The 72,089-nt window shown below is 43.3% G+C and overlaps 1 protein-coding gene across 1 annotated transcript; it reads left to right on the top strand.

Moving 5' to 3' along the window:
- Nucleotides 1-39,870: 39,870 nt before the first annotated feature.
- On the top strand, nucleotides 39,871-68,273 carry LOC115462082 (zinc-binding protein A33-like). Its single transcript, XM_030192119.1, has 5 exons — nucleotides 39,871-39,934; nucleotides 43,771-43,791; nucleotides 53,489-53,509; nucleotides 59,779-59,805; nucleotides 67,484-68,273. The coding sequence occupies exons 1-5, from the start codon at nucleotides 39,871-39,873 to the stop codon at nucleotides 67,978-67,980; spliced, it is 630 nt and encodes a 209-aa protein (XP_030047979.1). The 3' UTR covers nucleotides 67,981-68,273.
- The last annotated feature ends 3,816 nt before the right edge of the window (nucleotides 68,274-72,089 follow it).

Here is a 72,089-nt window from a genome sequence, read left to right as displayed (position 1 = left end):
GGAATGAGTTTGCCCAGGAGTCCATGATCTTCAGATCAGGGCCGCCGAGAGACTGGGCTAGACCCGGGACAAGGCCGCCCTTGGGCCCCCCCCACCTGAGGTCGCCGGGCCCTCTCTCCACCCCCTGGCCCTCTGCACTGACCTTAAGCACCTCACCTTCGAAAGCGCAGCAAGCAGCGGCAGACCACTCCTTCCTTCCGTGTCCCACCCTCGCAGAAGTTATGTCAGGCGAGGGTGGGACATGGAAGGAAGGAGTGGTCTGCCGCTGCTTGCTGCGCTTCGAAGGTGAGGCGCTTAAGTTCAATGCCAGGGAGCGATGGAGGGCGGGCGGTCCAGACTGCGGCGGCGACGCTGGCCCCCCTCCCCCCCGGAGGCCCGGGCCCGGGGAATTTTGTCCCCCCTGTCCCCCCCTCTCGGTGGCCCTGGTTCAGACTATCATTGATTTTGTTGGTTATTTCTGTCCGATCATGTCTGAAGGGGATGTATATTGTAACATCATCTGCATAAATGAATGGGTTAAGGCCTCGGTTGGATAAGGACTGTGCCAGTGGAATCATCATCATGTTGAAGAGTATTGGTGATAATGGTGATCCTTGAGGTACTCCGCAGACTGCTTTCCACGGTGGTGATATGTTTGACTTTGATTTTACTTGGTAAGTTCTGGTGGTTAGAAAGCCTTTGATCCAGTTAAGTACGTTTCCTTCAATCCCGAAGTGGCCTAGTATTCTTAGTAGTATGTTGTGGTTTACCATGTCGAATGCGCTCGACATGTCGAACTGGAGGAGAAGTATCCTTTTGCCTCTGGCAATCTCCTGCTTGAATTTGGCCAGGAGGGTGATTAGGACAGTTTCGGTGCTATGGTGGGATCGGAATCCTGATTGTGAATTATGTAGTATTGAGAACTTGTCCAGGTATCTGTAAGCTGTTTAGTCACGAAGCTCTCCATCATTTTTACTACTAATGGGATAGAAAGCAACTGGGCAGTAATTGGTGATATCGTTTGTGCTTTTCTTGGCGTCTTTTGGTATTGGGGTGAGTAGGGTGTTGCCATGTTCCTCAGGGAAGAGACCTGTTGTAATATGAAGTTTAGATGGGATGTAAGGTCTGGGGCAGACTTGAGTAGATGACTGGGACATGTATTCAGTTTGCAGTGGGTCTTGGCGAACCTGTGAGTCGCTTGTGTAACTGATTCGGTGCTGAGGAGATTAATATGTTGTCCAAATGCGGTCAGCTGGGTATCTTTGGAGGATGGGTCCAAATTGTTGAAGAAGATTTCGATGTTGGTATTGTGATGAGGAAGTACACTAAGTAATGCCATACTGGGAAAAGACCAAGGGTCCATCGAGCCAGCATCTTGTCCACGACAGCGGCCAATCCAGGCCAAGGGCACCTGGCAAGCTTCCCTAAACGACAAACCCTATACATGTTATTCCTGGGCTTTTGGATTTTCCAAGTCCGTTTAGTAGCGGTTTATGGACTGTCCTTTAGGAAACGACCAACCCCTTTTTAAACTCTGCTAAGCTAACCGCCTTCACCACATTTTCCGGCAATGAATTCCAGAAGTTTAATTACACGTTGGGTGAAGAACATTTTCTCAGATTTGTTTAAATTTACTACACAGTAGTTTAATCGCATGCCCCCTAGTCCTAGTATTTTGGAAAGCGTGAACAGACGCTTCACATCCACCTGTTCCACTCCACTCATTATTTTATATACCTCTATCAAGTCTCCCTCAGCCGTCTCTTCTCCAAGCTGAATAGCCCTAGCCTCCTTAGTCTTTCCTCATAGGGGAGTCGTCCCATCCCCGCTATCATTGCGCTGCATAGTTTATTATTTTTTCGTTAAAGTAGTAAGCAAGTTTGTCTGCGGATGGGATGTCTGTGTTGGTTGTGGTGATAGGGTGGTGTCTACTAACTTATTTACGATTGGAATAGTTTCTTCATATCTTGTAGTCTGGTCCTAATTTGGTTTTGTAGTAGGACCTTTTGGTTTGTTTTATTGCGTATTTGTATTTCTATGTATTTGTTTCCATGTGTGAGTGTGTGTTCATCTTTGTCTTTCTCCATACCGTTCAGGTTTTCTAGATTGTGTTTTGAGTTTTTTTAGTTCGTCATTAAACCAAGGTATAGTGTTGTCTTTTTGATATTTTTGTTTTTAAGGGTGCTATTTTGTTTTAGTAGGCTGTTGCATCTGCCATCCCAGTGGTTGAGATAAAGTATGGAATCAGTGCGTGTTGTACCATTCTTTGTTTGTATATTTGTTGCCAGAATATTTGTGGATAGATTTGCCCTCTTGTAGTGTGAGTAGTACGTTCTGGTGTACTGTTTGAGCCCTTCTCCGCCAGTTTAGAGTTAGGTTTCAGTTTGTAATGGTCAGTCCAAGGTATTGCTGTCCATTTGATGCCTGTATTAAGAGTTATTGTCTGCAGGTATTTTATGTGATAGAAGGTCCGATGTATGTCCTTTGATATGGGTAGTTTGCATGTGGGGCCATTTAAATCCAGGACTGAGGAAGTCTTACATTCAAGTGTGTTTGTGGAGTTGGGGTCTTCTAGGTGAAGGTTATGTTGCTATTAGCAGTATGTTGTTGTTATTTACACAGTTGCTTTGATATGAAGTCCATGAAGGTGGGCTGACTTTCCTTCCAGTTGCCGGGTGGTCTGTAGAATAATACGCATTCAGATGTAGGTTATAAGTAGGTTATAAATATAAGTAGGTTCTGTAAACAGGATGATTGGATAAACCAATGGTTTCCAAACCTGGTCCTGGAAGCATCCCAGCCAGTCAGGTTTCAGGATACCCACAATGAATATTCTTAAGAGAGATTTGCATGCTCTGCCTCCACTACATCCAAATCTATCTAATGAATATTCATTGTGGATATACTGAAACTTGACTGGCTGGGTTGCCTCCAGGACCAGGTTTGGGAACCACTAGGCAAAACAACGAACCAGACACAGTATTAATCAATAATTCTGAATTACACATCCATATGAAATCTGAAAGAATAATAACACACTCTAGAATGGTGTCTCATCAAAAAAGACAGTCCAATAAAAATAGGGTTACAAGATTTTTGGGAGTAACAATTCTGATGAAGAGCTGCACTGCCTCTCATTAAACTGTCCTTGATTCATGTATCTGTAAACTTTAATGGAGCAGTCTGGGTGTGAAATAGTATGTTAAACTGAAACCAAAATGTACATATGTTCATTTGAATAAATCAAATTCAATTATTTGCTCAAATTAATTAGAGATATGCAAACAATTCAAGTTTGACTCAGAACAGAAATATTTCAGCTTAACTCAAGTTCACTGTATTTGCCAGAGTTTCCTCAACAGATTTATTGAATTTGATGAAGCAGATTTTTCCATAGATCTAACAATTTGGAAAGCAATAGATCGTCTACGTTTAGACCTACTTTTCAACATTACGCTTTACCCTGAACTATCTTATCAGCATTTTAAGCTTGCATTGAAGACCTATTTGTTCACAAAAGTTTTTCCGATAACTCGAGTGCTGGTCAGGCTGGGCAGTTAGTGATGAATGAGTGTCTGTATCTTATTCTATTTATGTTTTCTGACCAATTCTGTTTCTCTTTGACCTTGAAGTTGTGGTTCTTTTCGTATATATTTATTGTTATTTAGCTTATTGTAAACCACCTTGCTTTTCATGAAAGGCAGTATATCAAGTTTTAATAACTAAACAAAACCATTAAATTGGCAAAGGGAAGCCGCGTTTAAGCAGTTTCTGCTCCACCCAGAAAGAGCATATTATAGATGTGCAATTAATATGCCTGGGGCTACTGGTGCTAGGAGGAGGGCCACCGAGAGACAGAGCTGCACCTGGGGTAGGGCCGCCACAGCTGCCACTGCTCCTCAATGCCACTTGGACAGCCACTGCCCCTGCCCCCTTAAATTTCTATGCCTGCTCCTCCCTCGGTTGGTCACTCTCCTGCTTCTGTGTGCCAGGACAGGGATTAACGTGTTAATGCAATCACCAGTGTTTCAGACACACAGGGGCAGGAGAGAGACAGACCTCGTCACCAGACCCCCCTTGGAGGCTGGGCCTGGGGAATCTTCTTACAGTTTTTTGCAACCACATCCAAAGCGGCTTACCCTGGGGGCATCGGAGGGTTAAGTGACTTTACCCAGAGTCACAAGGAGCTGCAGCGGGAATCGATCCCAATTCGCCAGGACCAAAGTCCACTGCACTAACCACTAGGCTACTCCTCCACTCCTTGCACCCCCTGCCCCCCCCCCCCCCCCCCCCCCCCCTTGGGCAGCCCTGGCTAGGAGAGAGAGTTAAGGAAAGAGATTATGCAATCAATCAGTAAGAACAGGCTCAGGTTTATAACTTTGCACTGCATTGTCTTTGGTGCTTTGGGCAGTGATCACTGGTTGCATAATATGACTGATCTGGTTTCTTGTTCAGTGTGTAGCACATACACTGAGTGGATCTGTGTGGAGGAGACTTATCTTTGAATGAAAACAGTAATGTGCGCAATCATTTTGAATATTTTTTATCTTCTCTTAATGTTTTGGATTTTCTTCTTTGGGGGTCTCTGCAAAGTGATTTCATGGAACTGTGAGGACATTTTGCTCTGTGGTTGGTTTTCCAGATGGAGAATCAGTCTGAGGCAGTGTAGCTGAAAGGGGAAAGAGGTAAATCAAAACTAATATTCCATGTGCTTTTATTGCATAACACAACCCCAAAAATTTCACTCAAAAGGGTAATTAGATATCACAACAGGGTATACATACTACTACAAATCATTTATATAGCGCTACCAGTCGTACACAGCGCTTCACAATTGAACATGAAGAAGAGACAGTCCCTGCTCAAGAGAGCTTACAATCTTGCATTCACTAATGGAAAGTAAAACAACAGCAGCAATTCTCCTATGTTTACACTGCGACACTCCTACACACTGTTCTGCTTAAACCTTTTGTTCCCATCATGGAACTCCTTGATGTTGTTACAATCATTCTTTTGGACTATCAAATTTGTATCTCACATTGTCCACTGGATTGATTGATTCCTGAGGCAGGTGCCTTTAGTGCCAAAATGCAGACCTGGTCAAGTCTATATATCTCCTGTGTACTTCAATAAACGTTTACCCTTGGGTTGGAATCTGATTGGTCATCCTCCATTCTTTTTGTTTTTCTACTGATGGAAAACCATAATGAAAGAGTCAGATTCCTATAGAAGGCCAAATCAAAAGATGAACCAAAGGAACAAAAGTAGAATTAGTTATGTGTATGACAATGCAGAGTAATATGAACTAGATGGTTGTGTATGAATAAAGCTCCAGGGATGTTTGAGGACGATTTGGATTTTGTGGATCAATGAAATCGGACCTTGAACAGGTACTCCTTGGATCTTATGTTATCATTAAGACATTACAACAGAATATTACATTACAGACACAGAGGTATAAGGGATTTCTACAACTTTTGAAAGCGAAGTCAGATACTGCGGAAAGAATAGATGCAATGAAATCTTTGAGCAATACATTTAGAAGTGAGTTAAAAACAAAAAAATTGAAAAAATTCCAATGAGATCAAAATGATTAGACTGGTGGCTATGTCTATCCTTGGATTAAAAAAAAAAACCAAGGATTCAGCCCCACAAACAAGGAATGGATTGAAAAAGACTCATTTTCAGATTTCATCAACAAGATCTAGTGGGAGTGATGACCTATCACAGCATTTCCCAAGTCTGGCCCTGGAGTACTCCTTGCCAGTCAGGTTTTCAGGGTATCCACAATGAATATGCATGAAAGAGATTTGCATATTTTTATTTTTGTTACATTTGTACCCCGTGCTTTCCCACTCATGGCAGGCTCAATGTGGCTTACATGGGGCAATGGAGGGTTAAGTGACTTGCCCAGAGTCACAAGGAGCTGCCTGTGCCTGAAGTGGGAATTAAACTCAGTTCCTTAGTTCCCCAGGACCAAAGTCCACCACCCTAACCACTAGGCCGCTCCTCCACTCCACAAATGGAGGCAGTGCCTAATTTAGATGATCTTTCGCCGCACTGCCTTCTAAGGCACTTATATTTGCATGCTTTGTGGTTTAAGAAGGTATTATTATTATTTGTTACATTTGTACCCCACATTTTCCCACCTTTTGCAGGCTCAATGTGGCTTACATATAACCGTTAGCGGTGTTACCGATTACGGTCTGAACAAATACATGGTATGAACAGTGGCGTACCAAGGAGGGGGCAGTGGGGGCGGTCCGCCCTGGGTGCACGCTGCTGGGGGGTTGCCGCGCACTGGTCAGCATCGTTGGTTCCATGCACCCTCTGCCCCGGAACAGGGGGGGGGGAATGATGGCCAAAATGGTTGGTTTTTTTGGATGGGCATCCTCAACTACACTGTCCTCTGGATCGAGCCGCATTGGAGGGGGTAAGCAGCGCGGCGTCTTTGGGAGAGGGGGGGGGGGGGAATGACGGCCAAAATAGATGGTTTTTTTAAAGCGGAGCATTTTTTTTTTTGTTACTTTTGTTGCAGTTTTCAATCCTGGGCAGCCCCAACGAGAGGTACAGACCTCTCGTTAGATTTTCCAGTATTAAGGCAATCGGAAAAGGTTAGTGCATCTCATTACAATAGGGTTTCTACACAATTTGCTCATCTGCATTCCGTTTTCGTTAGCTGCTACCGTCGTGGGAAAAAGGTCTTTAGTGCATGCCAGGGTTTACTACTTGCTCGTTAATGGCTCGTTAATGGCTCATTAAGTTTAGTGCATCTGGCTCTGAGACTTTAGCTTGAACTTTTTGTATTACTGTTTTGGTGAAGTAAGTGAACTGACCTATTTTTTTTTCCTCTTGCCTGTGTATGGAGTTTGGGGATTGCACAGCAGCTGACTGAGGGAACTGTGTTGAGCTGAAGTGATAAGCTGGGTTTTTTTTCCTTTTTCTGTTTAAACAAAGCTGGCCAGCACTTTGATGAGGAGGGGCTGATATCCACCTAGAGGGAAGTTTTTTTCTTTTTGCATGCTGCTTTAAAACTGAGTTGGATTACAGTGTGGTGTTTAACTGGATCCGCGGTGAGACCTGGACTGCAAGAAACCCTTCCCTGAACTGTGAGGAAAGGACTTTTTTTTTTACAATATATGGTGCCTAAAAAATCAGTGCTGAAATCAGTGCCAACTAAGTATATTCTACAATCAGCATCTAGAATTAGGCGCATTCTATAATCAACTCCTAGATTTATGCGCCAGTTATAAAATACGCTTAGTTGACATCTCAGCACCTAAAACTATGTGCATCCATTTACACCAATGAAAATGTGGAATAAATCCTGGCGTGTAGATTTACGCACACTGGTCCATATTTTATATCTATGTGCATAAATTTTAGAATGTCCACAAAATGCCAATTTCCTCGCCTATAACCATGCCCCTGTTTGCCTGCACACGTTAGAAGTTCAGTGCACTTTGTTATAGAATACGCTTGGTGAGTTGTGTGCGTAAATTCTAATCAGTGCCAATTAGTACTCATTATTTATTGCTTGTTAAGTGCTGTTACCTGCATTGTTATAGAATCTGCACTGATTTCAGCGTGGATCTCTAGGCACGCTATATTGAATCTGGGGGATAATGAGCACCTCAGCGTTTACCACCACCTGATTTCTACTGTGAGCTAAAAAGGGTACCGCAGCTTAGTAAAAGACTCCCTATGGTATTAATAGTATTTTTTTGCCCATTGCTTTTGAGATAGATTCCTAACATTTTATATTATTTCTGCATTCTGTTTCATAACATACTTATTATTTGTGGTTGGTTAAGGCATTTTTTCTGGTAATATGGCAAAATAAATGTTTAAATATTATTATAATTTTAAAGCTGTTCACAATGATGCTCCTCTAAGCATTTCTGAGGGTCCCGTTTACTAAGCTGTGTAGGCACCTACGTGCGCCCAACACGTGTCAATTTTGAGTTGCTGCTCAGCTATCGCGTGGCCCTTGTGGCAATTTCATTTTTGACGTGCATCCGCTAGACGTGCAGGAAAATATTTTTATTTTCTTCTGTGCTGGTGGTAATCGGCATTTTATGCGCGTAGACCATTACCGTCCAGTTACCGTGTGAGACCTTACCACTAGGTCAATGGCTGGTGGTTAGGTCTCACACCCAAAATGGACATGAGGCAATTTTCATTTTGCTGCATGTCCATTTTTGGCAAAAATTTTAAAAAGGCATTTTTTTACAGGTGCGCTGAAAAATGATTCTGCGCACACCCAAAACATGTGTCTATACTACCACGGGCCATTTTTCAGTGCACCTTTGTAAAAGGGCCCCTGAAAGTGTACCAACCATATAGACTAGTGAGATCTTAAGGAAAATACCTACTTGACATTCCTTCCTTTCACCAAGTCCATCTAGAGGAGGGCCATTTTTACATGTGTTTCATTGCTGAACCACAAAGGCCTATTTGTTTAGTCAGGCTTTTCCTAAACATGTTGTGTGACATGTAAAGCCTTGAGTAGGATGTTGATATTGCATTGTATTTGATTTGTATTTTTGTGAAATTAATCTGTATTTGTTGTATTGTATTTATTTTATTTTTAATTATGTATGTATTTTTGTGACCCACTTATATTATGCAAATGCACAGGATATAAATTTGATAAATTATTTCTTAAGGAGCAGAGGTATGTAAGTGTCTTAGAGGATATTCAAATGATGCCAAGTAATGACTGAATGTGGGCAAGCATTTTTAGTTTCTTGCCTATACTTCACGCTGACATCAAAGCTGGAGGGGAAGGGATTTATTTAGCTTACACTTTTTTTCACTTGTAGCTCAAGGTGATTACATTTGAGAATAGTTGGTATTCTCCTGTACCCAGAGGGTTTGTAATCTATTTGTAACTGAGGCAATGGAGGGTTAAGTGACTCGCCAAGATCACAAGGATCTGAAGTGTGATTTGGAATTCTGGCTCCCCTGGTTTTCAGCCTGGTTCCTTAACCATTAGGTTAGTCCTCCACTCCATGCTTTGTACATTTCCTTCACCCTATTCCAGATGTTGCTGAGATCAATGGCTTGAAAAGGAGTGATGAATCTCATGCATGTTACAAATGAAGCCAAAAATGCATTATGCTCCAGGCAAGGAACTGTAGACATCAACACCTAGGAAAGGAGGGTTTATTCAGGGTTTTGCAAGCAACACAGGACCCCTGACATCAATTTCTGCAGGAAAATAGTCTAAATCCAAACATCTAAGATACCTGCTTTGCCACATCCTTCCCTATAAGCCAGAACAGAAATAAGTCTTTGGTGCCTCTTTCTCTATGCCCTTACTGCACCCTTGATAGTCTCATAAGTATATAATTATTGCCTTACTGGGACAGACAAGGTCCATCAAGTCCAGTGTCCTGTTTCCAACAGTAGCCACCAAGTTATCTGTTTGAGCCTCATGTAAATGTTTGAGCCTCTTAACCATAACTAAGTAGTGATATTGTGCCTTTATTCCTGGCTGCTTCTGATATATGTAAGGAGTGGAGTGGATGAGAGTAATCTTGACATTTGCAGGGCCGCTGAGAGGGGGGGGGGGCAGGAGTCAGCAGTGGGGGGGGGGGGGGGGGGGGGGGGGGGGGGGGGGGGGGGGGAATTCCCCGGGCCTGGGCCTCCAAGGGGGGCCCAGCGCCGGGGTCTCTCTGTCCTTCTCCTGATGGGACCCGAGTGATTGCGTCCTCCTGATAGGAGCAGGAGAGAGAAAACTCTGGCGCCGGGCCCCCCCTTGGAGGTTGGAGAGGATCCTGAGCTTCCTCCAGTGCTGCTCTTCTGCCCATTGCTTGCTGAGCAGCTGCTTTTCCTCTCAGGTGTGCATGCTCGGTTTTGAAACCGAGCATGCCCTGAGAGGAAAAGCAGCTGTAGGGGAAGGCAGTCAGAGCTGGAAGAAGATGTCTTCTGCTTGCAGGGCCTCGGGATCCCCGCTAGCCAAGGTATTTTAATCCCGTTGCAGGGGCGGCAGCGATGGGAGGGGGCAGCAACGGCAGAGATGGAGGGGACAGCAGTGGCCCTGCCCCGGGCCTGGTTCAGTCTCTCAGCGGCCCTGGACATTTGCTTTTAGCTGTGACAGGCAAGCTCTGTACTAGCCCTGGTACAGGCTATGAATCAGCTACTTGTTCCTATGTCATTAAAAATGGGAATTTCTTATTCAAACTGGATGTTATTATCTGTCTGGAAAAGGTAACATAATAAGTGTTTTGTTTGCATTGTACAGGATGTCAGCCTACCTTATGCTCGTATTCTTCATGTCCTGCTTTACTATGAGAATTCAGACTTCAGATTCAGGTAGGCATCTGCTTTTTTTCACTCTAGTTTTGTAGCATTTGACATAGATGGTATGAAATGGAGTAACATCAGCTAAGTCCTGCATGTGGGTGTAAGTTGCCATTTTATTCATTAAACTATGTTAGGGTTGGTGTATGTCTTAAGGTGTAATGCTCATTAAGAAGGTCATTTTATAACAGGTTGCCAGTGTGAAGAAAACGTAGGTGTCTATTTTTAGACTATTTTATAAAGACTCATAAAATGCCTAAGGGGAAAGTTATCAACATGGGCTACTGTTGAGGCAGGTTATTTTACTGTTAACCCCTTTTACTACTGTTGGGCTCGCTCAGGCATCCTGCAACAGTTTTTACATGTGCGCATGCTACCCACGCACTGAAAAATGACATTTATTTCTTAGCGCTGGGGATGTATTTGGGGGGTGGAGAGTGGGCATGGCTATGCTAATTGGTTAACACATAGGCATTGCTGCACGGTAACTGATTAGCACTGGATTAGCACATGAAATCTTAACACCTGCAAAATAAGTGTCACTAAGTGCACACGCACCAATGGCCACACACTAATGGGAAAATTAGCACGTGGCCATTATTACAGTAATAAGATATTCAGCTATTTACTGGCAGCGATTCAAGTGGCCTTAGCATGTGGGAAGACCCGCATTGGGGACGGCACAGGGTACTTTTTAACACTTCTTAGTAAAAGTGCCCCTATGCATCATTGCATTAAATGGGAGCTGTGCTAAAATAACCTGAGTTGTGGTAAAAGAACCCATTTTATTGATATCACATGTTGATAACTTCAACCCTAAGCATTTTTGTTAAATTATAGGGGTAAACCAACAGAAATCATAGCTAGATTGAAGCCGTGGACATTTGGCAGGCGTAAATGTTTGTATGTGAAGTAGGCAAACAAATTGCGACTGCCTTTGCTCCATTCAAACTCTGTCCCTGAACATCCCTACATGTAAAATTACATGCCTTCACTCTCTCCGTGAATATCCCTACATGTAAAATTACGTGCCTTCACTCTCTCCGTGAATATCCCTACATGTAAAAGTACATGCCTTCTTGTCACATGTACCGTTACATGCATAACCCTACAGTAATTTTATAAAAGCCTCTATGTGTAGATTAATCATTAATAAACTTAAGCCCATGGTGAATTTCTATAACTGGGTGCCTCCATTTAAGCATTCCAAGGTCGCATGATAGGGGCCTGTTTAGTAATGGAACCTGGGCAGAGGTATTTGAGTTACCTGTGAAACTAGGAGCCCTGCCTACACCCCACCCATGCACCACCTCCTCAGTTCACCTCCTTGCTAATATGCACTATGGAGATCTTTTACTAAGGTGCGTTAGTGTTTTTAGTTTTGCTACAAATCAGCTGCCTCTAAACGCTGAAACACCCATTATATTCCTATGGGCATCTCAGTGTTCAGTGCCAGCTGATTTGTAGAGTGAGCTAAAAATGTTAGCGTACCTTAGTAAAAGACCCCCTATGTAAGTTAAGCAGCTATTTGCAGAATACCGCTTAGTCAGAATATTGGCATATACACATATGTCAATATTTGGTCTATTTTCACGTGTAAAGTGTGTAAATGTGATGCTTGGTTTATAGCGGTGGTTCTCAACCCAGTCCTCTGGACACCTCCAAGCCAACTTATTTTATGCATATTCATTGTGGATATCTTGAAAACCAGGCTGGCTTGGTGTGACCCGAGGACTGGGTTGAGAACCCCTGGTTTACAGAATTGCCCTGTTCAGGTTAGCTTAATTTGGCCATAAAGCAACAGTCAAAAGTCATTGTTTATGCTTCTTATAAGTTACTATTAGTTCTCCGGCATATACAGCTCAGAGCCAACTGCTTGCAGGAAGCAGTACCTTTATTCTATATATCGGTGTTCACTTCATACATAAAACCTTCAGGTCCCATCCTGAGACACCCGGACCATCTCAATAACGCAAAATCAGGAAAGAGGGTCCACAACTTCCACAAGAAAAGGAAACACAAAAACAATGGGGATGGAGGTGGGAAGATACCAAATGACCAAAATGAACAAGGAGTAAGAGTGTCAAAAAGTTTATTCGTCAAAGTAAACTGATCCAAAAGACCCTGCACGGGCCGTGTTTCGGCACAAAGCCTTCCTCAGGGGTCAATATGTTGCAGGTGAGTCAGCAACGCAGAAAGTATGAAAACCATGAAATACTCGAACACAGTTCACTAGGTACAGTGCATGAACATAAAAAACCTCCATGTTGTACAAATGGTGTCACATAGACCAAAGTACCTCACCCAGGGCCCCCTTTACAAAGGTGCAGTACTGTTTTTAGCGCTCGCTAAAAATTAGAGTGCACTAAAAATGTAGATGCCCATAGGTATATTATTTATTTATTTTATTTTTCTGCATTTATATCCCACATTTTACCACCTCTTTGCAGGCTCAATGAGGCTTACAAATACCGTAAAGGCGGTTGCCATTACCGGAATAGAAATACAGAGTATTATTCCAGTAAGAGTATAGAAAGTACCCAGCGCGGAGAAAGGTGAGAGACAACAGCGGGGCACATGTGCCAGCGCGGTCACAGAGAGAGCTTAAGCCAGCTGAAACAGTAAAAAAAAAAACCAAAGAGAAACAGCAACTCTTGAGTGTACTGCCCCCAGCAGCTGGTAACGAAGGGAGACTCAGCAGCAGTACTGGAGCTAGCTAAGAAACTGTGCACTGCAGGGCACGTCCCGTCTTATATTTATGCTTTTTTTATAGGTCACTCCTCTGTTAAATGCGTTGGCCTGCGTAGATGCTGGGAGGAGGATCTTCAGCAAACCATTACAGACAAAAGTTGGGAGCAACTGTGGTGTTCTCTCTTTAAGGGTTCTTACTCCTCTTCAGTAACACAATCACTTAATTTTTTTACGCGTAGGACACTTTGGAGTCCTCTTAGATCACATGCCATCGATCCTTGCGTTTCCAGCCTATGCTGGTCATGTCAGGAGCAGCAGGGTACTCTTAAACATCTTGTCTTTGACTGTAGGTGTGCGCACAACTTCTGGAGTAGTGTATGGCTCACTTTGACAGAGATTTTTCATTTTACCGGTCCAATGTTATACAAGTATTTGGTCCTCAAGGGCCACTGTTTTGCTGATAGGCTAACTGCTGATGAGTCTATGCTTGTCAATACTGTACTCTCCTTGGCCATGAAAGTGGTCTTTTCTCACTGGAAAGCACTGCATTTGGCTTCTCATCAGGAATGGTGGAGTTTGTTGCTCCAAACTTATAAATATGAAATGTCTTTGGCTAAGAGAGTGTCACGTTTTGTCAAGCATAAGAAAAAAATGGTCTGTGTTAGTGTCATATCTCTCAGCAGTGAGCTGAGCGTTGTTGCACACTCCCTACTAGTCTTTGTATGGCCTATTTTGTATGTTGAAGCATCCTGAGCTAATATATGTCGCCCTCCTTCCCCCCCCCCCCTCTTTTGTAAATATACCTGAATACTGTAATTTGTTGTATGTTGTATTTGATCAGCAGTACTACTTGTTGCTGCTTTCTGTCTTATGATAAAATCAATAAAGTATTAAAAAAAAGAGTATAGAAGGGTACACAATAAAATTAGAAGAAAATAGCTAGGTATTTGGGAATAAGGGTAGTGAAAATCGTCCAATAGAAACAATATGATAAGTAACCAAAAAAAGAATAGTTCAATGTAACTAATTCTGGCACAGTATGGGTGTCATATTTTTAAAGAGGGATTCTTTTGATAAGTCTCTTTAAACAGGTTAGTCTTTAATAGTTTCCGGAAGGCTGTCAAGTCGTGTGTTGTTTTTATAGCATTCGGCAGTGCATTCCAAAGTTGCGTGCAAATGTAGGAGAAGCTAGATGCATATATTGATTTATATTTAAGTCCCCTACAATTGGGATAGTGAAGGTTCAGGAACGTACGTGATGAACTTTTTGTATTCCTTGCTGGTAGATCAATAAGGTCAAACATATATATCGGGGCCTCTCCATGAATAATTTTATGAACCAAGGTACAGATTTTAAAGGTAATTCGATCCTTTAGTGGGAGCCAGTGTAGCTTTTCTCTGAGGGGTTTGGCGCTTTCATATTTTACTTTTCCAAAAATGAGTCTGGCTGCCGTGTTTTGGGCTGTTTGAAGTCTCTTAATAAGTTGTGCTTTACATCTGGCATATATGGAATTACAATAGTCCAAATGACTTAACACCATTGATTGCACTAGACTACGAAATACCTCCCTTGGGAAGAAAGGTTTAACTCTTTTTAGTTTCCACATTGCATGGAACATTTTCTTTGTTACATTTTTTGCGTGGCTATCTAGGGTAAGATTGCAATCAATTGTGACTCCCAGGAGTTTCAAGGTGTCTGAGACAGGAAGAACGTGATTTGGAGTGTTAATATTAGCATAATTGACCTTATTGTATTGCGATGAAAGGATAAGGCATTGTGTCTTTTCAGCATTAAGCTTAAGTTGGAATGCATCCGCCCATGAGTTCATTATTTGGAAGCTATGATTGATTTCCATTGTGATTTCTGTTAAATCATTTCTGAACGAGATATATATCGTGACATCAGCGTAGATGTAAGGATTGAGGCCTAGGTTGGATAATGATTTGGCCAATGGTGTCATCATTAAGTGTCATCATTATGGGTATATAGTTAGTGTATGCTAATGTTTAGTGCACACTAAAAATGGTAGTACCTCCCCCCCACCCCCAGTTTGTTCAGCAGAAATTTATCCACTGGGGATGTACATGGCCAAAAACTGGAAAAATATAAACAGGTAGCACAAAAGCTGATTAAAAAGTTAAAATTATCATTTCTGTTTCCTTTTAGGGGGCGCAAACTGTGATCTGCAAAGCATGATTGGTAAATATTTTCTTCTGAAATTCATTGGTTCATACAAAGAAGTTAGGAACTGCAATACTGGGTCAGATCAATGGTCAATCAAGGCCAGTGTCCAGTCCTCATCACTTGCAAGAAATGTCCAAAGAGCATTATTTGCTGTTCACTCACAGCTCTGACAGTATCCCACAGCATACTTGGCTAGTTATCAATAGACCTGTCTGCCAAAAACTTGCCCAAACCTTTTAAAACCTCAGCTATATTACTAACCTTGACTACAGTCTGCCACCAGTTATATTTATGAGGTATTCCTTAGTCTTAGTACTAATTGAAAGGGTAAATAATGTTTGCATTTACTTGTTCCACCACTTATGATTTTCTAAAATACTATTTTATCCCATCCAGTTGTCTGTTTTTCAGACTGAAGAGCCCTGGGCTATCAAGTGTAGGGATCAAGGTTGGCCCAAGGGTATCCAGTGCCCTAGGTGACCCTTCAGCAGTGTGCCCCTCCCCCAAAGGCAGTTCAAGCCCTACTCTCCATAGTCCAGTATCTCCCCTTCCCTTCCATACCCCTCTGTGTACAGCATCTCCCCTCCCCTACTACTACTACTACTATTTAGCATTTCTATAGTGCTACAAGGCGTATGCAGCGCTTCACAAACATAGAAGAAAGACAGTCCCTGCTCAAAGAGCTTACAATCTAATAGACAAGAAATAAAGTAAGCAAATCAAATCAATTAATGTGTACAGGAAGGAGGAGAGGAGGGTAGGTGGAGGCAAGTGGTTACAAGTGGTTACAAGTCAAAAGCAATGTTAAAGAGGTGGGCTTTCAGTCTAGATTTAAAGGTGGCCAAGGATGGGGCAAGACGTAGGGGCTCAGGAAGTTTATTCCAGGCGTAGGGTGCAGCGAGACAGAAGGCGCGAAGTCTAGAGTTGGCAGTAGTGGAGAAGGGAACAGATTAGAAGGATTTATCCATGGAGCGGAGTGCACGGGAAGGGGTGTAGGGAAGGACGAGTGTGGAGAGATACTCCCCATCCTTTGCCTTCCTCCCAAGATGATCAGCATCTCATCTCCCCTTCCCTAGCGGTGTCTAGAATATCCCTCACCTCCCCCAAAGTGTCCAGAATCTCATTTACTTTTCCCTACCCTCCCTGCCCTTTCTCCTGCTGCTGCCATCCCCGACCTCCATTGCTACTGCAAAATAACAGAAAATCAGCCTGTCACAGGGCCTTCAGCACAGCCCATGCTCAAGGCATGCTGCAGACCTGCCAAGTCTCCCACATTCAGCGGGAGACTCCCGCTTTGGCGGGTCATCTCCCGCACTCCCGCCACAGCAGGAAAGTCTCCCGCTCAGACACGGCATCGGCAGCTCCCCCTTCCATCTGGTATTAATTTCCTGGCCGCTGCTGCTTCCCCTCTTCAGCAGCAGCGGCCGTGACAAAAAATAAAAATAAAAAAGGCAAGAGCAGGGCCACAGCAGCCTTCAAGCATGGGCTGTGGGCTCTGCAACTGCTCCTCTCTCTGCCCCTGGAGGAGCAGGAAGTTTGTTGACATCGACTTCCTGCTCCGCTCCTGGGACAGAGAGAGGAGCAGCTGCAGCGCCGACAGCCCGTGCTTGAAGGCTGCCTGCGGCCCCGTGCTTGCTTTTTAAAATTTTTTTGTTTGTTAGATCTTTTTTTTTTTGTCGCGACCGCTGCTGCTCAATAGGAGAAGCAGCAGTGGCCATGAAATGGTTTTCGGGAGGCAGGTAGAATGGAGAGAGTGAGAAGATGGGGAGATAAGGAAGGGACATGGAGAAGGGCTGGAGAAAGAGAGAAGCTGCTGAAGATGGGGAGAAAGGGGGGGATCCTGGCAGAGAGCAGAAAGAGGGAAGACACTGGAAGGAAGGATAGGGAGAGAAACAGGAGAGACATTGAAGGCTGGGGAGAGAGAGGAGGACATGATGAATGGAAAAGGGTAGAGAGAGAGACACTGGATGGAAAGAAGGGGAGAGAGAGACACTGGATAGAAGGATCGGGAGAGGGGGTAGATGGATGGAAGGATAAGGAGAGAAAGAGGGAAGACAGAAGGATGGGGAGAGAAAGACGCTGGATGGAAGGATAGGGAGAGAAAGAGGGGAGATGGATGAAAGGATGCAGAGAGAGAAAGGGAAGTGACTGGAAGGATGTGGAGAGAGAGAGAGGGGGCACTGAACAGAAAAGGACAGAGAGATAGAGAGACACTGGCTAGAAGGAGGGGGGGGAGAGAGAGAGAGAGAGACACTAGATGGAAGGGTCAGGAGAGAGGGTAGATGGGTGGAAGGATGAGGAGAGAAAGAGGGAAGATGCTGGATGGAAGGGTAGGGAGAAAAAGGAGACGCTGAATAGAAGGATGCAGAAAGAAAGAGGGTAGACACTGGAAGGATGGGGAGAGAAAGAGGGGAGCTGCTGGATGGAAAGGGGGAGAGGACAGAGTAGTGAAAGACTGGAAAATAAGAGGAAGGGGCAGGTGGAGAACAAGGGTGAGGGAAAGATGAAAAGCCATAGGTAGATGAAGTAAAAAGAAGGAAATTAAAGAATAGATAGTAAGAATGAATTAAATCTGGACAGAGAGAGAGGCAGAAAAATATTTAAGAAAACAAAGAAAAAGGAGAGAAAAATGATGAATGGACAGGAAACCCTGGCAAGAGAAAGACGAAGGAAAGCAGAATCAAGAAACTGGGAGCAACACAATTAGCAAAAGTAAATGGCCAGACAACAAAGGTAAAGAAAATAATTTTATTTTTAATTTAGGATAAAGTAATGTGGTAGCTGTGTTAATAAAGTTTAATAAATGCAAATAAAACACAAAATAGAAAATAAGGTGATACTTCACTGATTTTAAAACATTTTTGATTAGCTTTCAGAGACCAACACTTCCTTCCTCAGGTCAGGAGAGGATACCATAACAGCATTATACTGACCTGAGGCAGGAGGTTTTGACCTCTGAAAGCTAATTGAAAAGGCTATTAGGCTATTATAAAATATTTTCTGAAATGGCCGCAGGTTTCAGGTGTGTCAGGGGGTGGAGCCATGTGTAGTAGGTAGAGCCAATGCAAAGTGAGGCAGGCTGGGGGCGTGTACTAAAATCTCCCTCTCAAAAATTGGGACCCCTTGGCAGCTCTGCATGCTGTGTCCTGCCCCTCTGATAAAAGCTTTCAGTTAGAGAAGGTGAAACATAGAAAGCTTTGAATGCAGGCCTCTGCCGAAAATCCCCCTGCTTCACTGAGAGCAACTTTAAAGTGCTGTACTCTTGCCATGCAGGTGCTAAGCTGACACCCCTCAATTCTGATGCACTGTGACTAGGCAGATCCTTAGTGCACCTAGTGGTAGGGCTGTCCCTGATAGCGATGTAAATAGGCAAACACACATTTGACTCAACTTTGGAAAATGTGACTTTTTGCCCTGACTTTTTTTTGAGGAGGGGGAATCATGTTTCACACATTCATTTTTAATAAAACATGTTTGATGTGCATTAGAACTCTTAAAAGTCTGCAGGTTGATTTTACAAGCATTATTTCATAGGTTAACACATAATAAATTAGTTTTGTGAACTTTACGGGGATCTTTTACAAAGATTATCGCTTGCTATCTGTCACAGGACCCATTTTATTCCTATGGGCCCTGCTCCAGGTTATCATGCACTAATCTTTAGTAAAAGACCCCCTAAATATTTTAAGGAGTGCTAACATATCAAGGGATCCTTTTACTAAGGTGTGCTAACAGATTTAGAGTGCACTAATGATTAGTGTGCACTAAGGAGCCCTTTTACCAAGCTGTGGTAAGGTCCCAGCGGTAGCAGCAGGAGCCATTTTTGCTGCACACCAGGGCCTTTTTTTATCACAGTGGGAAAGAAGCCTACCATATGGCCACGCGAGGGAGAGTACTTACCGCCACCCATTGTGCTGGCGATAAGGGCTCCCATGGTAATCCAGCGGTAACGCTGTGCTAGAAATTATGGAATAATTTTCCATTGTGCCAGAAATGGCATGCACTTGAGGCGTAACTACTGCCGCCGGCTGCGTTGGGCCGGCGGTAGTTCTGAGTTGCCACACGGCAACCGTTCAGTAAAAGGGCCCCTAAATGCTGCACAGCCCATTCATGGCACTTAACACACACTAATTTGTTAGTATGTGCTCAATCCATTAGTGTGCCTTAGTAAAAGGACCCCCAAATTTATGCTAACGAACACATATGTCTAGAGCATTTCACGTTTTTGTTTTATTTTTTGGCTAGTACCTCATGCAAATATAAAATAATTGTGATTATCAACACAAGGATAGATAAACAATTTTCTTTTTCTTTTCACAGACAAACTTCAGGAAGAAAACAGTAAGTTGAACCACTTTGTGCTTGAGATATTGAGATAGACAAGGGGAAGTCACTGCTTGCCCTGGGATCGGTAGCATGGAATGTTGCTACTCTTTGAGGTTCTGGAATGTTGCTACTATGACCTGGCCTACTTGTGACATGGCTTGGCCACTGTTGGAAGCAGGATACTGGGCTAGAAGGACTATTGGTCTGACCCTGTATGGCTATTCTTATGTTATTTAAAAATTGTATATCCCGCAGCATCTACGATGCTACGAAGCTCACAAAATTACACACATAATAAATCATACACTCGCAAACAGAAAATAAATATCAAATATAAATCATTACCTTAAACAACTAAACATAACTATACATGCTTCTACTATACTCCTTCAAAATCCCATAGAGCTCAACTCATCCAAAGGCACTTGCAAACAGATAGGCCTCTTAAAGAGAAAATAATAAAGAATATTCCTGACTTCAAATGGCAAAGAATTCCAAAAACCTGCCCCGGCAACCCCCAAAATCACTGCTCTAATCTAATCTGGTGAAAGTGGAGACATGTAATAACAATTTACCAGCCGAACGGCTAGACTGATAAAATGGTTTGCTTTCTATGCCAGAGTACTCCTCCAATAGCTTCCACTGACAGTATGAAGACAGAAGCTCATTGAGAGATTCTTTTACTAAGCTGTGATATTAGATAAGATAGCACCAGAGAAGCTGAAACTTAATTTTAGGAAGTAAATCTCTCCATGGTTCAATCAGGAATCATTGCAGACTAAGTGGGACAGTACAAGATTAGAGAAGAAATGGACCCGATGCAAATCTGATGAATTTAAAGTGTACTGGCATAAGACAATATGTAAGTTTAAGAATATGGTTAAAAGAACTAAGATAATTATTATAAAATATATGTGGGTTCAGCCCAATTTTGTTTGTACCCTGCGCTTTCCCACTCATGGCGGGCTCAATGTGGCTTACATGGGGCAATGGAGGGTTAAGTGACTTGCCCAGAGTCACAAGGAGCTGCCTGTGCCTGAAGTGGGAATTGTAAATAATTTAGGGGGGTCTAGAACCCCTCAAGAAGGCTAAAGTGACCTTAATCTGACTCCATCTCTAAATAGCACTAGTACTGGGGTAATCAGAGGGTTGTGAAGTTCTAAGAGAAATTGCCACTAAGAGAATTGTTAGGTGTAAGGAAAAAGATACCAGCCTTATGACAAACTGGATTTAGATTACAAGTTATACAATGCAGTGAAAGATAGCCTGAAGCAGCAAAAGCATTTGTACTTACAGCCTTTCATCATTAAGTTAAGCCCACAAATCATCATTTGGAATGAAGAGTTTATTTGCACATCAGACTTTAATCAGGTACATTCATCAGACAGATTCTGGGTTCAATTGGACAGAGCCCTGCCCTCCTTCAAATGCGTTGGGGATATGTTCCAACTCTCTGTCTAAATCTCACCCCTTTTATAGTAGTTTGTCTGAATAGGAGTCTATGGCAGGACACTTTTTGCTTAATATTGCACAACCTCTGTGGTGTCCATCTGTGCTTCCGTTTTTGTAAACAACTTGTTCCCTAATACTAAAATTATCTGTTCTAGCTCTTGCAAAATATTGTGCAACTTCCTCTTTTGTCAACATGTGGTTTTTTTTTTTTTCTTCTGCCAGAACATCTTGTTTTTAGCATATCAGTTTCACTTCCTCTTTTTCTATCATCTTATGATATGTGTGCCATAATATGGAAAATAAGCCCCATTTTAAGAACAACATTTTATCCCTCTTACCCATTATTCGTTCATTATAGGTGCCATATTCAATTAGAAAGTTATACCTGGTTGTGTTAAGACTCATTGTTCAGACCTGCTTTTTGCAGATTCTTAACTTGCAGGAAAAGCAAGTCCTTGCTCAGCCAGTCATAGATTTTTAAACCTAGCTGGTATTTTTACAGCCTGAGTCCTAAATCTGGCCTTCCACCCTTCCGGTGGGCATCCAGTGAGGGCTTCTTGCTGTAGTATAATTATACATTCCCCACTTGTCACCCCCTCTGAGGAGGGGTGACACAAAGCTCGTCAAGCTCGTCATCATCCATTCCAGAAGGTGGTAAGCTATCAAACGAGAGGGGGAGTTTTGGTCTTACAAATTGTTAGAAGGTATGGTGCAAGATAGGAAACTTCATTCTCAGGTGATATATTATTTGGGCATATGGAATTCCCTTTATATTACCCAATCCCTTGGGCCTTAATCTTGATGTTACCCCTCTTAAGGCTAACTCAAACCTGTAGTGAGAGAGGTTTTATGAATGGGACAAATCCATGAGTTCATCTGCAAAATCTCATGAAGTATAGGTATGTGGGTAATAGCAATTTAAGGTGGATCATACTAATAAATACTTTCAGGTCTTGCTATGACTTCTATTGTATCTGTTGCATAGTACATGGGGAGATAATCTAATGTATCTATCTCAGTGGTCCTCGGAAGGAACAGTGGTTTTGATTAAGCATTGTTATGGTGGCTCAACAAATATATGCTTAGTACTCAGATTGCAGGCTGTTTTAGGTTGTAGGTATTCAGAATCCTTAAACAGGTCGGAATTCTTGGACCCTACTATTACTCATCATTAGCATCCAATCATGAGCACTAAAAAGTGGATAACAAGTATGAGGTTGCCTTATACAGCAAAAATGGTCAATCCTAGGAAAATGTATATTAACCAAGGTCATGCATGGATCTGGACATATGCATAATGACCTGGAAGTATGGGAAGCATTTTATATATCCGTTACCCCACTTGGAGCTTAGTCAAACCTACAGAAAGACATGCAGCTTAAGTAAGCCTATACCAAAGTTAAACAATTGCATAACAGGTTGATACAAACAGGGTTTACACCTGTATTACATAAACAGAAATAACGGGGAAACTCTTAGAAAAACAATTAGAACAATAAAGGAAATAATAGGAAAATAAAAATAAAACCTTTTCAATATATATAGACAGGATTGCTGCTAAACTGGAAAATAAAACAAAATATGAATCTATAATGTCCATAGACAGCAACAGTTAATCTCAAATGAAGTATCAGTTCTGAACTCTCTTTCATCGATCATGGTTGAGGCGGTGGAAGCGCTGAAGAATCTGGAAGATCTAACAGGGCTGGATTTTCAGGCTGGCTTGCTGAAGGAAGTGACTGGTCTTAAGATGGTTAGGCTGGTAACATCTGGTTCTGCGGCTGAGTAAACACGTATATCTTGCACATGGACCCAAGACTTGTGGTCCAGTAGTTTGCAAGGTGTAAAGATTATTGCCACAACCTTAGGGGATCTAACATCATTTGGGCCTGGATAGATCTTGAAGACGTACTTGTGGTGTACAAACTTGGATCTTTCCATGTCTTTATTCTAGGCATACACCATCATAATCAGTCCATCAAGAATCAGAGGCTGGCAAAGGAATAAGCAAAATAACTGTATGCCTGAATGATACATTGCTATATCTTGGTGGGCATAATCAGTGTGAATTGAATAAGCAAAAATAATATATAAATGTCAAGAGAAATGAAAGACAATGTAAACATGGAGAAAACAGTGCTAATTAAGTGCAAAAACAAAAGGGAAACCAATTTACATAAATAGGTAAGGATCAGAGCTTCAAGTTAATTCAACTTAAAATTAAATTTTAAAAAATTGGAATTGGGATTTGGAATTGGGAAATTGGAATTGGGATTTGGAATTGGGATTTGCATAATATATCCCCACTTCTGGCTTGCATAATGTGCAAGACAGATAGGTAATTATTATGATGAGATGATCAAATAACAATGGTAAAGTATATGGGACAAAAGAAAAGAGTACAAATTAAAATTTAGAGATGATGTTGATTGTTCAAGTTATTGAGGTATGGAGGGTTAGGATTATAGTGCACAAAAATAGTCAATGCATTGAAATCGATCGCCAATAGGTATGGAATCTTCACCTGCGATGACTAACATTCACCAAGGGTTGGGCCCTCAGCTGCAGGAGGCCAGCAGGACTTACGGGCTAGATGAGTCAGAAAGAAGGGTAGAGGCCAAAGCTTCTTGCAACTCCAGTAAGTGGAGAGCCTATCTCTTTCGCTCATGGACCAATCGATGTATCTGTTGAAACTCACACTCAATAATGTCTCGTATCTCACACCGGGTAATGTTGGGGTCTGTGCATCTGTCCTTTATGCTAGCGATTCTTTGCTGCAATATAGCCTTCAGATCAGATATATTATCGGGTAGCTCTTGTTTGCTAGCAGTCGTCTCCTCGGTGAGGGACGTCAACGGAATTCCTGTATCCATCTGGGGAAAGGCAAAACTTAAACAGTGCTATTTATGTGGTTAATTTATTGGAAGTAATCATAATGGTAGCGGGAGTCATGAAGAACTATTGCGTAAATACAAGAATTAGACAAGGGGTTAGGAGGCGGGTCGTGGGTATAAATGGGGGCCAGGAAGGAGGCATGGTAAGAAACAAAGCATCGAGAATAAAAAAAATTAAAAAAAAAAATTAAAAAAAAATTAAAAAAAGATTAAAATATTTAAAAAAAAGCACCCTGAAGGGTGTAAGATAAAAATAGGCTTAAAAGAAAAATAAAAATAAAACAAAATATGATATATCTGAATTGTAACAAGGCATATTCAGATGGCAATGCAAGAAAAAGGTTCCTTGAAAAAGACAAATGAAAAAAACATTCAAAAGTTATTGACCTTCACATAGAGTTTAAGTAACCCTTTTTCAATCAGACAAAGAAGTAGGAAGAAGCATATCGCTTCAAGACAAAATCACCACGTGGCAAGAGTTAGTTGAAGCAAGGTGTTAGTTAAATACACAAAGCATACTGTTTTAAATAGAAAGGAATCAGAAAGTTGAATGCATAATTTTCCTTATTTATGACTGAAAGCTTCACCAATTCTCAATTCAAGAATACTACAAAATCTATGATCAGCGCAAAATGTTCCCCCAAATGGCCAGTTCAAGGGAACATTTCTCGCATTTATTCCATAAAACGGATAATGGTTATTAAATATTGCTTCTTTCTTAGACAAGGAAATAATGAAAAGCTTTCAGATATCACACATACCATAGAGAGATTTCAAAAATGAAGGCTTTATATTCATGAAAAAACTAAAGAAGTGAATGTAAACAGCGTAACAGTTAAAGCAGAAAACATTTTAACAATGAGCAATACACAGCTTTTATTTAAAAGGGATCCCGTATAAAGTAAAATGGCATAAATAAGTCAGTACAGGTATATATATAAAATGAACATCCTTCGGGGATCGCTCATCCCTGCAGTTGATAAGAACTCCCCAGGGAAGGTATGCATAAAAGCAAATAAATAAATAAATAACTTGCTGACTTAGTTAGGTCATTTGTATGGTACCATAAATATACACTTGCTATTAAACCTAGAGGAATATAAAATAAAGACATGTTACCTGTAATGGAAACAGAAACATCAAACCAACACATATACAGAGAAATGGTTACCGGATACTAAATGAGGAGCCGAGAAGTTTTGAGTAACTGAGAGCAACAAAATCAAATCGTGTTCGGATTACGCCTAGTCATTATGGGGTGGGTAATATTGATCCCTAAATCTGTGGTCACTGCGGACGGTGTTGATCCGGGTTCCATAAAGGGAATGACTGCCGTTCAGGGGGATTTTGACGGATCTGCGATTTTCTAAATCTATATGGCTGTGTCTGAAGACATTCAGCAGCATAATGACCGTATTGTTGGCAGCGATAACAGAGCACATCAGGATAGCGATCAGGGCTAGGCCAGGAACGATAGTCTCGTTGTCGCCTAGTATCTCCAAGAGGGCCCCTTGGGGGACCTCGCTGGGGTTGAGAGCGACGACCTCTTTCTTCAGGGTAATCAATTCTACGGTCTGGGCGGTAGGGCCGTGGGCCCTGATTTCGGGTGTTATTGTCATAGCGTTGATCAGCATACATAACAATAACAGGGGGAGAAGTGTTAGGAGTATTGGTATTGGTGTCAGAGCTCTTAGAGGCTCTTTTCTCTTTGAGATCTTCAGTCTGTAGCACCTCCAAGTTAGTGTGTACTGTCTTACGATGTTGGGCTTCATTTTGCTTGCTTTTAATAAGTCGTCTGCAATGATGAAGGATGTGTTCACGAATTTTAGGCCATTTTTCTAATTGGAGACCCACGGTGTTCTCTAACTTAAGTTTAATTTCTGAAGGTAAGGTTCCCTTCAGTAAATGGTAGAATACTGGGAGGGCATTATCAGAGTCAAATTTTTCCTCTGTTTCTTCCTTATAGAGGTCTTGGAGTCTGAGTAAATAGGCCTCAATAGGCTCTGAATCCATTTCCCATCTTTGGGAAGTGATAACCGAAAAGTCTTTAAGGGTCGGATACATGGTCCGGATTTCCTGGAATACTTTGGTCTGAATTTCTGTCAAAGGGTTGCCATCATACTGAGTATCGGTGGCAAATTTTGCATAGCCCGATTGAGTGAATATGTCAGTGATACTAGCGTGTGGGGTTCTGCCCAAAAGCGCTTTCATGTCTCCAACTGACAGGGTGGTCCCTAGTGTAATGTCCTGAAATTTCTTTAACCATCGGTTACCTCCTAATGTAATATCCGGGAGTTGCAGTATGAGGCTATTTAATTCAACTGCTGAAAGTGGAGTGTACTCCGTATGAGGAACACCACCTGACATTTTATTCAGCAGGGGAAAAAGTTTCACTGATTTAAGGAGATCAATCGAGGTGGTTGGGGGAAACTGATTCTCATACTTTTTCCAAACCTGAAGACCTTGGATTAGGTAGAGGGTTGTTTTCTGATCCCAATGGGGGTCGGGGTGGTCATAAATTAGATCTCTTACAAGTGAAAGCTTGTCAGAACGTAAGGATCCTTCACGTGGGAAGAGAGCGGACTGGGGCTGGAGCGCCTCAGACCATCCTGCGAGATTATCAACCCATGGGTGAACGTAATGCCATGAATTCTCATGCAAAGCCACATATTGGGCAGGTGTGCTAGGCGGACTAGATAGGATAGGGTCTGTACTGATATTCAAACTTGTAGGGTGTGGGGAATTGTCAATAACCGCAAGGCAGCGGCTAGATCCTTCATCAGTAAGATAACTGTGAGGATGGCGCTGTCTAGTATGATGAGAAATAACATCATGTTGTTGAGGAAACTCAGATTTTGGTGCAACAGATACCACGGTGTCCGGGGTATCAGGGTGCGGTTGCGTTGTCAGGGACTTGTGTAAGGAACGAAGTCCTTCTGAAACAAACGCGAGGCCATCTCCCATACTAGCCAATGTGTGATCGTATTGTTCTTCCGAGGGGACTGGGGTATTAGGTAACGTGAAACGAGGTGAATCGTCTGCAAGGGAAGGGATTACTTCACTATCTGAAAAAGAGGAGAAATGGAACATCGGAGGAGGCTCGTTTCGAATATCCTCTATGTCCGATTTTGTGGGGAGTTGTTGTTTTAAAACTTCCCATGCTTCGTCTAATGGGGAGAGTCTAACCTTCGGTCGCTCCTTATTAGCTGGTTTGGCTGGGAGTACCAAGGGACGCATTGGCCGTGCACCTAACGTGTCCCATCTAGGAGGAATAGAACACTGAGGTTCTAGAATGGGCATTGAAGGGTTCACTGGAGCAGGGGGTGGTTTAATGAAACCCCGATCATAGAGTTCCTGACAAATAGCCCGTGTCTGTGTAGCAGGACTACATGGAATGAAACCCATCTGTCGTAATTGAGACAGGATAGACTGTAGGGATTCAGCTGGCAAGGGACCAGTTTGGACAGAAGAGTCCAAAGGTAGTGGTGGAGGTGATGTCTGAGTTGTGTGTCCCATATGTGGGTAGGTAGTCGTTTGGGTGGTCATGTGTGAAGTCAACCCGGATCCTAGGCTAGGGTAGGTGGAGGTCTGGGCAGCTACGTCAATTTGACTGATAGCAGGGTACTGGACGGTGGCCGGAACTGATGGGTTCGGGACACAAGGATATTGCTCAATAATGGGAGGGGGTATCTCCATCTCATAGCCTCCAAGAGTACGATATACATGAGGCGGTGGTGGGGTTAGCGTCTGGGTTGTTGCTTGCATCGTTGGAGCAGAGGTAACAGTGGGTAATTGGGCCGAAATCAGGGCTACTGGTTGGGCCACTGGGATTGTTGAAGGGGTTAAAGGCGTCTGAGTTTGTACTGACCCCTGAGATATTGGAATTGAGTTTTTTTGTGATGAGGGAAGAGATAGATCAACAACACCGGCGATGTGCACGGTAGTAGGTGGGTCAAATATCATAGGAGCAGGAGATACTGCAGGCAGCGGGGGTGTCACTGTCTGAGATCCCTGAGAAATCTGTAGCTGAGGATTTGTGTCAGGTTTATCACAATATCCTGGGGGTATTGGGGTATATCCCACTGCACATGGTAACAACTTGGTAGTACTTGCAGCAGTAGCAGCATCATAAGGTGGTGGAGCTGTAGGTGCTACAGGATCTTGATAGGGGGCTTGATCGGTATCTGACTTACCCAGAGCTCTATCGTGCTGGTTTCGTGCAATAAGTATGAATTTGTTAATGGCAGCTAAATGTTTATCCCTAGATTTTCCCGTTTTGTTGGACTCATTGTAGCAGACCAAGGCTTGGAGTTTGCCCTGATCAAATGAGCCCCTTGATGGCCATTCCAGTCCTTGATCCTTAGCGGACCAAGCGGTATGCCAGGTTTGACATAACCGGGTAAGTTCTTTTCTATCAGCGGGAAAGAAATTAAGGACTCTTTCCAAGGGAGTAGGGGACGAGGAAGTGGGCATAGTGGGATCAGAAATAGGGGGAAGACAATTCACATAGGAACTCATAGAAGAGTGTATTCAATATAATGCAATATCTACAAGTGAGATGGTTCAAATCAAAATGCTGAGGTCTATAACAGGGGCAACTAAACAAAACCATGCACGGGAAAATTATCTAAACAAAAGAACATGCATCATGCGTATAACAAAAACACTTATACTCACGCGTCTTCAAGAGCGTCCCATTGGCGGAACCTAAAACATAAATTACTAATTGGCGGAAAGCTCAATGCTTTTGCCGCAGGTTATATTAACAAAGAAATGATAGCCATGAACATGAGAATAGTGCAGGAGTCAGTTGTGTCACTTACTATATATAACCTACTCTAAAAATACTGCCCTCCAGAGTATGCTTCTATAGAAATTGACCATGGGATAACACTCGCCATGAATTTTGACATGGGATAACACTCGCCATGAATTTGGATATGGGATAACACTCGCCATATTGAAAACCCCAAAAGTGGGGGAAGCAAAAACTCCAAAAAAAGATTTTAACGAACAGCGAAAATAAGTTCTCTAAAATTAAAGGGCAGCGATCTAATTGGTTTTCGCCGGTTAGAAATATGGGAATACACTCGCCATATATGGGAATACACTCGCCATTTTGTCGCTAACCCTCAATAGATGCTTAAATATTCGTCTAGAAGAGAACAAAAATTTAGGGCCCCAGTCAACCTGTCTAAATTTGCAACTAAAGGATTTTAGACGTCTCTGTATATCCCCAGCGCGCATCTGTACCGGTAACTTCTATATGGGCAATAGTCCAATTCAGTGAATGCAGGCCATTCCAAAAATAGAATGGGGTTCTGCTTAAAATCTAATAATTGCGATACCGTCATCCACCTTCGATGGATGTAAGCCCCAGGCATCGATATCAAACCCAATAGTTATAGCGTGACACTGGTATATAAGAAAGTATAGTATGTTCCAGGGAAAAGCCCCTGAAAATTACTATAGAAGTGGTAGAAAAATAGAGAGAAAGACGAAATATTCCAAGGCAAAACAAAACAAATGTAAGCTCTTCGGGGAAGGCACAGTCACAAAAAAGTCATTAGTTGGAACACATTAGCCAGAACTAAAAATGCCAAAGACATCACTTGTCATGCAGCAATGGAAAATAGAATTTTCCATCCAACAAGCCAGTGAAAGGAAACACCGATTTCAACAAAAGGCAAGAAAATGTATATTAACAAAGACATATTAAATATAAGAGAAGCATATAAATCAATAAATTTTGAAACAGGACACCAGAATCGTGGTGTAAAGATGACAAGCTCATACCCATAAATATACACTCAGAAAAGGGACATAAAAATAAAATAAACCCGAATGCAATGGCAGGAAGCTTTTGTGGCTAAACAGGTGAAAGGAAAAAAACAAATTAAAACATGTGATTCTTACACCAAGAACTTCCAATGATACGGCATAAAACATACATACTAGTCAGTGACTGAAATGATATGTCTAAATGATGACAAACAGAACAGCTGCAGCATTAGAAGGAAAGAGAAGGTTGGGTTATAAAGAACCAACAGGAAATAACTGAAGAAGTTAAGCAACGCTGTATTCTCCTGGTACGCAGCCATCATCTTCTCAACCGGAAAGGTAAAACATATTTTATATGCATATCTGTTAAGGTAAAAGCAAAGAAATGCTGCTATATAGTACATAATAGTTCTACCATCATATAAGTTATACAAGGGGTTATCTAACTGTTAATGTAACAATAATCCATTGTAATTTCATGTGACTTTCTGTGTTGCATCCTAGTTCATATCAAACTTGTTATAAAGACTTACACAATTTAACTCTTTATAGAACCATATTATTTAAAAGCGATTGTCATTCTCAGGACGTGGAAATATTCATCCGGAAACATTATAACATAAGTCATTACTGCAAGTGTTTAAAATAAGCCAGTGCAGGCTGTATGCACTCGGAGGACGAAAACCACAACGCAAACGAGGAAGTGCAGTATTTCCTGTAGATAACGTTATAATATAGTCAGGCTCACCGATGATTAAAAAGTATTAAAAAGCATCCTGAAAAAACTAACACGATAGTACGGTGCAGGGGCTGTAGCTTATATTTCTTTTAAACGAGTACGCCATTAAAACAGAGCACAAGAAACCAAAACTATATGAGTATCGGAGATCAAAAGCATATGAGAATATTATCTAAAGGGTGTATAAGATCCCCTCATATCTAGGGCAGTATAATACAAACAGATAGGAAAATAAATGACAAACCTTAAGCATTATTAATTGAAAGTATAACATTGTCCCAAAACAAATTGTGAATTAAAAGGGTGTGATAACAGCTACTAGGACAAGTACAAATTTAAAATTACAACTGAAAAATAAAAAGGAATACATTTCACAGTAGCAACTATACAGGAGCAATTAACAAGGACAAGGCAATAGAATAGCGACTATGAAATAACATTAATTATATTTTATTTGACACCCAGTGGATTAAACACGCAAAAGCAATAAAAAAGTGAGTAATGCAAACCGGAAGATGGCCGTATACTATGATAGCCAGCCATAAATTATAGTATAAAGTACTGACAGTACATGAAGGAGAAGAGCATGCTTCTGAAGTCCAGATAGCTTAGAAAAACAAGTCACAGAGACAGGGGACAGGAGAATGCTGTATAATGGACAAGAGACCTTTTGCAAGGAGAAAGTATAGGTGGAAGTGAGATAAGTTTAACAGTCTTACAGCCAAAGTTGTGACAGGAGTGAGGGGGTACAGAAAAAGTGACAAATTCACTCTGAGAAGCAGTAACAACGGCAGCTTACTGTCAGGATCGGTGCAGGACTTTTAGGACTTTTAACAAAGACAAAATACAAAGGTAGAAGACTTAGAGCGTAGTAATAGTTACATATATAGTGAGTATGACCGAAAGGTGTCGAAAGTGGCAGAGACGGGATTAATGCAGAGAAAAGTAAACCCGGAAGTGTAGCTAAAAGTGGCTACGGGGAAACTATGCACTTATATTCAAAGTCAGATAAATTATCTGTGGTTTCCTGTAGTTTCCGGTAGCTATAGAATTATTTAGAGTCAGATCAAGACTAGCAATCATTTGGAAAAAGCACATAAGTTATTGTTCTGTCCGTTTCCAGCTGTACGGCCCTTGTACTGAAATGCTTTTACAGCTCTGAATATGGTTCCTTAATAAGGCTGTGTTATAAAAACAGTTTTAGTTACTAATAGAAACTTGCATGTTCCTGTTTGACAGAAAGGGTGTTGCAAAGCAGGTTAGAAAAGCAAATTAAAACGTGTCATTCTGTCATCATAAACTTCAAGTTTACAGTATATAACATATTGAATCAAGCAGTCCAAATACAATGCTTAATGATGACGAACAGAACAGGCTTAGCATTTGAGGGAAGGGGGGGTGAAAAGTTACCGTTCTATCCATAGGCAGAAAACACATATCTGTGAATAAGATTCCGTTTCAGCATGGCTAGGAAGTCAGCACAGTCTGAGGAAACATTGTGGTTAAGATATATACGGGTTTACAGAAAATTGTTAAAAGGATTTAATGTTGATGCAGATGTTAAAGGAAAAGGAAAATAAAAACCAGAAGGGAAGTGTGCTTCCTGTGCTTAATTTGAGTTTAGTGCTCACTGCAAGCATCGGACATTACGGCTACTGAAAATAGGACTAAACAGCACATAAAAACTTTATGCTGGTATAATTAATCAGGATAGGATTTTATCAAATCAAACATATAGAAGTTCTTAGAAACTATTATGTAAGGAAGCAGGGAGTTAATGTGTGAGGAAGTATGACTACGTTGCTATTTTACTTGCTCAGATAGACCGCCGTAATCATTCTGTGTTCATATAAAAGCTGTCAATTCTACACTTGATACGGCAACTCCAGCTTCTTAACGGCAAAACAAATTTTGTGGTTTCATATGTAGCTTGCATCCGGAAATGCTACAAGTATAGGAAATATATGCATATTAATCATGTCACATAAAGACAATGGCAAAAACCAAATACCGGAGTGAAAACCACCCTCTTTTGACTGGACCATAACAGAACAAAAACCTAAGGGGGGGCCACGCATGCAAGTACGGATTATTAGGTAAATGTTCCCTTAATTAATCCTATAAGTAAAAGTAATTAGAAAAACCATTATACAGATGTAGTTTAACTGTAATGGCAGGAAACCAAATCATATTACAAAAGGATGTACCGCAATAGTAACAAAAGGGTTTCAGAGCAAAGCTGTAAAAAGACAGAATCTGAAATGTAAGGGTTTTTGTAACAGAGAGGAAATAGAGAGAGAAAGGAAGCTAAGCGAGCCATGTGTGGTCACACAGAAAAGTCAAGGTTAAAAACGCAGAACCACATTGTGGGTTACGATAAGATCTACCAGTCTGTGTTTTGCAGCATAAAAAAACTATAGAGGGAAAACGAAACCCGTAACTGGGGGAAGGGAAGAAGAAAAGATAATACAGCAGGCAAATGTGATGAGTCTTGTTTATTTCAGCGTAAAGGGACTTATATTGAGAAAAAATGAAATAGAGTAGTAAGTCAGAAAAGGACAACGCCCACAAGCAGAGCAGCTGAGAAATGGGGGGCAACGGCCTAATAGTATGGCGCAGGGAAAGAAAGAGTACTGCGCATTTGTAATTTTATAAGCCAGAGAAAATTCAGTAAAAAAAAAATCTGACAAGTTCTCGTTGAGAGGAAGCAGGTGTTTCCAAAATACAGAGATGAGAAATAGAGAAATAGTCTCTCTGAGGAACGGGCAGAATAAGGAGAATTAAATAAAAACATAAAACAAACGGAGTTAAGGAACACATAAGAAGGGGCAAGGGGAAGTGGACATGTCCGTGTTCTGCGAGGTGTCCGCAGAGCGGAACAGAAGTTGAAAAGGGGAAATAAAAATAACTACGCAGTTGTTAAAAGAACTAGGAAATGTGCATAACAGCTGACAAGATACTAAAGAATTCCAAGGTTTCATTCACAGAGACAGTGCGGGACAATTTCTTACAAGGTAGAAGCAGAATCGGAGGTTTAAGTGCAGCGCTGAGAAAAAGAGCGCAGGTCTTTTTAGAGGGAGATCACAGCAGTGTATAGGCAGGAAAAGGGGGCTGTCAGTAGTTAAGTGCAGAAAAGACACAGACCGGAATGATTTCAGAGAACTGCAGTGAGAAAGAACAGAGATCAGAGTAAGTACAAAGATAGCCAGAATAGGCAAGTGAGACGAAAAGGAGGAGGGCAATAAAAACAGGGCAATTGGGGAGGGCAAGCAGGACAGAGAGATATCCTAATTGAGAGCGCAGGACATACGGGAGGGCAGATGGAGTGTACTGTCCGAGAACTGCAATGAGCAGTGAATGAGGGCTCGGACAGAGGTAGGAAAGGGAGAAGGATGGAGAGGAGGGGAATAGGAATAGGAAGAAGCAGAAAAACGTCCAAAATCAAAGGATCATTAGGCAAGAAATGCCAGCATAAAGACTGATCCAAAGAATTGAGCGTGAAAAATACTCACAGCATAAACACGATCGCAGTCTCCTGGCCGCGTAATTATGCGCCAATCATACCCCAAACGTTCACCTGCACACACCTCACAAATCAAAAGGATGGACAGAAGAGAGGGGCAGAAAAAGAACAGAGAAGAAAATGGAAAGACAGGAAATAAATTTTTGAACACATAGATTTATCCCCTCTGTGTGCAAAAATTAGCGTGTAAAAATACAGCGTTCGAGGGTCACCATATGTAAATAATTTAGGGGGGTCTAGAACCCCTCAAGAAGGCTAAAGTGACCTTAATCTGACTCCATCTCTAAATAGCACTAGTACTGGGGTAATCAGAGGGTTGTGAAGTTCTAAGAGAAATTGCCACTAAGAGAATTGTTAGGTGTAAGGAAAAAGATACCAGCCTTATGACAAACTGGATTTAGATTACAAGTTATACAATGCAGTGAAAGATAGCCTGAAGCAGCAAAAGCATTTGTACTTACAGCCTTTCATCATTAAGTTAAGCCCACAAATCATCATTTGGAATGAAGAGTTTATTTGCACATCAGACTTTAATCAGGTACATTCATCAGACAGATTCTGGGTTCAATTGGACAGAGCCCTGCCCTCCTTCAAATGCGTTGGGGATATGTTCCAACTCTCTGTCTAAATCTCACCCCTTTTATAGTAGTTTGTCTGAATAGGAGTCTATGGCAGGACACTTTTTGCTTAATATTGCACAACCTCTGTGGTGTCCATCTGTGCTTCCGTTTTTGTAAACAACTTGTTCCCTAATACTAAAATTATCTGTTCTAGCTCTTGCAAAATATTGTGCAACTTCCTCTTTTGTCAACATGTGGTTTTTTTTTTTTCTTCTGCCAGAACATCTTGTTTTAGCATATCAGTTTCACTTCCTCTTTTTCTATCATCTTATGATATGTGTGCCATAATATGGAAAATAAGCCCCATTTTAAGAACAACATTTTATCCCTCTTACCCATTATTCGTTCATTATAGGTGCCATATTCAATTAGAAAGTTATACCTGGTTGTGTTAAGACTCATTGTTCAGACCTGCTTTTTGCAGATTCTTAACTTGCAGGAAAAGCAAGTCCTTGCTCAGCCAGTCATAGATTTTTAAACCTAGCTGGTATTTTTACAGCCTGAGTCCTAAATCTGGCCTTCCACCCTTCCGGTGGGCATCCAGTGAGGGCTTCTTGCTGTAGTATAATTATACAGAATCAAACTCAGTTCCTCAGGACCAAAGTCCACCACCCTAACCACTAGGCCACTCCTCCACTAAGAACATCTTCAGGTTGGTCAATTGTTTGTTAGATACACAGGAGCTGACTACAGACAATAGACAGCCCCCCCCCCCCCACCCAGTTCAGGATTTGGTTGAGTACTTCGAACAGAAAGTTGTCACTATATTGATCATGCAGACCATAGATACTGGGGATTATCTTGTTACATCAACAGATACAGAGGATCCTTTGCTAGTTGAAAAATCTTGGTCATTTTTTACACTACCCTCTAATGATATGGTCAGACATTTCGTAAACAGGTATTTTAAATCTCACTGTATACCTGCCCTAGCTATCTTATGAAGAAAGCCCCTGATTTTTTTTTATTACATTTGTACCCCACACTTTCCCACTCATGGCAGGCTCAATGCAGCAATGGAGGGTTAAGTGACTTGCCCAGAGTCACAAGGAGCTGCCTGTGTCTGAAGTCGGAATAGAACTCAGTTCCTCAAGACCAAAGTCCACCACCCTAACCACTAGGCCACTCCTCCATGTGTGTTTATACAAAGGGAATTTATTACTTTTATGTCCCTTTGTTGCCCACAAGTTTTCAACAATACCCCGTGCCCATCCTGAATATTCTGGCAAGAGAAAGGGTATAATACCAATGGTACAAAAGTTTGTAACCATTCTCCATTGAACTACTAGCAATCAAGACCTTTAATAAGTACCTGAATAAAATTTTCCATTTCCCAATGTCCCACTTTTTACCCATATCTGCATCCCATTTAGATATATAAGGTTGTATAGGGGCAGATGAGAGAAGTAAGGCCTTGTACAACATGTGATAACACCCTTAGCCCCACTCGCTCTCAGAGCCCATTCTAAATGAGTCTCCTGTAGCACCAATTTCTCATGGGCTCTGTGGACAATAAAGTCCCGTAATTACCAATAATGAAATTGATCAGCCTTGGAAAGCCCATATTCATCCTGCAATTCTGAAAAGGGAACAAATTCCCCTTTTCCCAAATCTGATCTAAGGTACAGAGTCCCTGATGCTTCCACCACCTATAAGCAGAATCCAAGTGACTGGGCATAAAGCCCAGAGCCTGACAGATTGCAATCTGTAAGAAATATTTACGCTCATGGGAAAAATAATCCCAAATTCCACACCATATGCGGAGAGGGAAACTAAAGCTCACAGGAAGGGATTATAGCAGAGTGACCAGGTCCTTTGTAGGAAGCCAAACTACTGCCTAAATCGGGACAACCCCTATCCAGGACTGCTCAAGTCACATCCAGGCCTTGGGAGACTGTGACATCTACTCAGCCAAAAAACGAAGCTGAGCTGCTTGAAAGTACAATTTTTAATTTGGGATTCCCATATATATATATATATATATATATATATATATATATATATATAAGCCGTTAAGCCCATTAAAATGGGCAAGATTTTTTATTTCTGAAATGAAAAAGTTGATGAACGTAATGTGAGAGAGAGTGTGTGAGTGAGTTGAGAGAGAGAGAGAGAGAGTGTATATGTGTGTGTGTGTGTGTGTGTGTGAGAGAGAGAGAGAGAGAGAGAGAGAGAGAGAGAGAGCTGCTAGGAGTCCCTGTGAAAGTGGAGGGTCAGTCGCTCCTTATAGCCAGTTGTTTGAGGCAGCAAAGTAGGGCTCGTTTTTGAGTTGTGTGTGTGTGAGAAAGAGAGAGAGAGAGGTGCTAGGAGTCCCTGTGACAGTGGAGGGTCAGTCGCTCCTTATAGCCAGTTGTTGAGAGAGAGTGAGAGTGAGAGTGAGTGAGTGAGTGTGTGTGTGTGTGTGTGTGTGAATTCCCCAGCCGGTGTTAGGAATATTGTAGCTTTCTTTGTGATGTGGCTGGGGCACAGGTTTTATTTCCATCCCCTTCGTCGAGGCCGGTCTCGCCTGTCACTTCCCTGTTTTGAAAAGTTCTGTGGAAACACTGATTTCAGTTTCCCTTTTTTTCTGAGTGTGTGTGTGTGCGTCTGTCTGCAAGAGAGAGAGAGAGTGTGAGAGTGAGTTCAGAGAGAGAGAGAGAGAGTGAGAGTGTGTGTAGGTGATGGAGGCGCTGAGCGGCGCCGACCCCAAGCTGCAACAGGCGCGGCGGCTGCACCGAGCCCCCTCCCCGGCGCACCCCTTCCTGCAGGACCCGCACCTCCCCGGCCAAGCTTCCTCCACCACCACCGCTGCCGCCCCCCAAATCCCCGCACCTTTCCGCTAAGCCGTCCTGCCGCAGCACCCCCGGTGCCAAGTATAAGCCCAGCCAGAAGCACCGTCAAGAAAGCGGTTCGAGCCCCGCCGGGTTCAGCCGAGCCCCGCCCAGGAAAGCCGCCCCGGGGGATGGTGGCAGAGGGAAGCGCCCGGCTCCCAGCCTGGCCTGCGATCACAGTAGCAGCGGCAGCAGCAGCAGCTCATTGGACCTGTTGGACTGTGCCTCGCAGCCGCTGTCGGACGATCCCTGCCCGGTGCTCGCCGGTCACCCGCAGCTTTCTGTCCCCGCCGACAATGATCATCCGCAGCAGCAGCAGCCGGTCAGGAGCGCTGGCATGGGCTGCCCCTAGTGTGTGAGTAACTCCAGCTGAGACCTGCTGTGTTTGGCACATGCGCAGAACAGCTGCGCTGTTCTGTGCATGCGTGGTACATCAGTCAGCGTTCATTTATATAGTAGGATACAATGGGATCAAGATAGTATGCTAAATCTAAATGGATAGTGCTGGCACTGTCACTGCTGAATATGTATATCTAATCTTATTTTCTATGTAGATAGTGGTGCTGAATGTATGTATTAAGTTAAGAAATAGTGCTGGCACTTAACTTAGGAGCCCTATTACTAAAAGCCATTAAAGTCTGGGCTTAGTGTGTCTTAATCTGGGACTTTTCAACGTTCTAAGCCCAGATTCCAAGCAGTATAACTTAGGGCCCCGTTTACTAAGGTGCACTAGTGTTTTTAGCGCGTGCTAAACGTTAGAGACACCCATATATTCCTATGGGTGTCTCTAACGTTAGCACGTGCTAAAAACACTAGCTCGGCTTAGTAAACAGGGCCCTTAGGGCTTTTATAAATATATATATATATATATATATATATTTTGATCATGCACTAATATTTGCATTAGTGCGTGATACTGGTAAAAAGTTAATGCAGGAGCCCTTACCGCTTCCTATGTAGGAAACGGTAAGTACTCCCTTGTTAACTTTGTGTTATCCAGTTAGTGTACTAATGTGAATGTGCAAGCTGGATAACATCCCATCCCCATTCCTCGCTCCTGAAATGCCCCCTCTTGAAAAAAATAACAAACATGCAAAACAAATAGGGCGCAATTAGTGTGCACTGACAGGCATATTACAGCAAAACACTTTAATAACATAGTAACATAGTAGATGTCGGCAGAAAAAGACCTGCATGGTCCATCTAGTCTGCCCAACAATTTAAACTCATATGTGCTACTTTATGTGTATACCTGACCTTGATTTGTTTCTGCCATTTTCAGGGCACAGACCGTAGAAGTCTGCCCAGAACAAGGCCCACCCCCAAGCCTTTTTTCCCCACATTAAGCTCGTAGGAGCACTTAATGACGTTTAGTAAAAGGGCTTCTTAATGCAGTAAGTCCACCAAGTCAAAATGTATCCCATTATCATTTAGAAAAGGTAGAATTTAGTTGTTGATTAATTTGCTGTTCTGTCATGTTTTCACGAAACTGCAACCACAAACATATGTCAGTAGAAAAGGGGAACAGGCCAAACTCATCTCCGTCCAGAACCATCAAGAGGAAGAAAGTGTGGGAATGCACATGGCAGGAAGATGGCTGTGCCACAGTTTGGGCAATGCCTTAAGAATGACTAGTTGCCATGCCCCCATGTCCTCACATTTTTCTGAGAATTGGGTAATTAGGATGAGTATAATTGCAAAACCAGCCTGGAACAGACTACAGCAAAATACTGGCCTGGGTGGGATTTTTTTCAATTTCAGCCCAGCCTATCTCTTCCTCTTATTTCCCCTGCCTGCAGCATGACAATAAAACTAAGTGCTGTGAACTCTCTGAGTTCCTGCACCCCGTCCCCTCCCCCTGGTTCACCACTGACTTCCTGTTAATACAGGAAGTCAGCCTGTGCCAAAGGAGGTGGGAACATGGCAGAGCCTTGAGCCCTGCAGCAGTTTAAAAGGGCACCAAAAGATAGATGCTAAAAATTGAGCATTAGACAAGTATTCTATAGTGGCAAAGTTGGGTGATACAATACTAGCATAAATATTGTGAGCATTTATGACATGTCAAAAGCTGCTGTAAATATTTGTGTCTAAATACTATCATACAACAGAAAGAAAGGAGAAAATTGTCCTGCAGCACACAAAAGACTGTATAAAGTAACGTTGTTTATCATTAAAATCTTAACAAAAATGTACATATAAAACTACCAATATGCACAGAATGAATGGATTGGGAAAGACATCAGTAATCATTTGAAACAGGTCATAGGATCTCCTATAATGCACAATTGTTCCAGATCCGTAGACCTAGTTAGATGCTGCCATCATTTGTCTAAATCCGCCTTCCACCAAAAATAAATGCTGTTATCACTATCAAAAAGTACATTTATTGAAGTATATTTAATAAATCCAATTTATATAAAAATGGGAACTACTTTTCTGTTAACCATAGCGCAGCACTGCCATCTGGATCAAACACCCGATGTTAACAATGAACAAGCATTTTGGTTAAAGAACCTGCTTCCAGGGTAGTTATATGGGTCTACAATCAAACTTCAAAATGGCATGACACCACTCCTAATGCTCAAGGCACAAACTGGTCAATATTCTGCGCTCTTTAACCGGCCAGGTATAGCTCCTGGCCAGTTAAAAAGTACTTAACTGGCTATCTGTGAATATTCAGCAGATGATGGCCAGCTATCTCCCGCTGAGCATTTGTGGTCAGCACATGAGGGGCATAATCGAACGGGGACAACCATCTCTAAGGGCGTCCATCTCTAAGGACGTTCCGGTGAAGGGGCGGGGAAACCCGTATTATTGAAACAAGATGGACGTCCATCTTTTGTTTCGATAATATGGTCGGGGACGCCCAAATCTCAACATTTAGGTCGACCTTAGAGATGGTCGACCTAAATGTTGAGATGATCGACCTTAGAGATGGTCGTCCCCGGTTTTCTGCCATAATGGAAATCGAAGACGCCCATCTCAAAAACAACCAAATCCAAGCCCTTTGGTCATGGGAGGAGCCAACATTCATAGTGCAGTGGTCCCTCCTCACATGCCAGGACACCAGCCGAGCACCCTAGGGGGCACTGCAGTGGACTTCACAAATTGCTCCCATGTACATAGCTCCCTTACCTTGGGTGCTGAGCCTCTCAACCCCCCCTAAAACCCACTCCCCACAACTATACACCACTACCATAGCCCTTATGGATGAAGGGGGCAGCTACATGTGGGTACAGTGGGTTTCGGGTGGGTTTTGGAGGGCTCACATTTACCACCACAAGTGTAACAGGTGGGCCTGGGTCCGCCTGCCTGAAGTGCACTGCACCCACTAAAAACTGCTCCAGGGACCTGCATACTGCTGTGATGGAGCTGGGTATGACATTTGAGGCTGGCATAGAGGCTGGAAAAAATGTTTTTTAATTTTTTTTAGGGTGGGAGAGGTTGGTGACCACTGGGGGAGTAAGGGGAGGTCATCCCCGATTCTCTCCGGTGGTCTTCTGGTGAGTTTGGGCACCTTTTCGAGACTTGGTTGTGAAAAAAAAGGGACCAAGTAAAGTTGACCAAATGCTTGTGAGGGACGCCTTTCTTTTTCCCATTATCAGCCGAGGACGCCCATCTCTTAACCACGCCCCCGCCCCGCCTTCGGTACACTGCCGACACACCCTCGTGAACTTTAGTTGTCCCCGCGACGGAAAGCAGTTTAGGATGCAAAAAAATCGGCTTTCGATTATGCCGATTTGGGCGACCTCGGGAGAAGGACGCCCATCTCCCGATTTGTGTCGGAAGATGGGTGTCCTTCCTTTTGAAAATAAGCTAGTTAGCAGCCTACTGGCTATATCGTGCAATATAACCGTCTAGCCACAAATATTCAGCACATCGCTGGCTGAGGGTCCCTTTTACCAAGCTGCGGCAAAAGGGGGCTGGCGCTGGTGTCGGCACATGTTTTACACGCATGCTGAGGTCCCCTTTTACTGCAGCTGGTAAAAGTAGCCTATGGTAATGTAGGTGCGTGCTTTTGGTGCGTGCCGGGCCAGTTTTTAAAGGGCTTTTTAAAAATGGTATGGGAAAAGGGCATGCGGTAAAACTGAAACCAGCGCACGCCTAAAACCGACCTGAACCCTTAATGCCACCTATTGATTTAGCGGTAAGGGCTCACACACTACACGTGTGGTGACCAGTCAGTATGCGCCAACTGCTGATTACTGCAGGAAATGCAGTGGGTGGGAGGAAATAAATAAATACATTATCCAGGCATTATGGGCATGCATCAAATCTGAAATTACCACCAGGGGGCATGGTAGCCTGGCAGTAGTCTCATTTTTGCATACGCTGCACGCACGTAGAGCCTAACGCGGCTTTGTAAAAGGGCCCCAAAGTTAGGTGCTATGCTACAATTTGCACATGCAATTTTGGACACTAGTCACAAAATTATATGCCCAAGTTTACAGAATTAGGGGGTGAGCTACTACTTCCATCTTTCTCTGCTTTTTCAGCAGCAGCGCAGTTTTCACGCTCCTGACTCCCAACAGCACTCAGCCCACAGGGCATGCCCAGTGGCCAAAAGGACAATCCACCCATGGAGGCAGCCCTGTTCTTAAAGATGTTAGTGTGACACACCTTAGTTAATCTGAGACTTTTATTGCCTTGTTTACAAAGCCGCGCTAGCGGCTGCCAGTGCGCTAAAGCCAACACAGCCCATTCACTTTGAATGGGCTGTGAAGGCATTGCTGCGCGGCAGCTGCTAGTACGGCTTTGTAAACTAGGGGGGTTAGTTTGTATCTTTTGTCCATTAAAGGCAAATGCTGGACCAACGGGGAACTAATTATTGACCACATATAACACACTGAGATTAAAAATATAACAGGAAATGCAAGTATGATGTTAGTATGCTAAAAAAAATAAAAAATGGTAAATGATAATTATTGATGATGTTTCTTTTCTCTTTATTTCAGAACTGCTTTCCAGCAAAATAGGCAAGTTCATTTTCTATGAATATTTAAAGTTTGATTAGATGACAAGACTTATTTACACACCTGAAACCATACACATTTCCAAAGTGTTATCATCTAGCTGTGTCTGATGGCGGCGGTAGAAATGATATCACGTATCAACCTGCTCCTGGAAGGCTTGGTGGGGATGGGGAGGTTAAGGAAGGGCAGGGCCACTGAGAGACTGATCTGGGCCCCTCCCAGGACTGCCACTGCCGGTCCCTCCCCCCCACCCACAGGACTGACACTGTCACTCCTCCCAGACCGCTGCATAGCCAGACCACAAAAATAGGGATGCTGGAGCCCAAAGTGTGTGTGTGTGGGGGGGGGGGGTACATTTTGCCCCACCTCCCTGCCCCCTGCCGTAACTCCACCTACCTTGGCTTCCTCCAGCGCTGTTCTCCGCCGCATTGCCTGCCCTGCGGCTGCTTTTCCCCTAACATCACACATGCTCAAAATGAGATATGCGACGTGAGGGGAAAAGCAGCCACAGGACAGACAATGCGGCGGAGAACAGCGCTGGAAGAAGACTTCTGCTGGTGGGGCTTGGGGACCCCTGCCAGCCAAACCAGAGGACCTGTGTCTGCTCCTCTCCAGCTTCTAAGGGAGGCGTGGCACTGGAGTTATCTCTCTCCTGCTTTTGTCAGGATGCAATCACCTGGGTCCCATTAGGAGTAGGAGAGAGAAAGACCCTGGTGCCGGGCCCCCTTGGAGGCTGGGCCCGGAGGAATCTTGACCACCTGCCCCCCCCCCCTCTCAGTAGCCCCGGGGAAGGGTTTGGAGGGAGCAACTAGACACAAGGGATTTTTAAAAATTGAGTGGTCGGGAGAGAGGGGAGGAAGGGGGCACATTAGCATTTGTGTTGATGTTGGGGGGGGGGGGGATGGATTGGAGGGTTGCAGGGCCCACTCGACCATCAGAGGAGTATTTTATTTTTTTCCTGTTGGGCAAGTGTGTGTGTGTGTGTGTGTGTGTGTGGGGGGGGGGGGGGGTCACATCAGGTCAGGTCAGGGAAAGAAAGGGAGAGAGGCTGCCGCTATAGAAAGCCAGGGTCAGGGTACCAGCAGTATTTTTTTTTCTTCAATGTCAACCTTTCTGTTGGTACCTGAGCCAATTACCACTCAGGTACCAACAGGAAGGTTGACATTTATCATTGAGCCATGGATTATTGCTGCGATTTTAACACGGCAATAATTTGCATGTTCATTGAATATTGTATACTGCAGAGGGTGGGGAGGGGGTGTTGTTTTTGCAGAAATTTTGCTGTAGAATGTAGGCTGTACTGTGTGGGCCCCTGACTGCTACCAACAGCTTAACACAAGACAGGCCACATCAGCTTGTCTGAGCACCGATGTTAGTTTCTCAAGAAGCTTCTCTTTTTGTTTTCTGTGGGCTCTGCATTTCTCATAAAATCTTGATCCTTATAGAAGACGAAATGTTCATGTGATTCATGATTCTTTTTTTCTTACAGACACCTTACAGAAAGAAAAAGGTATGACATATATATTTGTTAGAATGAATGAAAGCTAAGTAACTATTAGAAATGGTTTGGAACATGTTTTTTTTTTTAATTATGAGGTTTTGTTTTAATACCACCTTTTCAAATATGTCAGAGACCTGCATAATAATGAATCTCTAGTATTTGGAAATATATCCGCCAGGACCCTCATAAGGGGATCAATCATTTCCCCCCCCCCCCCCTGTTGTCTGATTCCCACTCCCTTACTACCTCCTCCAAACAGCAATACCCTCCTCCTTCCCAACCCCAACCAGCATGCTCAGTTTCACTTAAAGGAACATGTAGGACGTCAGGAGGAAGAAAGAGCACAGGGCAGGGAATGCGGCATGCCGGAGACCAGCGCTGAAGAAGGCTTCGGCTGGTGGGGATTGGGGACCCCCACCAGCAAAACCAGGGGCCCGGATGAAATTCAGGGAGGCCCAGGCCCCTGTAGCCCCACCTAGCTACTCCACTGATGGGCACACTGGCAGGCCAGAGATGACCAGGATTCTTCTCAGCTCAGTAGGGTATGAGGATCAGGGGCATCAGGTAAAAACCTAGGAGGGTTTATGATGATGATGATTATTATTATAGTGGCTTTTAAAACAAAATAAATGAAAACTACTCCCATATTGGTTCATTATTTATTATTTTTTTTTAAACACCAAAATGGAAGCACCTATAAAGCAGTGGTCAGAGCCAGAGGAACGGTAAGGTGCCTAGGACACCACCAGTGGGAGAAGGAAGGTGATAGTGCTTCTACTCAGGTCATCAGTGGGACCTCTCTGAAAATATTATGTCTAGATCTATAGGCTATACCTTCAAAAGCAAATAGACAGGGTATAGACATATCTCCAGAAAAGTTACCAAAATAGTTCTGAGTCTATATCAAAAGTCCTATGAAATGAAACTTATGGACTTAAATAGTTGTTCCCTAGAGAAGAGAAGAGATTGGGGGGAGGGGGAGTGCAGGCAGAATAATAATGTTACAATTTTTTTTGGTCAGGAGCAGGACGTTCAAGGGCTGCCTTTTAGGCCCTACCAGGGGCGTAGCTAGATGGGGCCATGGGGGCATGGGCCCCCACAGATTAAGCCCTGGCCCCCTCTACATTTGACCCCCCCTAGCTGCCGACTCCCGCCGCTGCCCCTCCCCATCGCCACTGCCAGGTACCTTTGCTGGTGGGGGTCCCCAACCCCCGCCAGCCAAAGAGTCTTCTTCAGCGCCGGTCGACTCCGGCGTCTTCACTGATGATCTCTTTCTGACTCCTTACGTCCTGCATGCACATCCTGCACGGGGCTACATACAGGACGTGCACACAGGACATAAGGAGTCAGAAAGAGATCATCAGCGAAGGCACCAGAGTCGACCAGCGCTGAAGAAGACCCTTTGGCTGGTGGGGTTTGTAGACCCCTGCCAGCAAAGGTACCCGGTGGTGGCGACGACGGTGGAGGATCGGCGGCGTGGGGGGGTCCAAAGTGGCGGGGGGAGGCGGGCTAAACAGTGCCCCCCTACCTCGGGCTCTGGACCCCCCCCCCCCTCCCGCCGAGGTCTGGCTACGCCCCTGGGCCCTACCATTTAGGCACCACAGTTTAGTTGACAGGACATTTAGATGCTGTGATCTTTAGGCACCAGAACATTTAGGCCTGATTCTCCTAGGTTGAGTTAATCCCTTCTCTCCGACACCCTGAGTGTGCTCTCTCCCTGCTTCCCCCCAGGGGCATAGCTACGTGGGGCCACGGGGGCATGGCCCCCACTGATTTGGCCCTGCCCCCCCCCCCCGCCAACCCTCCCCCGCCGCTGTCGGGTACCTTTGCTGGCGGGGGTCCTCAACCTCCGCCAGCCGAAGTCCTCTTCTCAGGCGTGGCTGTGTTGATGATCTGCAAGGGCAGGCTTCTGTTTCTGTGAGTCTGACGTCCTGCACGTTGTAGAAACAGAAGCCTGCCCTTGCAGATCATCAACGCGGCTGCGCTGGAGAAGAGGACTTCGGCTGGCGGGGGTTGCAAACCCCCGCCAGCAAAGGTACCCGATGGCAGCGGCGGGGGAGGGTTGGCGGCAGTGGGAAGGGGGGTTGAAAGGGTTGGCGCCGGGGGAGAGGGTCAAAGCTGGTGGTGGCGGCGGTGGTGGCGGGGGGTCAAAAATGGCAGCAGTGGCGGCGGGGGGGGGGGGGGGGTTAGTGGCGCCAGTTGGGGCTAAAATGTGCTCCCTCACCTCGGGCTCTGGACCCCCCTCCCGCCGAAGTCTGGCTACGCCCCTGCTTCCCCCAACAGTGACGCTCCTCTCTGGCTCCTCCTCAGCTGCCCAGAATCTCACTTTCCTACTTCCTCTATGGTTGCTGCTGACATGCAGCCCGTCTTCCTCTGCTGCTCTTACTGTCAGGCTCCACAAAGATCAGTGAGAGCAGTGGCACAGAACATGAGCAGAACAGCACTGGCAGCACCTGCAAACTGCAAACTGTGGGTTGCTTGGCACCCTCCACAACAGCAGCACTTCTGCTACAAGACTCTGAGGGGTCTTTTTACAAAGCCACGGTAAAAAGTGGCCTGTGGTAGTGCAAGTGTGTCGTTTTCACGTGTGCTGGGTCACTTTTTATTGCAGCTGGGAAAAAGTCATTTTTTAATGGGCCAGGAAATGGGCATGCGCAAAAATTAAAATAAGCGTGTGCCTATTTACCGCGGGATTCGGCAAGCATCAAACCTGGAAGTACTGCCGGGCGCACACCCTGGCAGTAGTGCTGATTTGGCACTCGCTACCCATGCGTTAGCTCTCCCGTGGCTTTCTAAGAAAGGCCCCTGAATATGTCCTTTGACCGCCTCACCGCTATTATTCAGGTAGAGGTGATATTCAGACTGCTAGCTAGATAACTGTCCCAATGAAGTCTAATTTTATCCAGTTGTCTCTCAGGTTAGCGGTCTGAATATCACCACTGTAATCAGACAGCACTGCTGGTTACCACTGAACCCAGATGTTCACTGTCATCCCCTATCTGGAAAATGGTTTTAAATATCTAGTGTATTTTTACTGTGGCAGTCAATGTTTTAAAAACATTTTTAAAATGCTGACCACTGCAGCCTAAATATCAACCCCTTGACTTCTTCTTCTTTTTTTTTTTAGTTCTTGTGTTTTAATTTTTGTAGCATGTTTTTATGTAGTAAGTGTTTATGGACAGTTATTTGTCACTCTAGAATTGTGGATAGCATGGGCTACAAGCAAACTTAGGGGCCTTTTTACTAAGCTGTACAAAAGTGTCTTGCACTATAACTAGTGCGTGGGTTTCCCTCGTACAGAGGCCACTTTTAGCGCGGCTGTAAAATGGCTGCATTTTCTATTTCCTTAATTAATGGCCATGTGCTAATTTCCCAGTTAGTGCATGGCCATTAGTGCGGGAGCCCTTATTGATACCTATTTTCTATGTGCTAAGGGCTCCCGTGCTAACCATATGTAATCGGTTAGCGTACGGTGATGAAGCTGCCCTATATAATTAGCGCTTGGCACACCTACTCTCCACCCCCAAACATGCCTCCAGTGCTAAAAAATAAAAAGTATTTTTTTAGCATGTGGGAAGCATGCGCAGATCCTAAAACTACCACGGGACACCTGATTGCACCCAGCGGTAGAGCAAAATTACTAACCTGTATCAGGTGTTGTCTGAGGAGAGCAGACATATATTCTCATATATAGGTGATGTGATGCATGGAGCCCAGTGCAGACACTGCCAAGTGCACTGTCACTTTATAACTTTGAGGCAGTGCCCCCACCGCGCATGCATGGGTGCCTTCCCGCCCGACGCGTGAGCACGGGAAAAGCAGTACAATGCTAAAGCTAAGAAGACAATTCCATGGAGAGGTGGGAGGGATGTTAGAATATACGCCTGCTGTCTTCAGAGAACACCTGCTACAGATAAGTAACTTAGCTTTCTCCAAGGACAAGCATGCATAATATCCTCACATATAGGACTTACAATAAAGATGAATTTTGTAACTAAGTAGATAGTGAGCCTCGTGGAAATAATAGGCTGAAGGGCAGAGTTAGATTGCTCCAAACAGTAGAAAGCAATGTAGGTGTGGATAGAAGACCTCTTAGCCATATTACAAATGTCTTGAATGAAGGTAGAGTGAAAATGATTTAATGAAGCCACCATGTCTCTCACATTATGAGCAGTGACCTGACCATGGAGGGTCGGCCCAGCCTGAGTATACATCTGATATACTCATTGAAAATATATGATAGTGTTTCACTATACTTTAGAAAGTCACTGGCTTTCAGTGTATTCCAGAGTTATGTTTACGTTTTTCTGCCTTATTTATAAGGTTCTTTATGGACTAGCTCCACAATATCTTATTGATCACTTTATTTTCTTACAAAATCTAGGAATACTAGAACCATTCCTACCCGTAACCTCCGCTCTCAAGACAAATCCCTCCTTTCAGTACCCTTCTCCACCACCGCCAACTCCAGGCTCCGCCCTTTCTGCCTCGCCTCACCCCACGCATGGAACAAACTCCCCGAGCCCATACGCCAGGCCCCCTCCCTGCCCATCTTCAAATCTCTGCTTAAAGCCCACCTCTTCAATGTCGCTTTCGGCAACTAACCTCTACACCTCTACCCAGGAAAACTAGACTGCACCAACTTGACATTTCGTTCTTTAGATTGTAAGCTCCTTTGAGCAGGGACCGTCCTTCTTGGTTCATTTTGTACAGCGCTGCGTAACCCTAGTAGCGCTCTAGAAATGTTAAGTAGTAGTAGTAGTAACCATGCCTCTGTTTAGTTTTCCTTCTTTAAAGACTTCGACAAGATTGAAGCTATTCGGTAATCTTTTTGCATTTCAAGATGCTTGTTTCGATAATGGGGTTCAAACTTGTCTGCTTTCCACTACAAGTTGTTTCTCTTTTCAAAAACAAGCTAAACCCTATTTAGGAAATATATCTTGAATTTTTCTGATTAAGATAGCAGCTTATATATATCTCTTAGTTCAAGATAGGAATTGTATAGATGTATGTGGGTGAATTATGTATTTCCTGGCAATGTCCAATTTCATTATAGTGTAATCTGCACTGAACTGCAAGGTAAATCGCGGCATACAAGTAGTGTTGTTAATGTTAATGTGTAGGAGAAAGAGTCAGTCAACCAAGTAGAGATTGCACGCTTGGTGATGGTAATTCCCAACCTGTTAGAGTCAAAGGATAAAAAAAGCTGAGAGGATTTCTGATGAGGTTTTGTTCATTCTAGATAGTGTGCTAGAGCACGTTTGCAATCTAAAGTATGCAGTGCTGCTTCTCCAGGATTAGAGTATGGTTTAGGGAAAAAGACAGGTAGTACAATGGACTGGCTGAGATAGAATTCCAAAACCACCTTTGGGAGGAATTTGGGGTGGGTTTGCAGTACAACCCTATCGTGGTAAAACCTGGTGTAAGGTGGATCTGCCACAAGGGCTTGAAGCTCACTGTCTTTTCTGGCACAAGTAAGAGCTATTGAGAGCACTACTTTATATGTGAAGAACTTCAGAGAGCAAGAACGAAGTAGTTCAAATGGAGGTTTTATGAGAACAGTGAGGATGACTTAGATCCCACGCCACCAGAAGTGGTTTGATAGGAGGTTTGTTATGAAATAAACCTTTCATGGATCTAACTATCAAGGGATGAACTGAAATTGGCTTATTGCCGATCTTAGTATGAAAAGCACTGTTGGAGCTCAAACATACTCTGACGGAGTTACTTTTGAGTCCGGTATCCGAAAGATGGAGGAGGTACTCCATAAGGGTAGGTAGAGAGCATGTAGTAGGGTCGAGCGATCTGCCTGAACACCAGATAGAGAACCTTTTCCACTTTAAATGGTAATTTTCTTATGGAAGGTTTTCTAGAGGCAAGAAGTATCTTAGAGACTGCATGAGGAAATGAATGCAACTCTAGCTCATCAGGTACCAAGCAGTCAGGGCCAGAGAGCGAGGATCTGGATGAAACAAACACTACACCAATTGCAATTTACTGCTGTAGTGTTTGTTTCAGCTGCTATCAGGTGCATATGCCTTTAGGGACCCTGATAGGTACGTGACCCTTTTAAGTTGTTTTTTAAGAACATGTTTTGTATGTATGCATGTTTTTTGAAGCTTAATATCTGAATGTGTTGTAACATACTGACTGAATAATATTTTTGTGCTTATATTGTTAATTAACATATGTCTGTATTTGTTCTCGGGTTAGGTTTTATTTAGATTACTCACTTTTAACTGGATTAATAATTTATGATATTATTTAACTAATATGTATTTTAGTATTTATTTTTTATGTGTATTTTTGTAGTGGAATGATAAGCCCCTGACGCAGCCTCTGGGAGATGAAATGTGGCCACGTTGGTTAACTGATTTTAATAAAGAATGTATTTCACTGCGGTCTATATTGTTCTCCTGTGGATTGTCTGCACGTAGATCATAGCCCCTATTGTTCCATACTTGTATTGATAATGCAGAGTTCCACAGCAGAATTGGAGGAAACTTCTGTGTTGCGGGAGAATAGATATGTGAATATATGCCTCCTTGAGGTCTAGAATGTAAAGTCAATTATAGAGATTTATCATGGGAAGTAGTGACCTCAAGGATACCATGCAAAACTTCTCTTTGAGGAGATATTTGTTTAGGTCTCATAGATCAAGAATTAGACATACTCCTTCTATCTTTTTAAGAATATGAAAATATCCAGAGGAGGGCCAAAAACTCCTCTCGAAGTAATCTCATTTGGAGGGAGTTGAAATGAGACTCTCTTGAAGGATGGTTGGGGGGGGGGGGGGGCTTTTTTGCCAATGCAGAGAGTAGCTGAGCTGAATGGTATGTAGGACCCATCAGTCAAAGGATATGTTGGAAGAGAGTGAGCACGGACAACTGTACAGTGGCAATGCTCTCTAGGTAGGAGTAAAAAATTAGGTTGTTGTTTAGACTTAGTGGGTGTCTGGGAATTTTGATCCTGCTGCTGTCTTGGATGGGAGCATTGGGACGCAGTCCATTGGGGAGTAGAAGGAGTAGGTATGTAATGATGCTTAGATATATAATAGTTGGAACGTTAATATCCTCCTGTAAATCTTCTAGTTAAAGAAGAAGCAGTAGTAGTTTGAGACCTAGATAGAATTTTTATCATATCTGTATGTTTTTTTACTTGGGTTGGCCACGTCTTTGATTTTGTTACCAAACAAGTTTTCTCCATGATAAGAGACATCTGCTGGATGCTCCTGGACAGCACATTCAAGGTTGGAGACCCTGAGCCAGGATAATCGGCACATTGCTACAGCTAAGGCAGAGATACATAAAGAGACGTTAAAGGCATCAAAGGCCTACCTCACAAGATATTTACAACAGTCTAGAAGTTTTCTATATAGTTTATGGAATTCCTCTTGTTTGTCAGAGGGAAGGAATTCTGCAAAGGCTAGAGTACTCTGTATTAGAGATTTTAAGTAAATGGTGGGATAAAGTTGATAATCCAAGATGCAATTGATTAGCATTGATGTTTGAAAAGTTTTTCTGCCAACAGAGTCTAAGGTCTCACTTCTCTGCCTGGAGGAGCAGAAGTTTAAGATCTGGCAAGTGAGCTTTAAAGTGGACTCTACCACTAAAGAATGGTGTGGTAGTTGTGTTTTTTCAAATCCTGCACATTTCTTTGTGGCAATTTGAACTGTCAGAGAGGATTCCCAATTTTTTTAGTAAAGTACTTTTCATGGCAGAATGGAGGGGAACTGTAATATCCTCTTTAGGTGGGGAGTCATAATCTAGAGATTTAAAAAGTTTTGAACAAGGTTCTTCTTCTCTTTCTAAGTTAAAAAGTATAGCTTGAGCCATGTCATGGAAAATCCTGGAAAGGATATACTTCCTGGAGGAGACATGCCTCTGGGTTGGCGGAGAAGGATCAGATGGAATGCCATAGGATTCCTCATCTGAGAGGTCCTGTGGGTCTTGATCTGTGTCCCAGGAGAGGTCTGAGTCTGACTTTTCAAAGTACTGCTCATTAAAAGTACAAGGAAGAGAGTGTCGACCAGAACATCGGCTTTGAGTTGAGGTGCCTTGAGGCATATGAGCTTCTGAATTTGGAGAAAGCTCTTCTTTCGATGATGGCGCATGTGTTGGTCATATGCAAGCTGCACCTTACAGTTGACATCGAGCTGGTGTGTGTGACCTCTCCTGTGACTGTCTCTCTGATGTATCCACGGGCTGGGCTTAGGCTGTATAGACTGTGAATTTGGTAGCATTAACATAGTAACATAGTAAATGACAGCAGATACTGAAAGCTCCTTCTTGAGCATAGTCCAGATTTCCTCATGAACAGAAGGTGTCATACTGGCTGAGAAAGCGTGTGGACGCAGCCTGAGATATAGCCTTTGCAGATGTAGGAGATCGCAAAGACCTTGAAGACTCTTGATACAAAATGAGCTGGAGAGAAGGAAATCGGTCACTGCAGTACAGATGCTTCCCTGCATTGAGGACATTGATGCATGGGAGATATGGGCTGTGTGGAGGGAGAACGATGGTGATGCTTCTTAGGCTTTTTGTGCTGAAGGTCCCTCAATGCACACAACAATGATGACAAGGACATAGAGTCCTGATGCTTTTGCAGAATCGAGTGCAATGTAGCATCCCCTCAATGTTGAATGGGGCACCCTATGTTGATGCTGATTCAGGTTCCACATCAAGTATCAAGTCTCCTGTCATGCTCGATGTGGATGCCAATGTTGATGCAGAACCAAAAAGATTTTCACAGTGGATTCTGTGGGCTTTAAGGGATCTCGCTTGCATGCGCTGGCACAGGTTAAAGTTAGACCCAGTGCTTTAGACCTAGGCACTGAACATACTGGTTATGTGGATCTTTGCCTGTCCTATTGCATCGAGTACACTTCTTAAAGCTACTCAGCACCCTCGATTATATGGAGGGAAAAAGGGCTGACACAAGGTCAAAAGGCTTTATAGCCCAAGGAGCTTGAGCAGTTGCATACCCGAAAAAAGTCAATAGTTCCCGGGTATGAAAAACGGCTCAGAGGCCCCTTAGACCGAAATTTGAAAAAAGTAAAACAATGTAGAAAAAAAAAAATAAACTATATAAATTATCACCGAAAAAAGTAAAATACGAAGAAAAAATCCCAAAAAAGGGAAGTCACCAAAAAAAGCAAAGTTTTTTCATGCTGAGGAGAGATTAAAAACAAAACCTCTCTGCTCTGCGGAAAACAAAAGACTGCTGGTCCTGCACTCACACATAGGGCAGGAAGACTCCTGCTCATATGCAGTAGGGCAGTGCCTCAAAATTTTAAAGTGACAGTGCACTTGGCAGTGTTCATACTAGGCTCCATGGATCATGTCACCCATATGTGAGAATATTATGTCTGCTTGTCCTCGAAGAATGGATTTTAACCTGTGTTAAGCACATGTTGGTGCTTATGACAGCTTAGTAACAGGGCCCCTTACTTTCTGTTGCCCTATGTATATTGCCGCAAAACAGTTTAATCATGCCATAACCTCACTTCATACAGCATTAATTGCCATGTACTCTACATATCCTCCAACAATTAGATGAGATTTTATTATCCATCACTGATGCTATAAGGCTTGGGAGTTACATCCTCCAAATTATCTTATACCACAACTGCCCGCAAGAGATTAAAAAAAGGAAAATTTACTAGTGTATTTACTCTGAAGCTAATTACTGCCTTTTGCATTTACAGAGAGATATAGAAATGAATTAGGTAAGTCCTATTTACCATAAAATAATTATATACTCTAAGAAGGCCAGTTGCACAAATGGAAATGAATACCATGATTCTAAATGAGTTTTGCAATTCTACTATAATATTATAATATGTTGTGATCTGTCTTTATATAGCACCAGGCAATCTGGACTTACTCCAGCTGGACTTACTCCAACTGATATTCAGCACAATTTAACCGGCCAGGAATGGCTCCAGGCCAGTTAAATAGCACTTAGCTAGCTAAACGATAATATTCAGCGTGAGTTAGCCAGTTATGTCCACTGAATATTAGCGCTTAGCACATATTGAGGAGCATTTTCGATATGATGTCTAAGTCCGACTTTAGACGTTTAGCAAAAAACGTCCAAAATCCGAATAAGAAAGAAGTTCATTTTCCAAAGAGAAAAACGTCTATCTTTTGTTTTTGAAAATACCGTTTCTAACAAGGTTTTGTGCTTTGGACGTTTTGTTTTTTGGGCCATTAAAAAAAAACGTCCAAGTGAAAAACGTAGAAAATCAAGTCACTGGGATGTAGGAGGGGCCAGCATTTTTAGTAGACTGGTCTCCCAGACATCCCAGGAGATAAATGGGGCACCCTAGTGGACTTCAAAAACATGCTCCCAGGTACACATCTCACCGTTGCTCCCTTATTTTATCTGCTGAGCCCACCTAAACCCACTGCCCACAGCTGTACACAATAGCCCTTATGGGTGAAGGGGGCACCTATATGTGGGTACAGTGGGTTTCTGATTAGTTTTGGATGGCTCACACTGGATGCACTGCACTGACCACTACACTACTCCAGGGACCTGCATGCTGCTCTAATAGACCTCTAACATCTGAGGCTGTGATAGAGGTTGCTAAATCATATTTTTATTCACATTGGTGGAGGTTAGGAGGGGTCATTGACCACTGGGGGGTATTGTGGGGGGGGGGGGTCAGCCCTGATTCCTTCCAGTGGTCATCTGGTCATTTAGGGCACCCTTTTGTGCCTTATTCATTATAAAAACAGGTCTAGCTTAAAATGTCTTAGTTTTAGACCTGGACGGATTTGTTTTGTTCCATTATGGCTAAAAAACATCCATGTGTTAGGAATGCCCAGATCCTGCCTTTAACATGCCCCATTTTGATTTGAACGCACTTGTGATGGACTTCATAGAAAAACGTCTAACAATTTGTTGTGAAAATACCATTTTGGACGTTTTTGTGAGAAAAACATCCAAGTGCAGATTTATGCCACTTTTTGGACTTTTTTCTCTTTTGAAAATGAGCTCCATAATCACATAACTGAAGAATACTAGGCTGCATTGAAAGAAGTATAACCAGCAAATGTTTTGATGCCACTGTGCAAGCCATTGGTGAAACCCCACTTGGAGTACTGTGCTCAGTTTTGGAGGCTGTACCTCTCCCTCTAAGGATGTAAAAAGACTTGAAGTGGTTCATAGAAAAGCAACAAAAATGAAATGGGGTTTGGACCAAAAGAAGTATGAGAAGAAACTTGAAGAACTGAATATGTATGCCCTAGAGGACAGGAAAGGATAGGGGTGAAATGATACAGATGTTCAAATACTTGAAAGTTATCAATATACATACAAATCTTTTTCAGAGACAGGGTGGTAGAACTAGAGGACATGAATTGAAGTTGTGGGCTGGTAGACTTAGGAGTAATATCAGGAAGTACTTCTTCCAAGGAAAGGGTGGTGGATGCCTAGAATGGCCTCCTGCGGGACGTGATGAAGACAAAAACGGTAACAGAATTCAAAACTACTTGGGATAAACACAAAGGATTCCTATATGGAAAGAGAATGGAAGGAAAACAAAACTTAGCAGTACTTAGTAACTTTAGTAATTGGGAAATAAGGCCAGTGCAGTCTGTGCCCCAGTTATGGCTAAACACATCTGGGTGGGCTGGAATGGGCTTCAGCAACTCCAGTAGTTGGGGAGTATGTCCAGTGCCAGGTAGACTTCTATGGTTTGTGCCCTGAAAATGGCAAGGACAGATCAATATCAAGAATATATATGTTATATTGCAGCGTGCTCTGAGTTTATCTGATTGGGCAGATTGGATGGACCGTGCAGGTCTTAATCTGCCATCATCTACTATCCAGGTCATTTTCGAAAGAGAAGGGCATCCATCTTTCGACACAAACCGGGAGATGGGCGTCCTTCTCTCAAGGTCAGCCAAATCGGCATAATCGAAAGCCGACTTGGCCGTTCCTCAACTTCTTTCCGTCGTGGGGACGACCAAAGTTCATGGGGGCGTGTCGGCAGTGTACCAAAGGCGGTATGGGGCGTGGTTAACAGATGGGCGTCCTCGGTCGATAATGGAAAAAAGAAGGGCGTCCCTGACAAGCATTTGACCGACTTTACTTGGTCCAATTTTATTCACATCCAAGCCTCGAAAAGGTGCCCGAACTGACCAGATGACCACTGGAGGGAATCAGGGATGACCTCCCCTTACTCCCCCCCAGTGGTCACCAACCCCCTCCCACCCAAAAAAAACAAATTAAAAAACATTTTTTTCCAGCCTCTATGCCAGCCTCAAATGTCATACCCAGCTCCATGACAGCAGTATGCAGGTCCCTGGAGCAGTTTTTAGTGGGTACTGTAGTGCACTTCAGGCAGGCAGACCCAGGCCCATTCACCCCCTACCTGTTACACTTGTGGTGGTAAATGGGAGCCCTCAAAAACCCACCCGAAACCCAATGTACCCATATGTAGGTGCCCCCCTTTACCCTTTAAGGGCTATGGTACTGTTGTACAGTTGTGGGTAGTGGGTTTGGGGGGGGTTTGGGGGGCTCAACACCCAAGGTAAGGGAGCTATGCACCTGGGAGCATTTTCTCAAGTCTACTGCCGTGCCCCCTAGGGTGCCCGGTTGATGTCCTGGCATGTGAGGGGGGATCAGTGCACTACGAATGCTGGCTCCTCCCACGACCAAATGGCTTGGATTTGGTCGTTTTTGAGATGGCCAGCCTCGGTTTCCATTATCGGCGAAAACCGAGGTCGCCCATCTCTAAATCCGGTGATTTCAACATTTAGGCCGACCATCTCTAAGGTTGACCTAAATGTTGAGATTTGGCCGTCCCGACCATATTATAAAAACGAAAGATGGCCGCCCATCTTGTTTCGATAATACAGGTTTCCCCACCCATTCGCTGGGCCTTCCTTACAGATGGGTGCCCTTAGAGATGGGCGTCCCCGTTCAATTATGCCCCTCCACGTTACGATGGTACTCATTTTCGAACCAGATGGACATCTCAAAATTGTCCTTCTGTCAAAAACATCCAAATCATGATTTTTGAAAGGCAGAATTTGGACGTTTTACACTGCAATTCATCTAAATAGAAAGGGAACATGTTGGAGGTGTGTTTTGCACGGGACTAGAGAGGGCACAAAATTAGGACATGCTTCACTGATTAATGGAATGTGAAGAAACGTCCAAGTCTAAAAAGAAGGATGTTTTTAATCTAGACCTTGTTCAATCACATCTAGGATACAAAAAGGAGACCTGATTGAGCAGCTGAACACTGGAGGGATAAAGGCATAATCCTTCCTTAATCTCCTAGTGATTACTGACCCTTTCCCACCCCCCTAAAAAGTGAAAGTGACAGTGGATACCAGGCTCTATGACAGCTTCAGGTATTATGGTCATTCCTAATAGAGCAGCACACAAGTGTAAGGAGTAGCCTAGTGGTCAGCACAGTGGACTTTGAACAACAGGACCTAGGTATAACTCCCACTTTAACTCTTTCATTTCTGTACAAATGTATGAGTCCTCCTGGCACTAGAAATACCTACCATACCTGAATTTATTAGACACCTGCAAGCATGATGGCTATTGTAGTGGTGGACATTTAGGTACAGTAGGTTTTTATCTGTTCCTGGAGGGCTCACAGTAACATATAAAGGAATTAAGGTAGGATTTGTACCTGGGTCCTGCTATTTAAAGTCTACTTCACTGATCACTAGGCTGCCCCTCTGTTCTGCAGGGGCATCTGTGTAACCATTTTAGCATAAATGATGCCAGCCAGACATTTTTGTGTTTACTTTTTTGGTGTTCATATTTTGGATGTTTCATTTTGGGAAATGGCTGTTCATTTTGGATGTTTTCAGCACAAGAACATCCTTCTCACATACTTTCAAATCGGAAATCCAGATATCTTTACTGTTAGAAAATGACTGTGAGAAGATGGATGGGGTTTTTTTGGATGTTATGAGCAGGACATCCCAATTCTGACTTGGGTGTTCATTTAAAAATGCCTCTCATGGCACTGTAAGAGGCAAAGAAGATACATTCTTCAAATATCAGGAAAAATAAATACATAATAATAATAATAATAATATAGTATAATAATGATAACTTACCAAACCTTTAGATTCAAGGCATATAGAATGCACATTTAGATACAGTAGGATTTAATATAGTAATGTGATAGCACATAACAAAAATCACTTTTCTTAAGCAAGATATAATGTTCATGTGAGAACTTCAAAATAATCAAAAATCAAAAATAGTCAATCCCAAAGTATAAAAGATATATCAGATACCCTTTGGGATTTTTTGTTGTTGGTAGTGACCTATTTAATAATGGCAACAGAAATGCTTATGTGCCTTTATAAAATAGACTCGCACATCCAACCTCAATAGCGTATAAAATGCAGGTGCATACATGTACATCTGCTCCGAAGTTTGCGTGTACGCTATAAGGACAGTTCTATAAATGGGCCACAAATGGTTGCACCTAGTGCCAATTCTATAATGCCTAAGCTATTATAGAATACTGGCAGGAAGCCACATTGGTGCACCAAAAGTTAGGTACGCCTTCTCACAACAGGTCAATGGCAGGAGTAAGTGGGCAGTTGTGCACACAACAGTCAGATATCAGCTAAAACCTCCATAATCCAGGGTCCCCCTTTCCAGCATTCTACTCCTTCCTAGCCCCCCCCCCCCCCAGACCTCCTGAATATCTCTGGTGGTCTAGTGAGGTCTGTTGAGACAGGAGCGATACCCATTTGCTCCTGCCCATGGTGGCCCCAAATCCAATATGGCAGCTGTGACCTTTCAGCATAGTATATCTACTGCTAGGAATCGCTGCAGTGTGGTGAGACTATTTTGAGAGGTTGTGGCCACCATGTTGGATTCAGCACAACCATGGGCAGGAGAAAATGGGCATCACTCGTGCCCCAATAAACCCCAGTAGACCAACAGTAAAATGAAGGGGCCTACAGAGGGATGGAAGCCATGAAAAGTTTTGTTTCTTGTTGTTTCCCCTTATGATTTTTTTTTATTTTTGTTACATTTGTACCCTGTGCTTTCCCACTCATGGCAGGTTCAATGTGGCTTACATATTGTATACAGGTACCTATTTGTACCTGGGGCAATGAAGGGTTAAGTGACTTGCCCACAGTCACAAGGAACTGCCTGTGCCTGCAGTGGGAATCGAACCTAGTTCTCCAGGACCAAAGTCCACCATGCTAACCACTAGGCCACTCCTCCACTGATGATGGGAGGAGGGGTGGGCACCCCCAAAAGTGAATCTTCCCAGAATCTACACAGGAAACAAAAATGTCCGTATTGACAGTCATGTGGTTTGCAGCTAAGCAGACTATCTGAAAATTGACCTATAAAAGTCATGTTAGTTTTGTCAGCAAAAAGTTTATAAGATGAAATATTTGATGGCACCCAGCCCATTTACCCTCCCCCCCCAAAAAAGATAAGCATTTTTGCCATAGTTTGAATTTTAGGAAGCTGCATAGAAAAAAATATTGTTCATTTTCAGATTATTTGCAGACATTCCAAGATTTTTTAATATCTTTCCATTTCATTGGACACATTAGTTTTAATAAAAATATTTGAAACATGCATTATAACTTGTTAACACTCATTGATCAACTTAATGAGTGTTAATTCTTAAGTTAGTGTGTATTAAATTGTTTGGTGTTCTGCTAATGAATCAAATGCAAACTAATGAATGCACATCTCTATTAAATTTGAGTTCACCCAGGAGGGCTGGAATTTGTCTGAAACACAGAGGAAAGTGAAATCTTGGTGGTATGATCTGTGCATAAATATTTCAGATTAGGAATAGAAAAATGTGCATTTGCTGTTTTTGTCCATTAACTTTGGTTAAAGAAATACTAGCACTTAGATGTAACTCTCTTTGAGGGTGATGTTTAATTTTGCTGAGTTTCCCTTATATGATCTGTCATCTATTTGAGCTTATTTTTACTACTTATATTCTCTGGGATTTCATTTTCTTTTCAGCTTGGAGAAGAGAATATCGGAATCCAGGTAAAAGAGTATTTTATATGATTCACTGTGGATCCATATGCTTTGCAAGGGTTCCAAATACAAGATCTCTTGGTTTTCTTTTTTTAAATAAGTTTTCAAAACATAATTCACAAGCCAGACACTTGAGATAGTAACGCAGATGTGAGCAAAAGGAATAACTAAATAAGAAACAAATCAATAATATAGTACTTGAACATCTTCCTTAGACCACAACTCTTGGGGGTAGTGGAGAAAGTAAGGAGATACAAATAAAATAAAATAAAGAAAAATGTTTTAATTAGTAACTCTTCAAAATTCAAAGGCACTTCTCTACTAAATTATAAACTCAAAACAATTTGCACAGTAGAGGATATTGAAAAGTACAAATATGCTGAAACGGGTTGTACTGGGTAAGTCTCATAAGTGCACCACGGCTGGTATCACTTCACTCCCGCGGTGAACCTCTCACCGTGTGTATATTCTAATCATTGACTGTACCCCCAACCTACCAATTCTTAAATTTCTTCTCTCTCTATTAATAACATTATGTAAAAATTGAGGCAATATGTTACTTATCTCATTTTCAAACTGGTGTGCTCACAAGACAGGTAGCCTGTTTCGCAATACTTGCTTTGTCAAGGGGGAGCCCTTCACCAAATATTTGATCCTAATGCCTCTGGTTAACCACAGATTGATGCAACAATATTTTTCTCCTTTCATTCCTGAATTGATGACTTGCAACTTGCTCAAAGTTTATGTTTTTGGTTAGTCAATGTACTTTTGATTGCATGAAGATTAATGAATGAATGTTAGGTGATGTGCCGCTTGTATGAAAGTTGTGTTTTCTTTCCTATATTTTAATGGAGTTCTTTTAGGATTTTTGTTTTATACTTTTTATTGATTACCCAATGTAAACCATTTTGATTTGCTTCAGCAAGAATTGACGGTATAGTAAAATACAATATATGATAAATGGTAGTGTACTAAAGGGCCTGTTCACTAAACTGCAGTAAAGTTTTGCATTTATTGCATATTTACAAACGTTATCATGCATTTAAGTGCAAAGCCTGTGTGGTACTTTTTGGCAGCATTCCATCATCTGCCCTAAAAATTCCCATGCGAGACAGATGTTTTACATACATTAAAAGCGCATTGCCGAGACACAGTTACAGCCATGCTATCAAAGATGCACAAAGAAACAGACCCCTAACATGACTAGTTTATTGTCCGAATACCTTTCCTACCATTCCCAACTATGAATATTGAGCCTCTATACATCCCAGAACCTCGATTCCACAATCCCTCACTTGGCAGTCACTCCAGATCTTCATCCCTGATTCTCCATGATTCACACCATGGAGCAATACAGAGGCATTTATAACATCCTCATATTTGATTTCCATTCCTTTCCTAGGAATTCCTAACATTCTATTTGCTTTCTTAGCCACTGCTGCACACTGAGCATAGGGTTTCAATGTATCATCAACGATGACGCCTAGATCCCTATAATTCGGGCTCCTCTTTCCCACATGCATCACTTTGCACTTGCTCACATTAAACGTCATCTGCCATTTAGACGCCCAGTTTCCCAGCTTTGTAAGGTCCTCTTGAAGCTAGACAATGTTTGAAATATAATAGAAACGTATTAAAACATCCAATGACTCAACACAGGCAGTGTTTCAGCCACAATGGCCTTCCTCAGGAATCTTCTGTCAGTTGTTTCTAAACACGTTAACCTTTCAAAAATAATAAATGGATAAAAATTATTTTGAAAGGTTAGCGTGTTCAGAAACATCTGATAGAAGACTCCCGAGGAAGGCCATCTTTTAATAAATTTCTTAGTAAATGATCCCCATCATGGGCTAAATAAAGAACTTCACACCAGAATTCATACAACCATTAACCCTAATTTTACTGCATTATACCAGAGTCTAATGGAATATACCAAACAAGAACTACCAGTTCAGGTGCTAAAAAGATCCTGGTAAGGTTACCTAAAAAAATGTAATTACATTGATAAAAACAAATCATAAAACACACATATATATGTAGAGGCCAAACTGCATAATTTTGTAAAACTATAAATATTGGATACAAAACTGGGGGCCCTGTCTACTTAGCCATGCTCTGGGCGTTCTAGCATTTTTAGTGTGCGCTAACGCTACAGACACCCATTAGAATATATGGGTGTCTCTAGCGTTTAGCATGCACTAATTTTAGTGTGAACTAAAAACGCTAGTGCCCCTTATTAAACAGGGCCCTAGATATATTCCTTATATAAAAAAGGCCAAATAAAGACTAAAAAAATGGCAGCATAGTTTAAAGGGTGGAGTAAAAGAGGCTATTACAGTTAGAAGGACGCCTTTCAAAAAATGTAAAATGGATATGTGATGAAAATAGAAAAGAAAATAAGAACAAAATCACTGGAAAGTTTTATATATATATATATATATATATATATATATATATATATATATATATATATATATATATATATATATATATATATATATATATATATATTGCACTCCATTTAAGTGCTCGTCGGATAAGCGCATGCTCTGTTTAACTGCATGCCATATTTCAGTCCCGTTTTTGGCACCATCAATTTCTATGGGGACAAACTTCGGTTTAGCGCACCACTGATAAGTGCAAGATTCGCTTCTATGCATGGTTTAAGACCGCTCCTCTGCAGGAAAGACTCCGCATAAGTGCGCACACGGAATATGGAAGCCGATTGGCGCGTGACAACCAACGAGATTTCAAATTTACTGCTCCTTTAACTGCCACAGGCAGAATAAGCGAAAGAATGTTGTTAGAGTGTACACTGGGGTCGTCATCGTTGTTGCGCAACTGTAAGACCTTAACACTGGCTGAATGAATAGAAGTTCTTAAAAAATTAGAAAACAAAGTCAAGCATCTATTAATAAAGAATATGGTGTCAATCCCATTCAAATTTCATGTATCTTGAAGCAGAAAGACCAGCTTCTGGAAGACTGGCAAAACAATACAAATCCACAATGGAAACAAAAATGGGCGGGAAAAGCTAAGGAGGTAGAAGATGCTCTTCTTCGGTGGTTTTCTCAAGTCAGGAGCAGACAGTTTCCTGTCAGTGGTCCACTGCTTATGGAGAAAGCTAATCAGCTAGCTGAAAGTCTTGGACTAACTGAATTCAAAGCCACTGTTGGATGGTTGGAAAGATGGAAGGAGAGGAACAACATAAAATTCAAGAAACAGCATGGTGAAAAATAAGACGCTGATGACTTTGGTGCTGAAAATTGGGTTGTTTCAGTTCTTCCTACCATCTTGAATGAGTTTGCACCTCGTGACATTTTCAATACTGATGAAAACAGTCTCTACTGGTGAGCGATTCCTGATGGAACACTTGCATTCAAACAAACCGAAACTACAGGAGGTAAAACGTTGAAGGACCGACTGACGATCCTCCTATGCTGCAATATGGATGGGAGTGAGAAGTTGGAACCACTTGTCATTGGAAAGAGCAAACAGCCCTGTTGCTTCAAGAATGTTAAGTGACTTCCTGTGTCATACGAAACTAATGCAAATTCATGGATGGCTGGGGAAATTTGGAAGCAGTGGCTAAAGAAGTTAGACACTAGAATGCGGGCTCAAAAGCATCAGATTTTGTTACTTTCCAGCATATTTTCGAAAGTGATAGCCGGCCATCTTCCGACACAAATCGGGAGATGGCCGGCCATCTCCTAAAACCGGCCAAATCGGTATAATCGAAAGCCGATTTTTGGACACACTCGCCAGCATTCCGTCGCGGAGGCGGCTAAACTTCAAGGGGGCGTGTCGGCAGGGTAGTGAAGGTGGGATGTGGGCGTGCTTACGAGATGGCCGGCTTCAGCTGATAATGGAAAAAAGAAAACCGGCGATGACGAGCATTTGGCCGGTTTTACTTGGTCTATTTATTTTCAAGACCAAGTCTCAAAAAGATGCCCAAACTGACCAGATGACCACCGGAAGGAATCATTTTGTGATACTGTTTTGAGAAATGTTCAAGAAAGACTTCATACAAATGAAAAAAAAGTCCCTGCCGTTCATTTTCCCTTGATGGCTGTCCCTGATGTGCACTTCCCTTAATAGCTGTTTTTCTCTCCAAAAGTGCACTTCTCTTAATGGCATGCTTTCTCCCCAAACAGGGAAATCAAAACGGTTTTTGCTCACAGTTTTTTTTTTAGTAGTAACAGTGGGATTTGAACCAGCCACCTCTGCATTACAAGAGCCATGATGTAACCACTTGGCCACAGACAGCTCCACTTACTTGGTTGTCCCTCCTTTTTGATTATACCCCTTCAGGTCTCTCTCAGCCAATCACAGTGTGTTAAGCTGTCTGTGAGTGGCTGAGAGAGACCTGGAGGGGTATAATCAAAAGGGAGGGACACCCAAGTAAGTGGAGCTGTGGCCAAGTGGTTACATCACTGGTCTTATAATGCAGAGGTGGCTGGTTCAAATCCTGTTACTACAAAAAAAGCAGTGTGCAAAAACTTTTGATTTCCCTGTTCAGGGAGAAAGACGGCTATTAAGGGAAGTGCACGTCAGGGACGGCCATCAAGGGAAAATGCACGGCAGGGACTTTTTTCATTTGTATGAAGTCTTTCTTGAACATTTCTCAAAACAGTATCACAAAATACAGCACTCCTGAACAAGTAAGTCATAACATAACTGATCAGCAAGATCTAAACATCCAGAAGTACCAGTGCACTACGAATGCTGGCCCCTCCCACGGCCAAATGCCTTGGATTTGGCCGGGTTTGAGATGGCCGGTTCCAGTTTCCATTATTGCTGAAAAACAAAGTCGGCCATCTCAAACCCGGCGATCTGTGGCATTTGGCTGGCCCCAACCGTATTATCGAAACAAAAGTTGGCCGGCCATCTTTTTCGATAATACGGTTCCGGCCAGCTGTTGTGGCGCCGCCAAAATAGATCGCCGGCGATCGATTTCGCCGGCGCTGTTTGATTATGCCCCTCTTTGTGATAATTGTGCTGCACACAGTGATGATGTCAGGCTGTCTAATGTCAAGGTGGTCTTCCTGCCACCAAACACTACCTCTCTGATCCACTACCCAGTGCTGTAGCAAGGGCGGCTGACACCCGGGGCGGGTAACCTGTTCCAGGGCAGAGGGAGCAGGGAACCAGCGAGCCGACACCCCCCCCAGCGCGTGCACTGGGGGCGAACCGCCCCCCCTTCCTACGCCACTGCCACTACCTCTCTGATCCAACCTATGGATCAGGGCATAATAGCCAATTTCAAACAACATTATCGGTCTTTTGTGCTACGTCGTCTGATGAGCATTATGGATGACCAGACTGGCAAGGATAAACGTGCTGTTGAACTGGCTCGTAATCTATCACTGTTGGATTCTCTACATATGCAGAAAGAACCCTGGAATCATGTTACATAGGCAACCATTGTGAACTGCTACAAGCGGGCAAGCTTTGTTAGGGATGTGGAGAGGGACGAAACAGATGCAGCTGTTGCAAACGTGTCAGATGAACAGGCTATTGACATCCCAGCCGGTGTTACTGAAGAGGAGTTTCATCACTATATAGCAGTTGATTACGATCTACAAACAGCTGAAGACAGCACTGATGTCGAGATATGTGCCTACACGCAGGCAATGGCTGATGATGAAACAGATGATGAAATGAGCAGCGAGGCACATGCTGAAAAAATTCAACAACCTCCTGTCACTTTTGCAAGAGCACTGGAGAGTCTCAACACCGTGCGGGCCTATCTGGAGGCCACTGGATGTTAGTGCTATGACAGTTTTTACCGTCTGGGAGACTTGGAGGGGAATAATCGAACGTCGCCGGCGATCTATTTTGGCGGCGGCGCAACAGCTGGCCGGAACCGTATTATCGAAAAAGATGGCCAGCCATCTTTTGTTTCGATAATATGGTTTGAACCGGCCAAATGCCATGGATTTAGCCGGGTTTGAGATGGCTGCTTTTGTTTTTCAGTGATAATGGAAGATAAAAGTCGCCATCTCAACCCCGGCTAAATCCAAGGCATTTGGCCATGGGAGGAGCCAGCATTTGTAGTGCATTGGTCCCCCTCACATGCCTGGACACCAACCGGGCACCCTAGAGGGCACTTCTACAAATGTTTTAAAAAATAGCCAAATAGCTCCCAGGTGCATAGCTCCCTTCCCTTGGGTGCTGAGCCCCCAAATCCCCCCAAAACCCACTCCCCACAACTCTACACCATTATCATAGCCCTTATGGGTGATGGGGGGCACCTACATGTGGGTACAGTGGGTTTTGGGGGAATTTGGAGAGCTCAACACCTACCACCACAAGTGTAACAGGTAGGGGGGGGGATGGACCTGGGTCTGTCTGCCTGAAGTCCACTGCACCCATTAAAAACTGCTCCAGGGACTTGCATAAAGCTGTCAGGGAGCTGGGTATCACATTTGAGGTTGGCATAGAGGCTGCCAAAAAAGTTTTTTTGTTTGTTGTTTGGGTGGGAGGGGGTTGGTGACCACTGGGGGAGTATGGGGAGGTTATCCCTGACTCCCTCCAGTGGTCATCTGGTCAGTTGGGGCACCTTTTTCAAGCTTGGTTGTGAAAACAAAAGGACCAAGTAAAACCGACAAAATGCTGTTTAAAGCCGCTTTTGTTTTTTCCATTATACGCTAAAGCCGGCCATCTGATAGCCACGCCCATGCCCGCCCATGCCCCGCCTTCGCTACACTGCCGACGTGTCCCCTTCACTTTTCCAGGCTTTGCGACGGGGAAGCGGCGATGATGTCAAAATAGCAGCTTTTGATTATACCGATTTGGCCGCATTTTGCGAGATCGCCAGTCATCTCCCGATTTATGGCTGGCGATCACTTTTGAAAATAGTCTATGGAACTCACAGACACAAGAGTGTACAGAGGACTATGACTGATTACTTCAAGTAAGCCTAACATCAGTTAACGGAGACTGTATAACGTCAGCTAACGGAGACTGTATACTGTACGTATAATAAACAGTACTGTACATATGTTTATCAGATGTCAAGCTTCTTTGGGTCACAATGGTTAAGTGCACGCTCCGGTTAACTGCATGTATTTCTTTCGTCCCAGACCCTTGCACTTAAGCGGATTGCACTGTGTATGTGTATATATAGTGTATATATAGTGTGTGTGTATATATATATAGTGTGTGTATATATATATATATATATATATATATATATACATACACACACACACACACACACACACACACACAGTGTAGTAATAGACAATTTATTACTCAATCATATCATAAACACAGATAGAAAGGCTATTTTGCATTATAATAGCCATCATTCTGGCAGACTGCGGAATAGATGGGCCAAATACTAACACACTAACTGATTAGCACAGATATGCCCACTCACCAATCTCTCAGACACACCCCCTCAACCAAAAAACAGAAATATTTTTTATCATGTGGGTAGCATGCTCACATTTGAAAGTTACCCGCGGGATGCCTTAGCATGAACCATGATAAACCTTTTTGAGCTGCAGTAAGCATGCGTTAGTGATTATTGCAGCTTAATAAAAGGACCCCACCACCAGTTAAACTCTGAAACACATCAGAACATACATTGACTCAGTCATCGCTACATACTTTGTGTGTTTTGTGTCTCAAATTGATTTCTAGTCCAATAAAAATTTTTCCTCACTTTCTCCCTCTGCAGAAAATGTGACTCTGGATCCCAACACAGCGGATCCTCAACTCATCCTGAGCAAGGATTTGAAAAGTGTAAGATTTGAAAACACAACACAGGAACTTCCAGAAAATCCCAAGAGATTCACCTCAGGTCCATGCATCTTGGGTTCAGAGGGCTTTGAGTTTGGAATACTTGCATGGGAAGTAGAAGTGGGAGATGAAGGTTATAGGGCTGTTGGAGCCCTGAAGGAGTCTGCAGGGAGGAGTGAAGCCTTTCACCTGGGACACCCACCTGACAAAGGAACATGGGCTATCTATCTAACAGAAGACTCCGTGAAATCAATGAAAGAGAGACCCACAAAGCTTGGCCTGCATCTGGACTTTGATTGTAGGAAACTATACATCTACAATGCTGAAACTATGAATCTGATATGGGCTTTCTATGTTGATGTTGATGAGAAAATCTTTCCTTTTTTTTGCATTGGGCCAGGAGCACAAATTAAAATAACTGATGTAGAATTGTAAGGTGCATTGCATTACACTGCATTGACATGTCACCTACAGTTACTACACTGATGGAAATAACCGTTTCATAGTTTGGATCACAGTTTAAGCATAAATGTGGGGGGAAAAGTATCTGGTTTTGGTTTTCGTGTTAATAAAGTCTTTAAAAAAAGTTAGAGCTTAAATTCTAGTTCTATATGTCAAATGGAGGGTAAATCACTGGTTATGGCACATATCGTAAGCGAATTCTATAAAAGAAGTAGGTGGCTTCTTTTACTTAGGGACCCTTTTACAAAGGCACAGGAGGGATAACACACGGGTAGCGTGCACCCAATCAGCACTGCTGTGCCCAGCGGTAATTCCGAGTTTGGTGTGCACTGAATCCCGGGGGCGTTCCTGGTGGTAACTGGCAGTGTACCCACGTTGGTGCATGCTGCATGGTTACTGTGTGGGTAGTGTGTGAGCCCTAACTGCTAGGTCAATGGGTAGCGGAAAGAGCTCAGACCGTAAATAGGCGAGCGCTAGTTTTAATATTAGCAGAGGCCTATATCCCAGCCCATTAAAAAGTAGCCTTTTAAATGATTCCTCTTAGTATATTAATTCAAAAGGAGTGAAGCCTGTGAAACTGGGATTACCTTAATCAGTGGGAATTGGATTAGAGATTCAAGTGTTTGTATTGTTAAATAATTTCTGGTTTTAAAAGAGAAAAAAATGAAATCGGGTATATTATTTCCACTAATATTGGACAATAAGTATGTTTCCAACGAAATTAATTGACTATACACTGTCTTGGGTTTGAAGAAGCCAACCAGATGATCAATGTGGAATAATGATTCAGATAAATAATAACTGGGGATAATCAGGTTAATACCACATTTTCTTTGTTTACTGTTATTTAATTGATCTCCTTGTCTTGTTTCACTCTCCCTGATTATTTTGTGGTCTAAGAAAGAGAAAGATTGTATATAATCCATTTATCTAGTTGAGATTGTTTTCCTCTAATATTGTATTAATGTACAGTCATCTCTGTATCACTGTTTGCAAGTGACCCTTGTAAAATGAAAAATTATAAATAAATGATTTTTAAAAAGTAGCCTTTTTCCCAGCCATGATAAAAGATGGTCCATTGTGTGCCTAAAAGACGGGCCCACACTATCGCAGGCCACATTTTATCACGGCTTTGTAAAAGGACCCCCTATAGAATACCACACAGTGTTCAGAAAAAATGGGACTCCTTACAAAGGGCTCCTTTTACAAAGCTGTGCTAGCAATTCCCGTGCAGGAAATGCATCAAAGCCCATAGGAATTGAATGGGCTTCGTCAGGAAGTATTTTTGTACGGAGAGAGTGATAGATACTTGGATAACTCTTTTATTAAAAGCAATGGACAACAGTAAACACAACTACATAAAATACAACAATACCAAAAACATAAATACTACTACTGCTACTACCCCACAATCCCCACTGTACATACAGAAGAAACCCGCTTCAACCCCCCACCCCAAACTTAAACAAACCAGTTCAAAGTGGCTTCAATCTTACATGTTTCCACCTTTTCTGAAAGATCCCCATACCCACCTCTACCCGCTCCCACCGTGCCACTTCCCACACTGCCCTCAGAATATCCCAACTGACTTTCTCCGCTGACTTGAACTCCTGGCGCAGGGAAACTGCACAACGTGCCATCCAAAGATAGAAGTGGACAATCACCGAAATTAAGAACTCCGTCCCTGGCTCCAGCCACCCCCCCCCCCCCCCCCCGTACCCTGCCCTCGCAAAAGCTTGGGATCCGAAGCAGGGCGGCCACTCTATTACACACCTGTATGGAAAATGGGCATTCCCTGAAAAAAATGATCCATAGTTTCAGTGAACCCAACACATTCCCCCCCTTAGGGCAATCATGATCTTGCACATTCCGATATCTTAGGTTCGCTCTTACATAGAGCTTCCCATGCAGGGACAGCCAGGCTATGTCTTGATATTTGTGCGGTATCCATTGCGATGCAATGAACTGCAAGCCCTGTGACAGAACAAGCTCCGGGGCGTCCTGCAGCGCCAAGGGAGAAGAGAATCTCTGCTGCCGCACCCTTTCCACTCATACCTCCCTCCTGCCCGCCTTCACCTCCTCCATTGTGACTCGCCACAGTCGTACCAGTTTTGTCAACATCCTATAATAACCCACCTCCTCTGGGAAACCCCTCCTCCAACCCATCACCCTCCCCCCTCCAACCAAGGGCCCCCAAACTCTTCCCACCACCGCACCACACTACACGCCCACCCGGAGCATCCCACCCCACTGCCTTCCCCAAATTAAACTGTATGAAAAGAGAACTGAACAGAAGCACCGGGTTGACCATTCCTACCCCCCCCCCCCCCCCCCCCCCCACTGCCCTTGGTAAATACGTAATGTTCTGTTTTACAGGGTTCATCCGGTTTCCCCAAAGTAACTGAAAAAAAAAAAACGCTGTACAGTGCCGTGTAACAACATTCCGGCAGTAATCAAACGTAACTGAGAAAAAGGAAGATAGGCACCACCTACATTTTCACCAGTCTCACCCGATCTGTCATTGACATCTGCCATCCCTTCCACCTATCAACCTTGGCCCTTGCCTCCGAGATCTTCCGTTCCCAATTCCAAACCGCATCGTCCCCGCCCCCAAAAAACACCCCCAGAACCCGCATCCTTCCCACCCCTTGCGGAAATCCTCCCCCTATCTCAAAACGTGCAGCTCCCGGACCTACCCACAATGACGTGCATTTTTGCAAATTGATCCTAGCCCCTGTCACTCGAGAGTACTCTGCTATCATCCTATGCAACAATACCCCTTCCCTCTGATCTGTCACCCACACTCTCAGGGACACCCCTGCACTTACCTCTATCCCTCTAAGTCCATCCACCCCCCTTCTCTAACCGGCGCACCAAAGGATCAATTGCAAAAGTGTACAACAGGGGGCTCAGTGGACACCCCTGTCGCACACCCGCCGTGATGTCAAACTCCCTCCCCCTCCACCCATTAACTAAGGGAAAACAACAAACATTAGCATACAACAGCAGGAGCTGCTGAACCCAATCCCTCGGGAATCCATAGTACCCCAAAATCTCCCACAGAACTGTCCACTGCACCCTATCAAAGGCTTTGTCTTAGTCGAGGGTTACTACTAATCGGCCTGCTGTTCCCGCCCTACTCCGCTCCAGCCCTTCTCGAACCCAGGCCACCGACCCGGAACCCCACAACCCTGCGAAGCCGCCAGACCCTCCCCTGCCACCCACTTCATACGTGCTAATAACAAGTGAGCAAAAATCTTGCGATCGCTGTTCAACAGCGCTATTGGCCGCCAATTTACTACATCTCGAGGGTCCTTCCCCTTGCTAAGGAGAACCAAGGCCAATTTACCAAAGGACTCCGGCAGAGAACCCACCTGTCGAGCCTCCTCCCAAACCTCCAACAGGATTGGCGCCAGCAGATTTTTAAACTTCTCCGCAGGAAGCCCATCGGGCCCCGGCAAAGTCCTGCGCCGCAAGGCCTCAATGGCCTCCTCTACCTCACGTACTGTCCAGGGCTGCTGCAAGGCCTGGAGATGGGACCCCCAACTCCCCACCCCCGGAGTCCCTGCCACATACTTCCTTATGTCTTCCTCGTCCAAATGCTGAGCCGAAAAAAACCTCCCAAAGTGCTCCCCCACTACCTGCAACATCCCTTCCTGTGAGTCCTGGACCACCCCCTCCCTATCCCTTAACGCTTCCACCACCCTACGCTCCCTTCGCTCCCTACAGCACTCAAATGGGTCCGGACTCAGCAATTTACCAAAATCTCTCTCATAGACCAAAGAGGAATATCGGTTGTACTGGACTTGCTCCAGCTCCACCTGTACTGCCTCTATGTCCTCCCTCTTTCCCCCCCTAGAAATGAAATTATCCCTCCCTTTTTTTAACGCCGTCCCTAACCATGTAACCTCCCTCCCCTCCCACCGTGCCTGTCTAAGAAAGAATCCTTTCGTTCGTCGTTTCACCTCCTCCCACCAATCTCCTACCGAGGAAAAAATACCCTGGATAGACCGCTGATCCCCCCAAAACTCTACATACTCTCTGTGCACTGCCCCTTCCTTTAACCATTTCAAATTCAGTCT

The sequence above is a fragment of the Microcaecilia unicolor genome, chromosome 2, assembly GCF_901765095.1.
Source record: "Microcaecilia unicolor chromosome 2, aMicUni1.1, whole genome shotgun sequence".
Classification (NCBI taxonomy): Eukaryota; Metazoa; Chordata; class Amphibia; order Gymnophiona; family Siphonopidae; genus Microcaecilia; species Microcaecilia unicolor.
This window is presented reverse-complemented; position numbering and strand designations above follow the sequence as displayed.

What these genes read in the sequence shown, in the direction of transcription:
- LOC115462082 (XM_030192119.1), top strand. Translation starts at nt 39,871, where the DNA reads ATGACACCACTCCTAATGCTCAAGGCACAAACTGGTCAATATTCTGCG. An exon ending in TGCGCTCTTTAACCGGCCAG is followed by an intron (nt 39,935 to 43,770) that starts GTATAGCTCCTG and finishes TTTTTCTTACAG; the next exon opens with ACACCTTACAGAAAGAAAAA. An exon ending in CACCTTACAGAAAGAAAAAG is followed by an intron (nt 43,792 to 53,488) that starts GTATGACATATA and finishes TTGCATTTACAG; the next exon opens with AGAGATATAGAAATGAATTA.